Source organism: Miniopterus schreibersii (assembly GCF_964146895.1).
Source record: "Miniopterus schreibersii genome assembly, chromosome: 4".
Lineage (NCBI taxonomy): Eukaryota > Metazoa > Chordata > Mammalia > Chiroptera > Miniopteridae > Miniopterus > Miniopterus schreibersii.
The window spans coordinates 18,656,491-18,717,438 of NC_138105.1; the positions used below are offsets into that span (position 1 = coordinate 18,656,491).

At 44.4% G+C, this 60,948-nt stretch overlaps 2 protein-coding genes and 1 long non-coding RNA gene across 4 annotated transcripts; 1 reads left to right on the plus strand and 2 right to left on the minus strand.

Annotated features, from left to right (window-relative positions):
- Positions 1-27,154: 27,154 nt before the first annotated feature.
- On the minus strand, positions 27,155-27,493 carry IGIP (IgA inducing protein). The gene is given in 2 exon segments (XM_081136534.1): positions 27,155-27,359; positions 27,361-27,493. Coding segments are annotated over 2 exon segments (162 nt in total). The 5' UTR covers positions 27,412-27,493; the 3' UTR covers positions 27,155-27,248.
- An 11,809-nt stretch (positions 27,494-39,302) lies between these two features.
- Positions 39,303-47,961, minus strand: PURA (purine rich element binding protein A). Of its 2 annotated transcripts, none has more exons than XM_081136530.1 (2): positions 47,713-47,961; positions 39,303-42,034 (listed from the first exon to the last, which is right to left on the minus strand). In XM_081136530.1, exon 2 carries the CDS (start codon positions 41,888-41,890, stop codon positions 40,916-40,918), a length of 975 nt encoding a protein of 324 aa, XP_080992656.1. In that variant the 5' UTR covers positions 41,891-42,034; positions 47,713-47,961; the 3' UTR covers positions 39,303-40,915. The 2 variants fall into 2 exon arrangements, with proteins under 2 accessions (XP_080992656.1, XP_080992657.1); XM_081136531.1 differs by lacking the exon at positions 47,713-47,961 and adding an exon at positions 42,563-42,674.
- On the plus strand, positions 47,309-60,581 carry LOC308556849. The gene is made up of 4 exons (XR_013998764.1): positions 47,309-47,466; positions 57,009-57,061; positions 59,318-59,412; positions 60,308-60,581. It is a non-coding gene; the product is annotated as an uncharacterized lncRNA (long non-coding RNA).
- Positions 60,582-60,948: the final 367 nt, after the last annotated feature.

Consider the following 60,948-nt stretch of genomic DNA (forward strand, 5'->3'; position numbering starts at 1 on the left):
TACTTGAAGAAATAAAAAAAAAGTGGGTGGTGCTAAAGACTCTAAGGATCCTGTAACTAATTTGGAGCCGGATCTCAGGCTGCAGCTGCCAGTCCGTAACCACTACGCGGCACTGCCTTTCGAAGAAAGGAGGAAACGACTTCTGAGAGGCGCGGGCCCCTTGGCCCCGGCCTTCCCTGGGCTTCCCCGGGGACTGGGCCAGCCGCGCGTCTCCCCCGGGAGCCGGTCGCGCGGGGGCAGCTCCGGCCCGCCCACCGCCGCCAGCGGACTCCGGGCCAATCAGAGGCGGGGGATGCCGCGCGGGGAGATGAGAGGGGCAGGAAATCAAGGTCAAGGCCCCGGACACAATGGGGCGATTGTCCGTCTCCAGTCAGTTGACTTACAAGCAGCGGCTCCCCGTCCACCCTCGCTCCTTCTCCCCACGCCCGCCCCCTGCCTGGAAGTCACTGAAACCAGCCGCCTCGGCTCGGGCCTCCGCCCGAAGGAGGCGGCGTCCGCGGAGCCCGCGCGACCCGGGCAAGGCTGGGCCGCCGCGTGCGGTCGGCTCCGTCCACCAGGTGGCAGCAGAGGACCGCCCTGCAGGCCCGGGAGCGCGGCGGGCGGGCGGCTCCCGCGCCGATCGGGGCGTGCGCGGACCCTGCCCTTTCTGTTTTCTCCCAAACACCCAGTCAGGTTATTCTTTTCCGCACCCTTTACTCTGAGGTCACCGCGATGTGGAATCTCAAGGGCACCTCCCTCAGCAAACGGCAAAATGGCCGTGGACTACGGCACTTTTCCTTGATGGAGAGGAAAACCCAGGGGAACCTCTTTACTCCGCAAATCGCAGCAGGTGGCACCAGATCGCCTCTCTCGTCTGGATTAATAATTTGACTGATTGACTGGTTATGTTAGAATATAAATGCCACCTCCGAAAGCCCCCCACCCCCACCCCGTCTAAATTATGACCTCCCGCTCGCCCTCAGAACCAGCTGCAGTTTTCCTTCTTGGCGTGGATTGCCATTTGTAATTGGACACATTTATTTTCCACTAGAAAATATGCTCCGTGAGAGCAGGGACTGGTCTGTTTTGTTCACCAACGCATCCTTAGTGCCTAGTACGAGATCTGGCACATAGTAGGTGTTTGATAAATACTTGTCAACATAATAAATGACCCAGTGCGCTATTGAGGAGGAACAGGGCTTCCGGTTTCTGACAACTCAGCATGTGTGGATACAGGTAGAGTCTGGGCCCTCTGGACAGGCTGCACCTGCCCGGGACTATGAGACGGGCATGCGCTGGAGGCAGAAGAGCTTTGAGGCTTCTCGTTCTGGGCTCTGGCCACCTGGCTTCACAATCTTACCTTCAGCCTGCATCTGCTGGGCAACTTTGCATGCATCACTTGGTCCTTCTGTTTCAGTTATCTCATCTGTGAAATGGGGATTAAAATGACACCTATCCCCCAGGGCCATTTTGAGGGTTCTGGGAGAGAATGGGAGGAAGGTGCTTGGCACAGGGCCAGGGACACAGTAAGCACTCGGTGAATATTATTATTGCTGTTGCTGTTGTTTCACAGAGGCGGAAGCTTGAGTGCTTAAGGCAGGTGCGAGCTGAGGTGAGGGGTCTGGGGCTGAGACTTCAGTTCCACTGAGACCTGTCCCTTGTCAGTTCTCCTGGTTTGGTTTCTTCTGTGGGCTGTTTCAGGAAGTTGAGGCTGGTGGAGTCCCATCCCTTTCCCTGGGTGGCAGGTCTTACCCTCTGGTCAGGGTCAGACCTGCCTTTGCTGCAATTATCTCTGGGGACATTCTCCCATTGCTTCAGCTTCTCTGGGACACCGTGGCCCAGGCAAGACCTTGTTTAATGTGCACGTGTCAGGTGGGTGTCAGGTCCTGGAAGAGTGGACCAGGAGCTGGGGCAGAACTGGGTTCAAGGAGGAAGAGGTATGATGGGCTGCAGGGTGTAGAAGATGCTGCCCTGTAGGCCTTGGGTTTTGGGGTGAGCTGGCATGATGGGGGAAAGGGCAGTGTCAGCTCTGTAGGCTCTGGAGTCAGACAGACCAAGTTTCAGTTCTGACACTGTCACTTATAACTGTGACTTTGGGAAGCCACTTTTCTGAGCCTCAGTTGGTGCATCTGTAAAATAGGGTTAATTAAACTTTCATGAGACTTGTGGGGACTTAAAAAGATAATGAATGAAAAATGCACAAGCACAGTATAGACATCCAGCAAGCCCTCAATACATGATTTCCTCCTCTGTTGCTGTGGCAGATGAGGCCACGGGCAAAACTGCACAGAGTTTGCCCAGCTCCAGAGGGAGGTCAGCCAGGTCACCTGGGGGAAGCTTCCTCCCTGTCTGGTCCCACTGATAATGACACCAGGTCCTTGGGCAGAAGTTCTGAAGGGGAGAGTCACCCTCCCCCAGCTCACCCCCAGCACCCCACACCCACTTACCAGAATGTGGTGTCCCTGCCAGCCTGTGAGATGGGATGGGGACCCCTTAGCCTAAGGCAGCCTGATTTCCCTTCTTTCCTCTCATTGCTTTTCTGTCTTTAACCTTAGCCAACGCCAGAGACTTGCTTCCTTGAGACAAGGAGAGAGAGGAGGAGGAGGAGGGAGCTGGGGGCGAAGCAAGGAGAAAGAGGAGGTTCCCCAATGTTTAAAGAGGAAAGCGGCCATCTCCGTCTTTTAATCTCAGGCTAAAGTTGGTGTCATTAGGTAGTGTATTTAAGACATCTGTCCCCACCCCTTTAGGAAAAGAGCTGCCCCCAAAAGCATGATGCTATTTGCATAATGAAAGAATGGAGGCTTTAACAAAGAAATTAAATTATTAAAGAACATTAGTCTGCAGTCCAGTTGGCCATTCGACACCCCATTTCCAGGGTTGGGGGCTGCTGCTTCCATATCCTAGCGTGTGTCTTCCCCTTCTGCTGAGAGCAGGCTGGGGATGGGCCTGGTGGAGGGTGACAGTGCAGGCTTGGGCTCAGGTTGCAGCTGAAATCCTGCACTTCAGTCCTTTCCAGAAACAATCAGCCTGAGCAGGGGTCCTTGAGAACCGGGATCTCTTCGAAGTCAGGTTCTTCAGGCAGGATCTTCCCGCTCCTCCAGCAGGTGGGGCCTCTGGCTCCATTCCAGTTCTCCTCCACTCCTCCGTACCCAGTTCCCCCAGAATCTTGAGTTCCCCCTGGGCTTCGTTTTCTGAGGGTCTGGAGAAATCCCTGAGCACCTGGAATCCTCCGTACCCAGTTCCCCCAGAATCTCGAGTTCCCCCTGGGCTTCGTTTTCTGAGGGTCTGGAGAAATCCCTGAGCACCTGGAATCCTCTGTACCCAGTTCCCCCAGAATCTCGAGTTCCCCCTGGGCTTCGTTTTCTGAGGGTCTGGAGAAATCCCTGAGCACCTGGAATCCTCCGTACCCAGTTCCCCCAGAATCTCGAGTTCCCCCTGGGCTTCGTTTTCTGAGGGTCTGGAGAAATCCCTGAGCACCTGGAATCCTCCGTACCCAGTTCCCCCAGAATCTCGAGTTCCCCCTGGGCTTCGTTTTCTGAGGGTCTGGAGAAATCCCTGAGCACCTGGAATCCTCTGTACCCAGTTCCCCCAGAATCTCGAGTTCCCCCTGGGCTTCGTTTTCTGAGGGTCTGGAGAAATCCCTGAGCACCTGGAATCCTCCGTACCCAGTTCCCCCAGAATCTCGAGTTCCCCCTGGGCTTCGTTTTCTGAGGGTCTGGAGAAATCCCTGAGCACCTGGAATCCTCCGTACCCAGTTCCCCCAGAATCTCGAGTTCCCCCTGGGCTTCGTTTTCTGAGGGTCTGGAGAAATCCCTGAGCACCTGGAATCCTCCGTACCCAGTTCCCCCAGAATCTCGAGTTCCCCCTGGGCTTCGTTTTCTGAGGGTCTGGAGAAATCCCTGAGCACCTGGAATCCTCTGTACCCAGTTCCCCCAGAATCTCGAGTTCCCCCTGGGCTTCGTTTTCTGAGGGTCTGGAGAAATCCCTGAGCACCTGGAATCCTCCGTACCCAGTTCCCCCAGAATCTCGAGTTCCCCCTGGGCTTCGTTTTCTGAGGGTCTGGAGAAATCCCTGAGCACCTGGAATCCTCCGTACCCAGTTCCCCCAGAATCTCGAGTTCCCCCTGGGCTTCGTTTTCTGAGGGTCTGGAGAAATCCCTGAGCACCTGGAATCCTCCGTACCCAGTTCCCCCAGAATCTCGAGTTCCCCCTGGGCTTCGTTTTCTGAGGGTCTGGAGAAATCCCTGAGCACCTGGAAGCCCCACTCCAGCCTCGCCCAGACAGCAGGCAAGCTCTCGGTGGAGGTCAACCCAGCATGAAGCCTTGGCGCTCCGCTCTGGGACTGAGCTTCGATTACACTGGAATGCTCCCGGTCTGGTTCTTAGTATGGTCCGCAGGGAGATGGTGTGAGGGTGTCCAGTTGTTCCAGGTTCCTCAGGCTTAGAAACTCACAGACCCTGCCTTTAGGGCCTGTGATTTCTTGCCCACAAAGCCCTCTCCTCCTGCCTCTACCAACCTCACCCCCCTCCATTTCTCAGCAGCCCTCAAAAAGCTTAGGCTTCCTGAACCCTGCTCCTAGGGTCTGCTCTGCTCCTACTACCTGTCATCCCTTTTGTCTCTATAATTAACTTCTATTCTTTAGGACACCCTCCCAGGAAGCCAAGCTGACCCCTCCCTGACAGGCTAGGCTGGCTGTCCCTCCATGTCTCTGTCTCTAGAGTACTAAGCTTCTGGGTCCTCTCACCACTGCAACCTCCCGAGGACAAGGACAGTGCCACTGCTGGGCCCTGGTACACACACGGGACCTGCATGTGGAAGGTGCTCAACTGGAATTGATCAATGAGTGGTGCTCAACCTTGTGGCTTTAAGAGTCCAGAGTTTATGGTAAATGTGGGGCATTGGGGATAGGAAGGGGTGACTCCTTTCCTCAAATGCTTTTCCCACACCTGAGGCTGCCTCTCCCTACTCTAGGTCCTGGATTTTAGGCCCCCTTTCACTTCTGCTCATACCCACGCCCCCTGCCCCAACCTGATAAGGGCTGTGAAGGTGGTGTAGCAGAGGAGTTTACACGGGGCCACCTGCCAGCTGAAGGACCTTGACCTGTTTCCTCTTCCATAAAATGAATAATTACAGCACCTTCTTACGGTGGCTTTAAGGAGTAAATGTAATAATCCCCATAGAGAGCCCCTTCCTTCCCCCTGGCTACCTTGGACAAAGGGCCACTTTTTCCTGAAGGTCCGTGATCACCTCTGGAGAGGGCAGCTTTGGGTTCTGGCTTGGCACCCTATTTGCAGTAGTTCTGTACCCCTCATCCCCACCCCATTCCCTCCTTAGGGCCATACATACCTTCCCACAATGCAGAAACCAGGACAGCTCTAGGACAAGTGGCAGTCGTGTCCTGGGAAGCTCCTGGGCACACAGGACAAATGAGTGGCTTCAGTGGCAGGTTCTCTGATCCCATGTTTGCTTGGCTTTCGATTTAGGGGGCACCTCTGGCTTTATGGGCATGCCCTCAATCTTATGACTGACTGTTTGCAAGGTGCCAGAGCCTGGGAAATCACTACATAGGTCCAAGGTGGGGAGCAGGGTCAGCCCAGGCATCTGAGGAGCTTAGCCGTCAGAAACATGGAATCTTTGAGCAGGCCAGCTGCTGCCTCCCTGCCCTGACATCTGGAGGCTTCACTGCCCACCTGCCCCCCCCCCAAGACCAGAAAAACAATCTATGTGAAGATGGGATAAACTTGGCCAAGGGCCAAGGTAGGCATGGCACTCACCCCTTCTCTGCAGTGCCCCTCCCCCCACCCCGCCAGCGCAGCACCTGGGGGTGGTATATAGGAAGCATGGAAAACATGAACCCTGGAGGCAGAAAGGTCTGTTTTAATCCTAACTAGCTGTGTGTGACCTTGGGCAAGTGACCTCATTTCTCCAAGCCTCAGTTTCCTAAGCTATAAAATGGGGATAAGCCCAGCAGGTCTCCCTTAGAAAGTTATAAAGATTAAATAATAAAATTCATATAATGCACTGAACTCAAGAGCACACCCATAAAGTGCATAATAACTGGTAGTATTGCTATAATTATTATCTGTCCCTTACTGTGTTCCCAGCACCTACTTTAATGCTGTCCAACCTAACAGTCTGAATGTGTTGAACATTTATAATACCTTAAAGAAGAGCTCAGTTAACTTAAATGAGAGGAGAGAGAAGCCCCCCAGGTTCTAAGGAAGGGGCTGCTATCCTTTCTACCCCCACCCCACACTGGGGTCCCATGTAGTTCTGCTGCCGTTCTTACCTCTTCATGTCCAAAAGCTCAGGGAGGTCTTCCTGCATCTTCCCCATGTGGAAAACTCAGCAGGCGGCAGCCCTACCACCTGAGGACCAAGTACCCTGGCCTGAAGGCCACCAGCCTCTCCAGCTGCTTGAGAGTGGGGTGAGTGCATGCCTGGCCAAAAAAGTGTGACAAGGGTCACACCTTTGCTCAGTGCCATCCTCCTGGCTGTCCAATGAGGATTCTCAAACTTTCCTCTCCACAGAGAGATGACTCATGGGCAATAATACCAGCAGCAGAAGTGGACCCTTTCTCTATGCTGGGGGGGTCTCAGGGGCAACCAAATCCAGCTACAAAGCTTTGTAGCCACTGTGAATGTGGACTCACTGGAAGAGGGAGAAGGGAAGAGGCTAAGAGACCCACATCCCCAAAGGCCTGGGCCATGGAGAAAAGCAGGTATGCAAAGCACTCCCCTAGGTCCCAGGTGCTGGTCTCACTATATGGAGTCATGGAAGGAGTAACCCCCCTCCCTCCCCTCACACACACACACACACACACACACACACACACACACACACAATATCATCTCAGCCACACCTGTAAAGACAAAAGGAAGCAAAATGCAGACTACTGCTGCTGGAAGGGAGGGTCTAGGCTCCTTTATCTACTATAGACTGCTGCTGGTTAACCTGTGGCAGCAATATGGGCACTTGTATGTCAGCTGAGGGACTCTGGTATTCCCAGGCAGACCACCCTGGAGTTCTTTCCAGATGAGACCAAGAACAAAGACTGAGGCCAGTTGGTGGCCCTGGCCACACTGTTGGTCCTTAAAGCTGAGGCCTGAGTCAAGCTCTCCAGTGCATAGCACTCTCCCCATGCCAGCCACCAGCAGGTGTTGGCACTGTGGTGAGGAACTGGCCCTGTTGAGGGGCCCTGCACCCCTATTCAGAGGGGGCACAGGGATCCTCGGCCTCCTCTGAGCCATGGGTGTGGGGGGGTAGGCCATGGAGGGGCTGCCTCCTGCCTTGGTACTGGTGTTCCCAGGTGAGGCCCCCTGGCTATCTGGCCAGTACAGGTCTTACCTGGAAGCAGGGCAGCCATCCCACCCAGACCCAGGCCAGAATGTGGTGTGGGAGAGAAGCCAAAGCCAAGTGAATCCAGGCATCTGAGGTGGCTGTTGTGTTGGATGAGTCCCAGGCTGGGGGCCTTGCTGTCCCTCTCCTGAGGGATGGGGTTGGTGACTAATCCTGGTCATGTCTGTGTAATGAGAAGCCAGAGAATGAGTGGAGTGTTGGGGGTAAGGGGTGAGGGGTGTGAATGTCACATCTCTCCTAGGGGTTCTTTTATTAAATGGCCCAATCTCAAATTCTCCCATGGAGCTCAGGAGGTTGGGCCAAAGTGGGCCCCACAACCTGAAACCCCATCCTTTGGCTGGCACGGAAACTTCAGTCAGTGACCACGTGGGGTACTTCAAAGTCCTGCCACCAATCTGACAGGCAGCAAGGAAAGGCGCCTGGCATCCTCAGAGAGGGCCATGGGGAGGGGCTGGTGGATTTCTTGGGTGGGGGGTGAGGGATAGGGGAGGGGAATTCTCAAGCTCCAACGTGATGTTTCAGGAGGAAGACAAGTATCTTATCAGGTTCTGCCAGAAATGTGACCCGGTTAGTCCCCCTCTTTCTGCCCCTCCCACTCAGACTGGCTCCTGCTCTCCACACCCTCCCCTAAACATACTCAAAGCATCCTGCGATTATCTTTATTATGGCTTATAATTCTTTAAAAAAAATTTTTTTTTTTATTGATTTCAGAGAGAGGAAGGGAGAGGGAGAGAGATAGAAACATTAATGATGAGAGTCATTGATCGGTTGTCCCCTGCACACCCCTTACTGGGGATCGAGCTCGCTATCAGGGCATGTGCCCTGATAGGGAATCAAACTGGTGACCTCTTGGATCATGAGTCGATGCTCAACCACTCAGGCACACTGGCTGGGCTATAATTCTTTACTTGCCAGATAATGCGTCTCCCTTACGGGCTGTGAGTCTGCAGGGCGGTACTAGTAGGATGGCAGGGGCTATCCTTACCTTCGTCACTGTCTCCCCAGCACTTGGCACAGGGCCTATCACACAGTGGGTGCTTAATACGCGTTTGGTGAATGAATGAGTTAAAGAAAAAATTCCTCACGCAGCCGGGCGTGGCTCAGCGGTTGAGCATCGACCTAGGATACAGGCGGTCAGGGTACGATTCCCGGTCAGGGCACATGCCCGGGTTGTGGGCTGCAGCCGATTAATGGTTCTCACCGTTGATGTTTCTATCTCTCTCTCTCCCTCTCCCTTCCTCTCTCTGAAATCAATAAAGATATATTTAAAAAAAAAAAAAAGAATAAATTCCTCCATCAGATACCATAAGCTCTCCAAGGGCAGGGAGTACTTGTTTATTTTTGTATCCCCCACCCCTGGCATGGTGCCTGGCACAAAGTAGGTACCCACTAAATTGTGTGGGATGGAAGATTCACTGGGTGTAACTGTGGGCGACCAAAAGCCTTGGTAGATGTGTTCAAGAGACTCATGTCTCTATCCCTTCTCACCCCTCACACAGCGAGGACATGGCCTTCTTTAGGTAGCTCTCCTGGGAACAAACGGATCCCCAGCGGGCTGAGAAGGGAGAAGGGTAATGCTGACTCTAGAAGAAGGTGGAAGGTGAGGCCTCTGGTGGGCTGACCTGCGGGTGCTCTTCCGGGCTGCATTCAGGTGAATCGGGAAGCTCTGTGGCAGCGATGCCCGTTACGCACTCACCTCTGGGGAAGCTCAAACATGCACGGCTGGCAGCCACAGCGCCACGATTTAGATAGAAGGGTTTTGTGGTCACGCGGGGCTCTGCACTTCAGCCCACTACATGCTGTCACAGAGCTAGGAAGTCTCGGAGACACAGAGAACGGAACGACAGAGGGCACGGGTGTGGGATCGCGTGCTGGGCTTGGAGTGGATCCCCCTGCTGTCAGCGGGCAGAGCGGTAGCTAGTGCTGTGTCCTAGGAGGTGAGGCTCCCTCCCGGCGGCAGTCACCCGGGCTCGCCGCCGACCCCAGGATCAATTTCGGGGACCATCTTCGATGCCTAGATGAACTGAGAAGGAGGCACTCTCTCCTGGGACCCAGGTCTGGGTTTGAAGTTTGGAGTTTGCAGCCCAACCCCGTATCTCAGAGCTCGAAAGACACTCAGGCCACTAGTGATGGCCCCTCTCAGCGGACAAACGGGTCTGGCCTTGTTGACTCCCGGTCGGCAGCGGATCGCGCGAATTAAGGAACCTCTCCTCCCAGGGTTTATCTGAGCATCTATCCCAACAGCGTGAATCAGAATAAAGACGGACACAGATATCAGCTCTGGCGCTCCTGCCGTGGAAACTCGGGCGAAACGGCAGGGTTTGAAACCAGAGCCTGAGACCTAACCTTTAGCTCTCGTTTTGAGGATTGCGACATCTCCCGAACCCAGCTCAGCCAAACCAAAACGAAACGCCGGAGACCGCGCGGCGGGCGGATCGTGGCGGGCAATTTCAAAAGGCTCCCCTTGAAACGAAATATTATCTTGATTATTTTGTTTTCGTTGTTTAACCCTCGCCCGAGGATATTTTTCCATCGATTTTTAGAGTGGAAGGGAGAGAGGGAAACACGAAACGGGAACATCCGTGTGGGAGAGACGCACCGACCGGCCGCCTCCCGCTCGCGGGATCGGACCCGCCGCCGGGTACCTGCCCTCGACAGCGGATCGGAAATCGAACCCGCGATCCTCGCGTGCGCGGGCAACAAGCAAACCACTGAGCCACCGGCCAGGGCAGACCCCGACTTCTCATTCGATGGCATAAACACTTGCCTTCTCACGGTATAGACAGAGCCCCGGCCCGCGCACCGAAGGGCAGCGAGTTCGATTTCCGATCCGCGATCGCGGGCAGGTACCCGGCGGCGGGTCCGATCCCGCGAGCGGGAGGCGGCCGATCGGTGTCTCTCTCCTACATCGATTCCCACAATGGAAACACTGATGTTTCCATTTCATATTTCTCTCTCTCTCCCCCCCACCCCCAACCTTCCTCCCACTCTCTCTAAAAAAAATCAATGGAAAAATATCCTCGGGTGAGCATTAAAAACAACAAAACAAAAAAATAAAGAAAAGAAAGAAAGGTTCATCACTAACCCTGGCAGTTCCCACATGTTTTGAAAAAGGCTGACATGGGTTCCAAAGGGACGTGCTATTTTTCTATGGAAACAGCATCTCATCAAGGAGAAAAATCCCCTGCAGCGCCCAGGGGTGGGGGCGGGGAGATGGTGCGGGAACGGGGCCGCGGAGGGGGAGCCTGAGACTTACGGACAAATGGTCCCCACCAGGAGCTGACCAAAAGAGGAGCCGAGGGGCACAATTATAAACCCGTTTTTATTCGTTGTTTTCCTAACGCCCAATGTGGCTCCTTCAGGAGGGGACTGCAACCCGGGTGGTGCGCAGCGTTCGCGGAGGCCGCGCCGCTCGGCGCAGCAGAGGCCCTCGGATGGGTGCCTCCCCGGCCTGTTGCCGGGGGCTCTCCGCGGGCACCTGACGGGGGGGGGGGGCCCAGGGCGCGGGGACCTGCCCGCGCGCCGCCCGCCGCCCGCCGCCAGCGGCTTTCGCGAGCCGGGGAGATGGCGGGAGCTGAGTCGCATCCTCTCTGGCCCTCTCCTTAAATTCCGGCGTCCTCCATTTGCGGCGCCCTGGGGTGCGGCCTACTCAGTCACCAGCCCTAAAATCCGAGCGGCCGTGAGAGCCGAGCTGGGGCTGCCGAGAAGGCTGCAGAGCGGCGGGAGGGGAGAGCGGCGAACCCGCGAGCGGCGCCCGGACGCGCCGAGCGGGTGCCGGAGGCCGCGCTCGCGCCGAGGCCTAGGGCGCCGGAGCCGCGGCCGAGGGGCCTGAGGGCGGGGCTGGAAACACTGCCAGCGGCTCTGCCGGGGCGTCTTCCCCGGCTCGGGCTCTCCGAAACACGGCGCTGGCCGGCGCGCCGGGCGGCCCCGGAGCCGGAGGGCACCCCCCCATTCGCCCCCTGGTGGCGCCGGGGGCCCGCCACTAAATCCACCGCGGCAGAATGAGCTGTCCACAGCAGCACTGGCCACCACCCCAGGTCACGCAAAAATCTGTCCCGGCGCTGCGAGCCTGGAGGCAGGCCGCCCTTGGGAGGAATGGAAGGACGATGGAAAGGGGCAACTGTGAAATTTGGGGGTTCCCCTGGATCCACACGCCCTCCATATCCCACGTGGGCTTCTCCACCAGCATGATGACTGACACCCAGGGACCTCATCCTAGACTGGTCCTCCCTCCTCACACCTAATCTCCCTGGAAATAAAAGCCGCCTCATTCTCACCCATTCTGGGAAATGTCTCCATACCTTCGTATCTTCCTTCCTTCTGCGGTGACCTAACAATAGTACTCTTGGCTGGCCCAGCCACACCAGGACCTGCCACGCCCCAGACATTGGGAAGAGAGCTCTGAGGCAGTGCTAGGTTATTAGGAGAGGATTAGCATTCAGCAAGTCCTGAGTGCCCACTGGAAGCCTATCAGGGCCCTAGGATTTGTGGGAGGTAAAAGTCCTTGCCCTCTGAGCGCTTCCAATCTCAGAAGACAAGCACACTAAGACTATTGGCGCAGAAAGTGACCTGAAAGCAGGAGCCTCGCGGGAGGGGATGGTGGAGATGGGCTGGAGTGTGAACATTGGAGGCATTAGAACTTGCCAAGCGGACAGGATTTGGAAGTGGGGGTTGAGGGGGAAGGAGGGATGGAGGGGGACGGGGGGAGAGAGAGAGAAAATATTCCTGGTCCAATCTGGAATGGAGTGTAGGGCTGGTGTGGGAGGCTGGGGGGTTGGGGCTGTCAAACTCAGAGGCCCAGTAAAAGTTGGCTCTGCAATGGGAGAGGCAGAGGGAGAAGGAAAAGCTGGAGGCTGGAAATCCCTCTGGGAAGCAGCAATAGTCTGCTCTGAGGTGCTGGCTGAAACAGGCAGCCACTTGCACAATTCTGAAGGGCATAGATGCAGGTGGGAAATCTGGGCTTCTTCAAGGGGTTGGGTCACATGCTACCAAAAAAAAAAAAAAAGCTCGGGTTAGATTCAAGAGGTTTTTGTCAGGAAGGAGGAAGCCCAGGTTATGGAAGGAAGAGGGAGGAGCTTCGGGCTAGGCCCAAAGGTAACAGATTAAAAAGAATGTGGTGTGTATGGCGTCATGGTGAGGTAGCTTCTGGGACCAGAGGTAAGGACCAAGCGGCCTCCAGGGCAGGAGGCAGCCAAAGGGCGGGAACCTGTCTGAGATGCCGGCAGGGGGAGTAGGAGCCTTAGAACCTCAGGTTCACCAGAGCTGGCTGTAGTTAACAGTTTGGCTGTGCCAGTTTCTGCCCCATTCCCATTTCATTTTCCTTACCCAAGTCGTCTCAGGTAATAGAGAGACCCCTTCCTACCCAGCCTCTGGCTCTGTACAGGTGTAGCAAACCTAGAATGAAACTTCTGGGCTTCAGTGTGCCCTCCTGCCCAAATCTGTCCAGGTCTTAAGGCTGCTGGTATCTTGCCTCCGTCTTTGACTTTAAAAAAGCCATTTTTCCGGCAGCTGAAGACAGACTATTGGGTCCTGTCTCAGTAGCATGTCTTCCCACTTACAGAATGGCCTGTCCATGACTTACAGAAAGGCCTGTCCATGCCTGGGGCTGGGCTGGTTCATGGTAACCTCCCAACCTGACTCTGGACAGGCTCTGATGGGGCCATGGGGTCAAGCCTGGCAGACAGAGACTGAAGAGCCCAGACACCCAGGCATTGGCTATGCTGGCACTGCCATGGGAGTACTGAGGCTGCCCAGATGATGAGCCCAGAGAGTCAGGGGCTGGCTGTCCAGAGCTAACAACAGCCAAGAGAACTTTGGGCAGTGGGACTCTCCTGCAGCCCAGCAGTCATGTCTGACTGCTGTCAGACAGTCTGTGAGATGCTTGCCAAGCATGGCAGCCCCAGAGGAGGCAGAGGGAGAGGGAAAACACTGTCACCAAATCACAGTAATGGCTTCGTCAGGGCACTCCACAGAAGAGGGCCCAAGGAAGCACCATTTAGAAGGGCCGGGTCAAAAGTCTTCTGGTATAAGAGTGGGGTGGGGTTGTACTATGTGTAGGGACAGAGGTGAGAGAAATAGGGGAGGGGTCCTGGCCTAGGAGAGACTACATAGGCCAGTGCTCCTTTGCCCAGGCCAGGTTTCCTTCCCTTTGCAACAAAATAACAACAGGAGAGCCTGCATTTACTCATGGTCTGCTTGAATTCCTCCAGAGTCAACGACTGTCACTTTCTCCCTCTTCTACAAGGGGCCTGATGAAAATTGGGAGAAGCATGCCTCATTTCTTCTGTGAGTATGCCTGAGGGTCTGTGTCCCCCGCAGCATCTGCTAACCACTACCCTTCTCTCCCTTGAAACATGCTCCAGAGGGAAACACTGACTCCCAGCCACCTTTCCCTGCCACCCCTTTTATTTTTTTGTTAATTCTCACCCAAGGATATTTTTTCCACTGATTTTTAGAGAGTGTGGAAGTGAGGGAGGAATGGAGGGGAAGAGAGAGGAAGGAGGGGGAGGGGGGATAGAGAAAAACAAACAAACATCGATGTGAGAGAAACACATCAACTGGTTGCCCCGGGGGATTGAATCTGCAACCCAGGTACATGCCCTTGACAGGGAATTGAACCCTTGACCCTTCGGTGCTCAGGCCGATGCTCTAACTACTCAGCAACACTGGCCAGGGCCCTGCCACTCCTTTTTACAATTTACAAACACAGCTATCAATTTTTTTTTAAAATCCTCACCCAAGGATACTTTTTCCATTGATTTTTAGAGAGCACGGAAGGGAGGGGGGAGAGAGAGAGAGAGAGAGAGGGAGAGAGAAACAGCCATGCAAGAAAGACACATCCACCAACTGCCCCCCACCCCCACCCCTGGCACTTGCCCCGACAGGGCCAGGGATCAAACCTGCAACCCAGGCATGTGCCTTTGACTGGGAATTGAACCCACAACCCCTCAGTGCGCAGGCTGACTCTCTAACCACACTGGCCAGGGCACAGCTACCAATTTTTAAGTCCCTAATACGTGCCAGGAACTGTGGTAAGCATGTTAGGTGCATGACCTCGTTTGCTCCTCACAGTAGCTCGGAGACCCATCATCCCTACTTTTTGACTGGTTCCAGTTCCCAATCCCAGCCAGGCACAAGGGGTTGAAGTCTGTTTCCTAAGCTGATATAGAGGACACAGTCCACTCTTGGCGTCACTCACTGTGTAGTGGCTCAGTAAATATTAATTAACTCTGAGGACAAGCTGCACTTTGACTCACCTCCGGCTAATTAAATAAACCTGCCATGTAAATCAGCAGAGGGGACAGAGAGACAGTAGGCTGTGCTGAAAAGAAACTGGGCTGAGGGACAATAGGACCACTGACCTTCAAGAAGAAATCTACCCTGACCTGCTCTTAACTCTCTTCGTATTCTTGGAAGCTAGGGCCAGAGTGGTGGGGATGAAGAATAACCCACCTCGCAGATAAAGTCTCACCCCTGAAGTCTTGGAGAACTGGGAGGAGGGAAGCAGGGTTCTCATGTCAACTGGGTCCTGCACGTTCACAGGGCATGATAATTCTTTAAAGAACCAAGAAAGAACTCCCCTTCCCTCCTACTCCATCGCTATCCCTGAGGCATCATGTCCCAGTGGCCCTGGGTCAGCTGTGGGAGATCTGGGGCCCAGGAAAGGCATGGTGGGAAAGCCCCTTCCAATGGTGCCTAGAAGTTTTGGACTGTTGGGGCTGGCAGGAACCTCACTGGGCATTGCTTTCTTTTATTCCTTCCTGAAGAAAATGAGCCATGGTAATGTCTCAAGCCCCCTGGAGACCTGGCTCCCCCTCTGACCAACTGGGAGACCTGGGGCAAGCCACTTGATCTCACTAGGCCTTGCCCCTACTCTGTCATATAGGGAAATAGCACTGACAGCTTCACAAGGGAGCTGTGCACAAAGCAAGGGCTCAGTAAGTGCTAACTGTTCTATGATGGTGATCCTCACCATCTGGTGATAATAACCATCAAAGTTGGTTGCTGGTGTTCCTAACAACCAACTTTATTCCCCAATACAGTTGTCTTGAGACATAGTTGAAGTAGCTACTATGTTTGATCCCCAAGCTGTCACTTTGAAGGTAGCTATTCTCTATATGGAAAAAGAGAGATCATCATTGCAAAATGTCATTAAGTTAACATATAAGAATAAAATGAGATCAGGGTGAAGGCAAGGGCAGAGTGAGTTGCTGAGAAAGGATGTAACTGTGGCAGGATGCCTGTGCCCCTTCCTCTCCCATGTAAGCCCCACTCTGCAGCTACCTGGGATCCCTCATTCCTCAGGGCCCTCATCCCTTCTTCTCTCCTGGGCTCGTGTCCTGAGCATGGCTCAGAAGGTTCAGGCCAGCTCTTGGGGCCTATAGCTTATAGCAGGTAGTTCTCCACTCTCTCCTTTCCTAGGGGAAGTCACACATGTCACCATAGTGGGCTAAAGGAATCCTGCAGAGTCTCCTAGAGCCTTCAAACAGGCACAAGACAAGCATTTACATTCAACACATTGGAACAGATCAAATGTGGTTCTCAAAAAGCTTAGACTTGCAAGCTTTGGAGAAGGCCCAGGTTTGGCTCCTTTTAACTCCCAAACAAATTCTTGTGGGATGTTGCAATTACTTGTGACAATTCCTCTCCCTGTCTGGGACTTTGATTTCAGATTTAGACATGCAACACTGGGTGGCTGGCTGAGCCTTGAGCAACTTGGGGTAGGGGTTGGCCGGGGAAAATTCTCTGCAGCATATTGTATTTAGAAGAGAGATCTCGAGGAATCAGACTCTAGCTCTGTTTGTGTTACCAGAACTTTGCAACCACTGTGGCAGATTTCCTGTCCCTGAAATTGGTTCACTATGCTGAAGTGGCTCATTCTGTCCTTTGAAACGCAAATGTCTAGGAATCATTTTCTGTAATAGTCTTATGTTAGAGTAACTTTCCAATCACTGTAACAAATTCCACAGTCCTTACCCTAAAATCTTAAAATCGAAGCAGCAGGTGAAGTTTTGTCAAGGCTACAGGGAATATTTTAGTGGCAACTCAGGCTGACGGGGCCCCAGAGGAGCCTAGAAGCAGGAGGTGAGACAGGGAGAGCCAAGTAGATACAGAAACAGGAGAGGAACATGGCTAGGCAAAGCATGTTTGGGTGGTAGGATTCTGTGGCCTTTCTCAGTACCTGGTGTATATGCAAATGCTCTGGGCAAACTGCTACTCCCTCGAATACCCTGTGAGCCTATGTCTTTGCATTGTTACTGTACCTGGCCTTAAAGCGCATTCAGCTATTCTCCAGATGAGGTGGGGACCTGGACCCAGGGCCATGCTACTGTTTTCCTCTTTTCTGGCTACCACACTGGTCTGAAAGCCCACACAACCCTAGTTCTGGCCCTTATGACTTTCACACTGGCAAAAAACAGGTAGATACTGCTGTTTCTGAAAGAGATTTGAACAGAAGGGCTAGGGCCTTCTTGCTTCACCTCTAGCCCCCCCCCCCCCAAATATATCTTTATTGATTTCAGAGAGAGGAATGGAGAGGGAGAAACATCAATGATGAGAGAGTCATCAATCGACTGCCTTCTGCACACCCCCTGCTGGGGATCAAGCCCAAAACCTGGGCATGTGCCCTGACCACGAATTGAACCACGATCTCCTGGATCATAGGTCAATGCTCAACAGCTGAACCATGCTGGTCAGGCTCACCTCTAGGTCTTTGACAGCCTTTTGAGAGAAATTAGGGATCAAAAGTGGCTACGAATTCCTAGATTCTCTGCGGAGTTCAGGCTAGTGAGCAGAGTCACAGGATGGTACCTGCTGGCAAATCTGGAATAATAAGCTCATGCCTTTAGTGTGGGCAACTGGCATAGAATCACTAACACTGCTATTCCCTTGAATACCCTGTGAGCTCTCCACTCCTTCCAAGGTATCATCTTGTCTGGACGAAGCTTAGACATTACATGGAACAAAGTAAAAAGAGAGAAGGTTAGAATGAGGGGTTGTGCTTCAAGCCAACCAGTTTCTCAGGGAGGTCCAGACTAAAGAAAACATTAAGCTGTCCTACATTAGATTAGAAATGTTGAAATTCCTGAGAGAGCAAGATGAGAAGGGATATTCTGGGAATGGGATATAAAGGCAGGGGTAAAGAGATGGGACAACCTCCCTGGTGTTTTTCTGGGTCTTGGAAAGATAAAGCTCAGAATTCCTGAGGAAAAGCAAGTGCTCAACTGTTTCATCCACCTCTGAGTGGGAAAAGGAAATGATTAAACTAGAATCACAGGACATAGCAATACAAGGATCTGGTGGCTTGGGGCACCAGACAAAAGATGTTGAGGGACTGCAGGGATCAGGAGAAGAGAGCAGATCTCTCTCAGAGGCCTTTAAATCAAAACATACTCAAAAGCTACAACAATTAAAATGGTGTGGTACTGGTACAAGGAATATAAAAAAGTTCAATGCAACAGAATAGAGAATTCAGAAACAAGTATTTATGGAAATCTGATATGAGAAGAGTAGTATTTCAACTAATTGGGGAGAAGATGGCCTATAGAATAAATAATTCTGGGCAGCATGTTACCCTCTGCAAAAAAAAAACAAAAAACGATTCCCTAACTCACACCGTATATGAAAATAAATTCCAGATGGATTAAAGAACTAACACAGAAACACAACTATAAAAGAAATACTCCTCCCTCCCCCCAAAAACCCAAGGAAACATGGGAGAATATATTTATTCTGGGGGTAGGGAAATCTTCTTTAAAAACCATAAAATACAAAGCCATAAAAGAGAGGATCTATACATTTGATAAAAATAAAAAGCCTCTGTATAGCCCAAGGAACCTTTGATAAGGTTAAAAGGACCAGTTGGCCTGGACTGAGGGGTGGCTTGTTCTGACTGGGAGCAGAGTGGGAGATCAGATGGCCTTGAAGGCCTGTCTTTTCCTCCACAATTTCTTCATAGAAGTCTGGGTTCAGGAGGAAGCAAATAAGCACCAGAGGGTGACTACTCCCCATTGTTCATCTTCCCCAGAATCCTACAATCAAGAGATAATTCAAGTCATAGTTATTAAGAACCAGCTCAAAACGGTTGGATTAAGTGGAACAGCATGCATGAGAGGAGACTTAAAGCAAGATGGAAGGAGTAAAAAACAGTTTTGCTGGCCCTGGGTGAGGAGTGGGAGGAAGGGTTGCCTCTCTGTCATGGTCTCCAGTCCTTAGGCCCATCTTTCACAGAGTGGATATGGCTCAGGCAGCTTCTCCTAAGACCTCATTTTCCCGATATAGAGAGCTTTTTGGAGGAGCATGCACAGAAATGTCACCTTGTGTGGGCCTTAAGACCCCTCAGCTCTATGTGAATCAGGACAGTCCTGGGATGATGGCAGAACCCCCAGTAGCAGTGTCAATGGATGTGCCTATGTTCTTGGTGGTCTGGGTGGCCTTTTATGGTCTGATGGTTCCAAGTCAGAGGCCTGTGTCTTAGAGACTTGACTCATTCATGTCTGGAAAACATTCTGACCCAAGGCCCGCAAAGCAAAGTGAAACTTCTGTCCCATGGCGCCTTTAACCAATTCATCTTATGGGGATCAGGTTCTGCTCTTGGGGGAGCCCAGGGAACCACTGTACTCAGCTATTCTCAGCCCATACTTCCCACTTGTGAGCTGGCTCTGAGCACAGGGCATGTTAGCTTGGTTTAGGCAGGACAGCCATGTCTTAGGGAACCTCTGCAGCATATAATGCGGCATTCCAGTAAGCAGGGTTGAGAACACGGACTTGGGGTTTGAGAGGAGGGGGAAATACTCAGCAGGCAGATCAATGCCATTTTTTGACTTGAACAAGAAGTTGCAACAAGGAGTGATGGGTATTAAGAAAAGCAGGAGACAGTGCCAGGACTGCCCAGAACTGGGGTGTAAGCCTCAACGATAAAATCACATTCCAAGAAGTATCAATCTCACAGGTCCCAGCCAAGTTGGCTTTCAGAGATATTTTTCAGGATTTGTAGGGTGAGGAGTAAGGAATATATAAGCACAACTGGGGATAAGACCAAGGCACCTGACGCCTCATGAAAGGATGCTACAGGGGTAAGGAGAAGCCACTGGCCCCTGGGATATTAAAAAATAGACTGGAACTTAGATTCATGTCTCCAAAAGGAAAAGAAACAAATCTACATCAGTGCATAAACTGTGGCTAAGTACCAACTATGTACCAAGCATTCAAATGAGGGCAACACAGAGAGACCCCTGCGCCTCCACCATTACTACCACCAGTACACACCCAATGCTGCTTCCTACCTCTGAGATGACACCAAACCAGTCCTCCATCTGGCACAAAATATGGCAGTTTTCAGAACCTTGTAATATTGCAACCAAATTTCTGGGAAAATAGGAGATATTTAGCTAGCTTAAAAGCCCCAATTTCCCAAATGGGTGTGGCAGGATCCAACCAGCTAACACAGGTCCAACAAGGAGAGTAACTCTTTTTCCTCAAAGCCTAAGTAACTAATAGTCCTGCTGATCAGCCAAGCTGAAGAATGCAGCCCCTTAGAGACCCCCTAGAAGAGGGTTCTATTTCTACTCTCAGATCAGGACCAGTGATTCTGAACCTATTTGGGTTGTGACTTCCCTTGAGAATTTTGAAGAAAACTGTGCATCCTTTCTCAGAAAAATGTACGCTGCACATACAGGTAATCTTGCGTAAAACTAGGAGCTTTATAGACCCCAAAAAGCCCAGGCTTAAGAATTCCTGCCATAGGCAAATCACTTTTCTTCCACAAGAGCTTTTTCCTGTGGCTGATTAACTGCTATCTTAGATGTCCAACAGGTGAATTAATATTCAGCATTGACCTCTAGTCATCCCACACCCTTGGCAGATGGTAGAGTCTATGCTGCTGCCTGTAGCCAGAAGGAAGCAAAGTCCCTAGACTGAGAGACATTTTGTTTTCAAAAGAGCACTCTCTTCCATCACCAGAAAACCTCAGATACCCCAGGCCTGGAACAGAGACACTAAGTGATGGACCAAAAATAAACTTGGTCCAGTATACAACTAGGCCCGTGAAGAGAGCCACAGACTGAATCCTCCTTGGGTTGGCAGGAGAAAGGTATGAGAGTAGGCCAAAAGCTGAATGGGAAGGGGTCAGAATGGGTCCCTCTCCCTTCAGCTAACTGCAGACTAATTAATCTTTCTACAGAGGCATGTGCTGTTTTCATAGTTTCTCCACTGGGAATACAGAGGCTACTGTAGGTAGTGCTCCTATGGACTACTCAGGTTCCACATTTGTCTCCCCTTTTTCCAACAAGAAGGGTAATGATGATGATAGCATATACTAAACATTATTCTGTGCTAAGAACTGCGCTATAAGCTCTTGACAAAAATTATTTCATTTAATATTCCCAACAATCAAATGAGGTAGGCACTCATATCATTTACAGATGAGGAAACTGAGACTAGGAGAGGTTAGGTAGAGATGTTTCAGGCCACAGACCTAGTGAGTGACAGAGCCTGGACTTGCATCTAGGCCTGATTTGAAACTTAATACTTTTATTTAATCTCCACCTCCAAGCTCCTTCCCAAAAAACTAGGATTCAAAGACCTTGGAAATCCTCCAGAGTGATGATCTGATCTCCTGGTTCTCCCTCTGCCCACCATGCAGCAGCCTGGTTCTCATCAAGGACTCAGTTTATGGAGAATTGTTTGGAAACTGTCAAACTCTATCTCCTATCTCTGTATGACCTTTTTATTGGAGTCCATACTCCATAATCCTAAATTTATCCTGGAACCTAAATTTATTTTAAACTCAGCTGAGCTCAGGAGCATCATTTCCTCCTCAGGTTTAGAATCAAGGAAGAAGACTCTTTTTCACTTCCCTGGAAAGTTGTTGCTCGGAGGGCCAAGAACAGAGAGTAGAAGAGCTAGGATGTGGTGAAATGTCACCAGTGATGTTGGTTACTCTATGGAGGCCATACTTCTCTAGACATCTCCTGCCCTTCAGCATTTGGAAATAGGGCATAGTCTCCTCCCTTCCCTCAACTAGTGGATTCCAGGAACAGTGAGTGCCCAGCTTATCAAGGGAAAACCCTAAAAGAACACTGCCCCTCATATGCTTAGTGGCCAAGAGTCCCTTCCCCCCAAGTGCGTGCTGAATGGCTAGAGCTCCAATCAACTGTGCTTTGGGGGGTAGTTGGGGACAGAGTGGGCATTAAGCTATCTTTTGAGTCCAGGGTTATTACTGTTCTTTCTCCAGAGCATCATCTGGAGATGAAATAGCTACAGAAAGGAGATGCTGAGGCCCATACAGAGGTGGGAGATACAGGAAGCCAAGGAGAGTTGGCAGCAGGCAGAGAAAATCATCTCATATTCAGGGTCCCAGTCTTATCCCACCTGTAGACAAGAGGTAAGATAAAACAGAATGACAGTACTTGCATTCAAAGTGGATGAGGAAGCTAGCCCAGAGGCACACCTGGCTCCCAGAAATGGCCTGGACTCAATGGAGTCCAGTCACTTAGCCAACAGATGTTTACTGAGTATCTGCTGTGTGCCAGACTAGCCTGGGCACTGGGGATGTCTTAATAAGTCCACCCTCACAGCATTAGCCCATCAACAGAAAAAGCCAGAAAAGACCATTTTCAACAGTGGTAAGCGCTAGGAAGAAAACAATCAGAGCAGTGAGGGAGCGTGACTGGAGGGGCCACTTTAGTTTGGGTTGTGAGAAGAGGCTTCCTTGAAGCAAGAACATGAAAGCTGAGGCCTGCTTACGTAAAAGGACCAGCCATGCAGGGATCTGGAGGGAAGTATGTTCCAGGCAGAAGAGCAAAGCCAAAGACTCTTGGGTGGCAATGGGCTCTGTGCATTCGACATACAGAAACATGTCCAGTATGGTTTAAGAGAAATGAGTAAGGAGGTGAAAGGAAGGAGAGAATACTGGAGAATTAGGCAGGGGCCAGATCGTAAGAGCCTTGTAACTACATTTACAAGCTAGCTGCTATGTGGAGAATGGATTGCAGGGGACAAGCATGGCAGTAAGGAGACCAGTGAGGAGGCTGTTATGTGAGAAAATGGGTGACCGTATAATTTGTCATCCAAACCAGGATACTTGTGCAAGTGAAAGAGGATGCTACAATTAATCAGGGACAACAGGCATAACTTGGACTTGCCATTGACTAAGCTCTAGCTGCAGCCAACATTCCCTAGCCAGGACTGTCACAGGAAGTTCAGCAGGTTTTAGCAGCTCTGCTCTGACACAGAGCTCCCAGCTCCAGGAGAAGGAATCCCTTTTCTATTTGGTCCTAGGCTCCTGGCCTGGTGCCCCATTCCTGAGCACTTGGTTTTTGTCTCAATGTCATGGGCTACAGTTATAGAACATACAGGGAGCAGCAAGCCTTTTTCTCTGTGCTGCCTGGTGCATGGGCTGCCCACTCTCAGTGACAACCAACAGTACACAGATGAAAAAACAAATGTGGCCACACCTTCTTGAAGTCATGTTGAGAGGGTGAAAGCCACAGAGGCATGAACAGCTCTTGAGTTCCAGAGCAGGGATTCTTAATTTGGACCTCAGTATGTCTGTGAAGCAGGTGATGAAGCCCCAAGCTTTCATCAGATTCCCAAACCTAAGACTCCAAAGCAGATAAACTTTGCTTTGGAGAGCAGTGGTTCTCACACTTCAATGTGCATCACAAATCACCTGGAGGGCTTGTTACAATGAGGATTGCTGGGCTCTAGCAGGTTCTAATTCAGTTCAGTCTGGAGTGAGGCCCAAGAATTTACATTTCTCATAATTTCTAAGCGGATATTAATGCTCTTGGTCCTGGGGCCACCCTTTGAGACACTGTGTTAGAGGATACAAAAAACATGAGGGATTCCAGTTTAAATTATAATATTCCCTTTTTGGACAAGAGTTCTTATAAATGCCACAGCCCTCTAAACCACCCCTAAGTCCTAAGGAATTTCATATTTTATTTTTGGAAGAAGCCCCTGGAGATTGACAGACTATGGAACTCCTCTTGGAGGTCAGGAAGCATCTGGGAAATAGCATTTTAGAGGACATAAGAAAATGCCTTCAGAAATGTAAAAGCCCAAGCAAAACTCTGAGCTGGAAACTACAGGACTGGTCCTGGCAGATCTGGGCAGACCCAGATCTTCTAAAGACTGCCTCCTGATCCTTTTTGAACCTCTAACTGAAACTAAATGGCTCAAAATAGGAAGTCTGTTGTAAGGAAGGTAGGGTATATGCGGGGGAGGGGGGGTTGTATAATCTGGGAAAAAGAAAGAAATCAACAACTCCACTAGACAGAATTCAAGAGCTTCATTCACAGAGCCCTTTGATCAGGTCACTGTGGGGAGGGAGGGAAGAGGCAGGAATAGTACTCAGGGCCATGCTTACTTTAAGCAAAAGCAGTGGAGAGGCTGGGAGGGCCATTTGCCAGCTTTCTTCAGACCTGCTCTAAGTCATTCCCTCATGAAAGGGAAGGGGAAAAATGAAAATGTAGATTCATTCATGAATCAACCTTCAAAACAGGAATTGTGGCTTTTGAGCTATACAGAGAAATTCTCATTTGCTACAGAGAACACTGGTTTTGCCATTCAGCTAAATACATCCTGAGGTGAGGCAACATCAAAGTCAGAGAAACCCTACAAGTTAGGGGAAGAGGAGGCAGAACCTCACAGGGAAGGCAATACACTAGAGTGATGGAGACCAAGGACGCGCTTTGGTATCAGCTTGCCAGAACTGGTAACATGAATTCTGTGTGACCCTGGGCAGGTTAGTCAATTTCTCTGTACCTTAGTTTCCTCTTCTGTATGATGGGAATAATAACAGTGTCTATCTCATAGGGTTGCAGTAAGAATTACAAGAAATAACCTTGACAAAACACTTAGCTTGGCACCTTGCATAACTTAGCACTCAACATTAGTTTAAAAAAATAAAAAGTGAGCTTGGAAAAATTTAGGATAGTGACAGTACAGATTCACCCTGGTGTCACAGCCAGAGATAGACAGAAAGCAAAGCTAGGTTGAAGCTACTGCCAATCTCCCCAGGACAGAGAAACTCTTGCTCCCTGAGGAAGGTCTGAGTTATGAGTTGGGCATACAGGGTTAGTCAGAGTTCTTAGGATGGTGGGGTTAACCCTGTAGGTTATAAGGTGGGGATATCCTGCTCTTTTAAACATTGCAACATTCAGTGAGTGTTTTGTGATGTTTTCTCACTGCCAACCTAAGTGCTAAATGGCCTGATTTGAAAAAATCAAGATGAATGAAAATCAACGTTGGTAGGAAAACTGGAATGACATTATTGGAAATGCTCTGGAGAGTTGCAATGTTACGGTAGAAGCCCCATTTTCAGAGGGAAAAAATGGCTCCTCCTCCTCAAGTTCTAGAAGTGTGGGGGATAATGCTTCGGTGACAGCAGTGGTGACATGTGCTGGCCTTGAGGTTAGGAAGCAGTCAAAGCCTGAAAAAGATCTCTCTTTACTCTGATCCTGAATGAACAGAATAGCATCCAAAACCCAGTTCCCCAAGTCAGAAAGTCCTGTCTGCTTAGAAAGAAGTTGTTACTGGAAGTAGGAACAAATAAATTTCTAAAAACTATACAGAACAGCCAAAGTAAATGACATACCACATGCTTAAATAAAAGTTAACAGCATGAGGTGGAGGTGGGTAAAGATTGTCAATAACATCACTAGAAACGAAAAGAGCTAAATAAAAATGACAAATAGTTCTGTTGAACATGCTGGGTTCCTTACTTAAGGGGTTCCTACAAGCTTCTCTCTATAGTGCAAACCTATTTAAGTCTGGGATGTTCCCCTGTAGCCCTGTATTTGGAGTCTTTTTTAAAAGATTAAAAAAAATAATAATATGGCCACAGGACAGTTAGGAAGGGGCCTGGCTTCTGGCTTTTCACTTTCTATACTTACTGCAAATCATGGCCAGAGTTTCTACTATGAGCTCCTGTACCTGAAAGCCCTCCTCTTGGACAGAGACCCAGGAGTTGGTCTGATTCCTCTTTAGGAGAAAGGGGAATCTAGTCTCCTCTTCAAGAAGTACCCACTTGCCTGGCCAGCATGGCTCAGTGGTTGAGCACTGACCTATGATCCAGGAGATCATGGTTCAATTTCCAGTCAGGGCACATGCCTGAGTTTCGGGTTCAGTCCCTGGTGGGGGCCATGCAGGAGGCAGCCAATCAATCTCATCATTGATGTTTCTCATCATTGATGTTTCTATTTCTCTCTCTCTCTTTCTCTCTCCCTGAAACAAAGACGTATTTAAAAAAAAAGAAAAAGAAGTACCCACTTGTCTTGTGTGCCCCCCCTCAAATCAGAGGCACTGTAAAACATAGGGAAAACTGGAGTTTCTTAACACCTCACCTAGCTTCCCAAGCAGTAAGGTTTTATACAGTAAAGTTTCTGCATTATTTTTTAAAATTTTTTATTGGACTTAGCGGTTGTCAGATGTAGAAGCTAGTCCAACAGCTAGTCTGCTGTTCTCTATAAAGAAGGGACATTTTAGTAGGAAAAACAAAACAAAACAATAACAGCAGTTTTTTGGGATTCACCCAGGGAAGCCTGGAACTGTGATACTATAAACTTGAGATACTTCAATGGCCATCCACCAGTTTTTAGAATATAATCACTGTCATACACATTTATTTGTGGGGTTTTCTTATTCTTTTCAATCCTCACCCGAAGATATTTTTTCCATTGCTTTTGAGAGAGAGTGGAATTGGGGGGGGGGGGGGAGAGAAACATGGATGTGAGAGAGAGATATTAACTGGTTGTCTCCTGCATATGCCCAGACTGGGGCTGGGGATCGAGCCTGCAACTGAGGTACATGCCCTTGGCTGGAATCGAACCTGGGAACCTTCAGTCCACAGGCCAATGCTCTAACCACTGAGCAAAACTGGCCAGGGCTGTCATACACATTTAAATAACATTGAATTTTTTTCTGTAGTGTGATTTCTGCAAGACCCCTGTTTCTGCAATTACTTGTTTCAAGACTCCCATATCCAGTCAGAAGGTAACTGAAAGCACCAAAAAAGATAAAATGAGGAGAATGCTACAAATAAAACTTCCAACTCCATTTCTAAAGATGAAGGAATATCACACCCCTGAGGCCTCCACTGATTTTTTGAGTTAGGGGCCAAAACTGGGACGCTCTTCTTGACCAGATAATCTAATCTTCTATGAAAAGGTCCCATTAAAATTATTCTGAAGGATCACTCCTGTGCCACATTTTTATTGGTAACTCCACTCACTAGAAAAGCTGTTTTAAAAGATCTCGTTTTCAAGCACTTCTATTTTCTGCAGAAGATTTTCTTTATCTTTTGTCATATACTCTTTTGTAACCCTTCCACTACCCCAAACCAACTCCAAATTTAAAACAACAGAAAACAAAAACCTTCCATGGGAGAGGCATAATCTATGGGAAAGGTTTTTTCCTTCAACTCTGACAGCTAGGTTAACAGTCATACCATCACAAAATTTTAGAAATTTACTCAAGAAGCAAGATAGGGAAGCCATTCATGTTGTCAACAAAAAACCAAAAAAACAAACCCACACAAAAAGCAACAAAAACAAATTTGTTTTAAAAAATAGTTTTCCAGTGTGAGAGAGTACATTTAATGCTTGTAGCCAATTAATGATAAGGCAAGTATACCTGCCACTGAGTCCTAAAAATGGTTTCCATCTATCAAATATTTAAAAAAACCCCAAGAGCAACCAGACCCTCCCCAAAGGCACTGAAACAAAAGACTGATCTGTTTATATAGTCACATGAAAAATAAACATCTTTATTTTTTGCCTACTTTATTTCATTTTTTCAAATAAAATTTAAATCTGTACAAAGTATACTGTTACAGTATATATTTTGTAAGAATCAATGCCTAAAAGAATCACAATACTTCAATAAGCAGTACAGCAGACCTCGCTAGTTTCAGCTTTGATATTGAACAAACTCAAGCCAGCTGATGCACAACACATTTGCTTGGTTTCCACATGGTGAGTTCCCAGCACTGAGATGGGAGAACATGACAGCAAGTATGGTTTATATTACAGCCTGACACACTGTGCTTCTTCATATGATAATAACTGCACATATTTAATACAAAATGCTCAAATTTACTTTTTAAATTGCATTTGCTTACTTCTTAGTTGGCAAAATTCAGTATTCTTAATGGGGTCCCCAAACAGTGCAAATTAATGATATTCTACTGTATAATTGGCACATCTCCAATAAGGATTAACTTGTAAACTCAAAGAATATCACAACTTTGTCCTAAACTTTAACTAATATACATCTGGTCCATTTAACCAAAGTCATTTTGGAAAGATATTAAAGAACAATTCTATTTCTGAAAGGATATAATTTTGACCATTCTTTAGAGAAGATAAATTTTTAAATTGTCATTAAAATGTTTTACTATAAAAATTTTACAAACTTGATTAGAAATTTCAAGATGATTCACAGCAGACAAATACAAACTGTTTATATTCCAACAATACCTACTTTTAGCCTTTTGAACAGAGCACAACCATGTCAGCTGTGTTAACTAAAATTCTGAACAATGTACTAAATTTATAAGTGGTGCTGGGTCTAGCAAGTGTAAATACACAGTATATTTTAATGAAAAGAATTGTCTTCTTTATACTTTATTTGTTTTCCCATAAGGAAACATTAATGTTTACATTCTTTAATAAAGTTAATCTTACATCAGAATATAACTTAATACTGTCAGCAACAGGAACCACACACAGTAAATAAGAAGCACATTTAAAATAAGTCTGAATTCACATAGATTAACATTTGTTGGTTAATAAAATATTGACAGTATTACAATCTTACAATATTTACAGTAAGAAAAATCTAGAGTAATATATACCTTTCACAGCAGGATTCCTTTTTTTTTTTTTTTTAAATTTCTTCCAGTTTGGGATTGTGATTACACAAAAAGCTCAAATAAAGCAACTCTGTAATATAATCTTAAAATAATGGCTACTGGGGGAAATTCTATCACAACCATTGAAAATAATGGTGACTTTTCACGGAGTCTGTGGCATCTGAGAATCCACTTAATTAACCAAAGTCTTGCTCAAACCAGCCTCAGTTACCCAGATTAAAGCTGCAGAACTCCGGCCTTCCCTGACTACTGAAAACCCAACAGATTTTCTCAAAATGCTATAAGAAAAGAGGGAAAACAGGTTTCAGCTCACACCTTCATGGCTAGAAGCCTCCGGCCAATGTACATTTTCCAACTTACACTAAAAGAGGGCCAATTTCATCCCCAAAGCATTACAAGAGTTTACCCTCCAACTACAGGGCACTCTGACACTGAGCTCACTCAATCCTTAACTCTTGTGCAATTAGGATAAGACATCATCACTTGGCCCATATAATACACACCAGCATCGTAGATACTTGGGACTGGGGCAAAGAAACAGACTAGGTCGGTTTGCATTGAGACCAACAGGGAAAATGGAAAGCAATGCACATTTCCAATTAGAATGGCAAGAAGACCCACATCCCTAAACTGGAATTTTGACAGGGCATCAGAGTTAGCACCCCCTCTCTGAGTACCACAAGCAATTAGGATGTGTGCTCTGGGCCTCCTCCAAGAGAGAGCAACTACAGTAAGTAACACCATGTGGGACATTATTTCAGTGATGACTCCCAAGAAAGCAGATACAATTCTTGAAATGGGCTGTCCACAGCATTTGATGGCACTCATCTGAGCTGTGACTTGTCCCAACCCTGCTTACTTTAAGAGATCTGATGGGCATAGAGCACTCAGGGATACAGCTGCTGGCTACTCTGGACTCTAGATCTTACAGGTAATCAACAGGTATCTGAGATTGAATTAGCAAACTGTACCATAGCTCCTTAAACAGACACTGTCAGGTTTGAAATTATGTGAAGTACAAATCTTCACTGTCAGGTCAGAAATCAAAGTGGGAGCCTTCCCACATCAGCCAAGGTTATTTTGTCAAAACCTTAGAGGAGAGTTGGACAGTTTTCCATGTTGCAAGTGATTAGTTTACTTGTCAGTCAAGCTGGATTGGCAAAGCAGACTGATCTATTTAGTTAGCTTTGTTTTTTGTTTTTTTATTCTTAATGTATGTGTAAACCCAAAGTTGTTGTATTTGGGCTAAATACACTGACAGAGAAAATTCAAACAACAAAAGTTTTCAGCAAACTTCTGTGGCATTTTCATTTTGGAAGTCAATGCAAGATCTAAAGGTATTTCTACCCAACAAAATCTGTTTAAGTGTTTAATGTTATTTCCTTTTTGGTCCTATACAGAATGCTATGACTTCTATATAGGGCTGAATGTTGCTCCATGTAGATTCCTTCTGTATATCTAAAAATATATACTTCTCAGTAGTTCAATACATGGTTAATCTTCCCACAGAGGAAGATTTTTGTAATCACATGTTGCAAAGTAGAAAAACATCTCCTTTCTAAGAAAGGAAATATACTTTCCTATTGTACACTTTTGAATAAGCCCCAAGGCATGCACCAAAAATCATTATTAAAACTAATACATGCACTAAAATGGTGTAGAGTTAGACTTAAAGTGCTGCTTCTCAATTTTTAAATTTGGAGAAGACATCTTGTCAGTTGTTGACTCAAAGATCTCCACCCCCCCATCCCATTCCATGGCATCAAGAGAGAAAAGTAAAAAGTATGCATAAAATTTTAAACTATTCTTTACATGGGGGAAAGGACAGATATACCAACTATTCTATTTATAAACTGGATTCCCAGTTTTAAATAAACCCAATATTTACTGGTAAAAATTGTCAAAGCTAATACATCCAAAGAAATGTTACTAGTAAATAATGTTCTACATAGAGAATAATTTACTTTGGTTTTATGCACCTTCTCAAAAATAATACTGGTGTCCCATATATCACCAAACTGATGTGTTCCAGCAAAGTTGTAAGGCAAATCTTTTATTCCCCCTAGTGACATCTTGTTTCCCAATGGACAAAACTAAAATCTTTTGGTGAGGAAGGGGTTAAGATAATGGCTAACCCCTTGGCATCCTGAGCATTGTGGTTTATCAAACTCTACCCTGCTAGAAACTGTCAGGCACCCTGACCCCTGCCTTGAACCAAAAATGGCTCCCATGTCTAGAGATGCCCTGACTCCTTATAAATAGCTCTCAGAACTTTGCTTCTTTTTTCCTTCTGTCTGGATGTTACAATGTCTAACAAAACTGGTTGCAATGTCACATTTTGCTAGTAGGGGCCACCATCTAACAGCAATTTCAATCTGAAATGTTTTAGGCCAATAGCTAGTTCCTAATTTTATCAATTAATTGAATTAAAATTTTCTCTATAGAGTTTACCTAGAGCAGAGATCCTTAACTTGGGTTTCAGAAGATGTGTGATGCCCCTGAGGTTACTTGCAAAATTATCTATGTGCATTTTTTTCTGGGGAGAGGGTCCATCACTTTCATTAGATTATCAAAGGTATCTGTGACCCCAAAAAGGGGTTACAGGTACTTAGAGGGATACCCGTAATTCATTTTATACCAGGATTGGGAAATGGGGGCAGAAAACTAAAAATGGCCTAAAAGGGGGGGGGGGATTGCTGATCTATTCCCATTATTCACATTTGGGAAATAGTGCTTCAAACTAGGAAAAATAATTAAGCTGATTAAACTCCATCAAAAAATAATCAAAGTCACTTTCTAAAATTTTTTTCATTTTCCATATATGATAGATAAATTTAGTCTCCAAGAAAAAGTTTGGAAACTGAATTTTTCTCTATTCCCAAAGGAAATTCATAGATATAATGCTGATCATCACCCACATCTAAAGATTTGACAACATAAAACTTAAGACAACTCTAATGCTGTAAGCCTTTAATTTACGATTTGAGTAAAGGATTATCTGGAATCAGATACACATCTGTCAGCCTTCATTTCCCCAAATTGGTCCATATTTAGACAACTACCGGGCACAATTCCACTACGTAAGCCTAAAATCTGAACAATGAAAATTTAACTTTCGATCCAAATTAAAAACAATGCTACAAGGTTCCAGCCACAAACATTCACACTATGTCATAGAGGAGTTTCTCTTTTCAAATATATTACTGAATTTTCAACACAATTTGCCATCAATAAGATCCAGAACGACTAGCAAAACATGATGAAAAGAGCACGTCAAGAATTAAAACACTACTCCCTGTTCCCCCAATCCAGAAACACACTCAGGCATTCCAAAAATAAATCAGATCTGAAGAGAGGCCTCTTACTTGTTGGTTTTAAGTATGAAATGCCTAAAAGGCTATGGGAAAGGGAATATAAAATGAAATAACTAAATAACTTACAAAAATAATTTTAGCCAAAACACATTTCTGTTCTATTGACAAAACTATGAACTTTTTTTTTTTTTTCAATTCTGACCTAACTGTTGCACAATTTCACTAAGACAAAAAATATGTTCACAGGTACACTTTTTGTTCTATTCTTTCTAGAGCACATCTTGAGGTTATAAGAATGCCTCTAGTTAAAATAAAGTCTCTTATCCCTTCTACACCCCCCTCGAAAAGTGAGTCAACCTTGAATTCCAAAAGGGAATATTCATTTAATATAATTATTTCAATACCAGTTACATCACACAAACCATGAGAAAACACTGAGCATTATGGAAAACTACATGAAAGAGGGAGCTGCCACTTGCCACCTACTTCACTTCCAGATTTTTAAGCCAATACCCAGTTAGACTCAAATCTTATTGACTTCAGTGAAAACAAATCACTCCAAAACACCAGGCCATCTCAGGCTGGAAGTTGGATCACAAAGACATCACCATATATATATATATATACATATATATATATATTTTCTAAGCTTTCACTTTGTCTATTCAAATACCTTAATAAAGCTCACATTTACTAAGGATTTTATTGGCAAATAAAGGCTCATATTAAAAATTTCATCAAAACAATTTTTTTCTACATAGCTAACACTAAGAAATATTTGCTTGGATTTATAAAGCATATTTAATTGCATGTAAGCGTGCTTTGGGTGGGATATTGAAAACATAACTCTAAGATACTAGAAAAGGCTAGAAACAAAAGTGAAAGTGACTATTCTTAACTTTCAAAAAATCAAGTGCAAAGGTAAATAGTGCAAATAATGAAAACTAGAAAATTTATAGGCAATTTTACATAGTTTTACCTGCTTTTGCACTTTTACATAGTGACAACTTTATAAACCCTAACAACTATGCAGCATGGAAATGGGCTATCATTTATCTCCATTGACTAGACTCAAGGAAACCTTTCAAAAACATTTAAATCACTGATTCTTGACACAGGTTTGGGAATTCACTTCTTTTAAAACATTCTAAGGGCGGGGGTTATTAAAGAAGGCTCTGGACTGACTTTATTAAATTTCAAATATGACACACAATGAATTGTGAAAATCATACTGATAATTCTACAAAATAAGTTATAAAATCAATTCTGCTGTTGTTAATGAACTTGACAAAAATTACCTTCCAAATACAAAATCAACACCTTTCTTTTAGCTGTCTTTAAAGAGATTTTATCATTAATGTATACAGATTTGGGTAAAAGGAAACTTGAAAGTAATCTGTCAAAATCACTGAGAATAAGTCCATACTAAACTAGAAAACAAGAGTTAATCCAAACACACCTGAATTATGTAACTTTAAAAACAAATATTATAGCAATTCTTTATCTTAAATAATTTAAAACACTTCTGGGATATTGGGAACAGAAATCTAAACATGATCAACTCACTCTGTACAAAGGGCATAAGAACTTCCAAGATGTACTAAATTATACTATTAACATCTTCTACCACTGAACTCTTGTGAATTCTACAATTTTAAAGTAACAGAGACAGTGGGAAAACAAACAGAAACTTGAGTTTGGGGGCGGGGGGGCGTATGTTGTCTAATTTCATATATATATTATTCTGAGGGTCTCATAAGGTTCACAATGTTAAATGGTTGTTAGGATTGCAAATGTAGAAGAAATAGAAAAGATACCTAATATTGCAATTTAGTGTTTTTATCTGGTTTACTACCTTCTTCCAAGAAATTTATGTAGACCAAAGGCTCAAGATTCTATAAAAGCAAGGTATAATATAGATCTCTGTGGACTGCAAAATCAAATGATTTTGATCTAAGGACCATCTTGAAAAGTAAAGGTAAGTTATATTATAACATGAGCCCAGGAGAATAGAGAGTACATATGATACATATTCCTGATAGTTTAGTAATTATAACTGTGAAAAAGTTCTCAAAATAATAAGTCCCAGTACCAACTTGCCTTGACCAGAAAAGTTGCCATTCCACAATTGTTCTATTTAATTTGTCCAGAAAAGCAAAAATCCTGCATCTGAAGACAGATCTGTATAATGCATCATCATCATAACAACTAGCTACAGACCAACAGTTTTCTCCTAACCAACAAGGGACCCATTTTCTCTGGCTTTATTGAAACTTCCTTAGCAAAGATCAACTTCATTGTTCTTAGTAAACAACTCTCATTTAGGACTCCACCTTAGGATCTTTTCCTAACTCCAATAAAAATTTCTCCCACTTTACCTCCAAACCATTCCCTGATATACCTTTTACACTCCCATTCATGAACACATTAAACAGCTCTCCCCTTTCTGCTCTCAGATTTTCAAACCAGTAAGTCTCGGCCCCCAGTAACTTACCTAAAATACACATACTTCTTACTCTCTTCAATTCACAAATTTCTTAACACACAATTTTGATGTCCTTCAAACTACCAACTTAAGACTATGGGGAAAACAGCAGTAAGGAAAACTGCCTGATTACCTCATAATACAAAAATCTTTCTGGGGTCAGTTTGCTATATTCTAAGGCAGGAGTCAGCAATTTATTTACTTCCTTCTCAAGGGGGCAAGCTTGAGTGCCACTGGCAGGCCTATGGCAAGAAGAAGAATAAAGGAGGAGAGACAAACAAGGAAAAAGGAAGATAGGTGAAAGAAAATGCCAGATGTATAAGGTAGGGAGGGAGGTCAAATGCCACCAACAACTACCTGCACTGGAAACTGTCAATCCACTTCAGATGAATGGGAGTTTTACTCAATCCCAACATGTGTCTAATAATTCATGAGCTGATGGCCATCATTGTTTGACTCAGTCAAGGTGAATACATAAGTCACCTGTCTCATTAGTTTGACTGCCAGTTTACAATAAGGACATCTTTTCTTAAGTCCTTTTAGGATCCTTCTGCATTAATCCAGTTTAGACCAAAACACATTAACAAGAATATTTCCATGTTTCTCAAGATTCTCGAGCATAAAGGTTTGGTCCTTGAAGTTGGAGGCCTCTTGAATTATTAAAGTGCATCCTAAATCAAGAAAATTAAACTCTTTAGCTTAATATTTTCCCATGAAATGCTACAAAAATTTACTAAGCAAATTACTAATAATCATTGAAACAAAATATGCATTCACAAAAATGCAAAAATCTTGTGATTCCAAAATGAGTGAAATATTTCTGATCTGTAAGAAGTAATTTTATTTTATGTAGAGTATCACCACCATGTTTCCATCTATCAAACAATACAATTTTCCACAAAAGCAAAGCACATCAGGAAAAAGGAAAAAAAATGAATACCAAATGTAATATGGGGACAAAATAAAAATAAATGAGTAGCTACAAAATTCTTTTTAAGAAAAATGTTAACACATGACTTTTGCCACACTCAACTTCCCTAAAGGCATAAATTGCCTAGACCATTCAACATCAAAACTTGGTAGTCAGTTTAGCAGCTGAAAGATGACAAAGATGACAAACTATTGGCTTGAAACCAATCATCTTTCACTTTTCATCTGATTGTTCTTGAATCAAGAAATTCTACCTGACTCATGCTAATGCTAGTTTAGATGATCTTCCTTTAGCCCATAATAATTAAATTTATGTTCAAAAAGAATCTGTCAAATGGCCTAGGCCTTGAATTTAGGTTTTGTTTTAGGATCAATAATTTTTCAAATATTAAAATCAGCTGTTCTTAAAAATACATATTGTAAATTCCCTATAGTAATTAATGCTGCTGGGTGAAAACAGTAATTTTAATAGCAGTGGTCACTTTAGTTTTATAGTGTACTTCATTATGAATGGCCTATATTCAGTTAAGTTGCAATGAAAAAAAAAACCCAAAATATTAAAATGTCTTATTTAAAAACAAACTTTAACAGAGAACTTTGCGCAAATAATTTCAGTGAATGTATAGACTTAAGCAATTCCAATAAATTTTCTTTCCTATTCTTTCTACTCTCATGGGGAGAGATATATATATATAGATATTAAATTATTAAGATATTAAAATTTAGGGATAATCAACTATGTTATACTCAGAGTTATCACCAATGTTCCAAACCTAAGTTGCTAAAGATTCCTTATTTTAGCATCCTTTTACTTAGAAAGGATCTTGTTCTGATATTGAAAAGACTCTGAAAAGGGGAAAAAAGTCATTAGATTTGGTATCTCATGTTTCAGGGGGGAAAATCTTAAAAATATATGTTCACATGTATAATAAAATGAATTGTGGAGCTATGAAAGCCACCAGAGCAACAATTTCGGAAATCCCCATTCTAAAGTCATCTGGAGTGTGTGTGCATGTAAGTAATATTAAAAAATGAGTGCAAGCTGGCTGGTGTGGCTCAGTGGCTGAGCGCCCACCCAGGAACCTGGGGGTCATGGGTTGATTCCAGGTCAGGGCATATGCCTGGGTTGCAGGCTCAATTCCCAGGAGGGGACATGCAGGAGGCAGCTAATCAATGTTTCTCTCTCATCGATGTTTCTATCACTCTCTCTTCCTCTCTTTCTAAAACTCAGTAAAAACATATTTAAAAACATATTTTAAAAAAATGAGTGCAAATATGAAGAGAGGGGGGTCACCATGGTTGGCAGATAATCCAAATGTCATAAATGAAAAATGTGTTCAGAAAGTTTCAACAGTGCACATGCAAAATGTTAAAGCACAGAAACAGTGAATGAAATAACCCCCACAAACATCAATTTCCCATAAAAAAAACAGGAACAAAAAACTGACATAGGCATCTTTTTTAACATACCAAATCTTAACTGACTTAAAGATTATGTAAAATGTTTGGGCCAATAGTACCCACCCAGATTCTCATTATCAATGAGCTTATCTTTTCCCCTCCCTTCCACCCAAATTTAGTTCAGTTTTCCTCCAGAAAAGTACAGCATTCCTATATTAATAATAAGAAATGAAAACAGTGAGTACAACTGATATAGATCCATTGACTTTTATTACAAATGTACTTGATCACTTGGCTTCAAAAAGTTTAAAATCAATACCCTATTTTCTGTGTGCCAGTACAAAGCAAACTGTTTTACAAATTAAATACCTAAAAATTTGACAAAAATATTAAAATTTGATGAAAAACAATTATAAAAATCCTTAATCTCTCTCTTCAAAAAAGGAGGCAGTCTTCCCAGTCCTATTACACAATATTAATAATATTCACCATTTTTAGGTAGCTAAATTATATTTTTCTGTTAGCATACAAAACTCTTTAGACTAATAGATTTTATTTGTATATGCTCCAGTTAAGTTTGTGAATGCCATCTGATTGTGATTTAATCAACTATCTTTAATTGAGACCTAATTTACACTTGTTTAATAATTTGCATAGTTTAAAAGGGATAAAGGTTATTCTATGACTAATTATCATAGGCTATTACAGTGCTATTTTCAAGGCAATACGTATTTGCTCCCAAATGAAATTATCTGTCTTCTTTAGGTAGGGGTTAAAATTACTAGCAGCTTTCTCCATTACCTGAAAAATCAAATTGGAATAGTTATCCATCTCTAGATGTGGAGACCTAAAAATCACATTGATATATTTTCCACTTTGAGTCAAATTTCAACCCCTGCATGGGAAAGCTAGAAAGTGATATTTTCAAGGTTTTTTTTTAATTTTCCCTGTTGGTTTTAGTTTCTACTCTCCATGGCTTTTGAGAAGCTGGAAAAGTCTGTCTTTCCTGATTCGCATTGTTGTTTTTTCCATTTGGCAAATATTCATCTACCTCCAATCTGTATCTAGTGGAGGAAAAGCCGACATGGCTTTTCTTATAAACTTCCTTTGTTGTCAAAGGCATGTATAATGATTTCTACAGTTCTGCTTAGTTAACTTTAGCTCCCTCTGTGGCTGGATGACTGCTGCTTCTAACATCAGCATGACAAATAGGAGGCACAAATAAAAAGTAGCTTAAAAAAGATTTGGTGATTTAAAAGAAAAAAAAAAAAAAAAAAAAGACACCAAACACATACATATATATGGGCATTTCAAATCTGGTGGCTGATCTCTAGATTAAATTACTTGACAGTGTCTCTCATTTTAAAGAACGTCAATATTGCAATGCATTTCAAGTTTTCTTTTATACTTAGGCAAATAATAGTTTAACCAAGCTCTTGGACCTTAATTGCAAGACAAAGCAGATCATTAAAAATAAGGCATACTTGTCAAGAAGTAAGTTTTGTTTGCTTGTTTTTGGCACATTTGATCATACTGTCTTCTATGAATAACACATATGGTCAAATATACCAACCATTTTCTTTTTTGTTTCAGCACAAACAGGGTGTACCAACTAGTAAAGTAAAAACAAGGAAAAACTCCAACATAAAACACTGAGATATAGACCTTGGTAAAGTACCGAGCACCTGGGGGGAAGGGTAGGGGAAAGGATGAAACAGGAGAGAGGAGGAGAAGGGAAGGTTTGGGAGGGTACTTGGGGAGGTAAAATGAGATGCAAAAAAGAGCATCTTTACAGTCACTTAGTCTTTTCTATGATCATCTCTTAAGTCTTACAAGATCTGCAAAAGAATTTCTTTTTAAACCCACGGACCATAAATCAGACAATGTTTCAAAATCTTAGTAAGATTGTGTTTAACTGTTATAGTGTAAAGACAACTGCACAATATGTGTGCTTCTTAATCCGGTAGGATTCCAAGCAGAATCTGAAGTCTATAGTTAAGAAAGGCTTCGCTTTAGGTAACTCTGACCCTAAAGAAAACCTCATGAAAGAACTCGCATCTCAAAGAAAGGACACTTTGCCTAAGTTTGCTGTGTTTTTGTTGACTTGCACTACTTATTGCTGGCTACTATAAAACACTGATCTAGGAGTACTCCAACAACCTGTAGTACAAGGCTTAACTTTAAGAAGCTATAGTAAACAAGAGACAAAATCAAAGCAATTCTCTTTCCTAACTAGTAACAGCACAGAGAATGCAGTCTTTTCCATATCACAGTTAAAGTACAGTGAACAAAACAGCTCAACAAACCGTAAGACAAAAAAGTGCAGGTTATTAATGTTTACATGCAGTTGATAAGCATTCCAAATGTCACATTATGCACTGTAAAAGCTCAACTTTACTATATGGAAATAAGAAAAATGCACCTTGGGGAAAGGGGAAAAGCAATTTAATCATTTCCAGTGATTTTTGTAAGTAAAGAAACTCCTAACTATTGTACGGTCACCTCATATTTAACATTGTATGAATATTAAAAGCAAACAATTTAATGGGAAAATGCACAGTACAATGGAAATAGCTTGTTATTCAACACATACAGTAGATCTCAAAAACAAAGACAACACACTCAACCAGGGAGCTTAAAAATATCAAATCAAACCCAAAGAACCAGCAGAAAAAAAATCCTTCAAAAAGACAACTGTTTCACCTTCCTAGGCCAATGCTTTACAATACGAGAAGCACTGACACCTTCCAGCTCCTACAGGTGATGTCTCCTACATACAGCAGTTAGATCTAAATGTCTGGATTTGCCAAGAAACAATTCCATCCCCAGAACTCTCTCTGTCAAACAGGTCCATTTTACAAAAACCAAAAAACAAAACAAAAACAAAAAAGCTTTCTACAGAACTCCAAACCAAAATGTACTGTTTAAGGCATCTTTTTTTTTTATAACATTTTCTCTTCACTCAAAGATGATAGTCATGCAGCAGTTTAATGATAAAAATATATTAATATTTTACTATACAGCAGCAAGAAGTTAGTTGTCAATTAAAAGCACACAAACATCTTTAAATGAAAACCTGTAAAAAGACTATCGTTACAAACAATTTCAGTTTGGAGGACACCAACTTAGTAAAGTGCTCTCCTAAGCTTTCCATTTTCATACCCTACACCTCGAATATATGAATTATAGAACATACTTTTGATAGAAGGCTTGTACACTTGGGGAACACAAATACACTTAGCATATAATGTAGCCAGTAATAACTAGCACCACAGCTACATGGAAATCCTTTACATATACCAACTTAACTTGGCTTTCTCTTTTAAAATGAAACTCAGAATCCATGGCTCAGTAGGATAACTGTAATTGTGTTGCTCTGCTTTTTAACAGGTCTACATAAGTTAATAGCACTGGCAAAAACCAAAGGATAGCTTCAGACCTCTTACAAGTTTAGGAGACAGTGCTAGTGACCACAAATAGACTCACTACCTGATGTCCAAGTACAGGTTCACTGGAAATTGCTGCACGTTAGTTTTTAAAATCTTTCTACACATAATAAAAAAAATATATTATGAACGATACAAGTACATCTCATATACACAATAATGACAAAACACCTACTTGGTCAAAGCAAACAGATGCAGAAAAATATTATGGGAGATTTCCTTTTTCTCTCTTTCTCTTTTTCCTTTTGCTATCTGAATAACTTTGGTTCCAACCGTAAAAATCACAACTTAGCAAATTTCATTTAAATGCCTTTTTTAATAATTTCTTCATGTTCACAGAAGTTTCACTGACCATTTTTATATGTTTAAGGTCCAGATGCAATGCATATTGTATAAAAGAGAGCACTTATTGTTTACCTTGCATGAATTAAACCTACGTACCTTTAACTCTACAAACTTCTGCATAACATTTAGACAAAGCTCAGACACACAGCATGCCTAGCCCTCATATATATACACATCTCTAATCACAGGTATATAGGGTGTCAAATATACTATAATAACCTCCATGTAAGGTTTGAAATTTGGTAACAAAATGAGAAAAACTAAAAATATTATTTTACGTGTTCTAAAATATCTCTTTTTTGTGCTAAAGTCAAATGTTAGCTCAACATGAAAAGGACTTTTATATAATTCAGCAATATTATAATCTTGACCATTTTGCAAACACTTTTAATAATAATAGCTTAAACGTGTACAAAAGTTCTTGGTTAATTAGGGAAATAAACACTCAGTTCTTTATATTTTTAATCAAGTAGGAAACACAGTTCATATAATGTTATTACTTTTTGTATTTTTTTTTTTGTTTTAGCAGCTGCTTACTGTTTTATATGGTGGATAAAGTGGACAACATCCAGCGATGGGTGGCAAGTCAAGAAGAGAAACTGTCAGTTGGTGGAGGTTCTGTGGGTGGTGCTCCCTTGGAGTTAAGTTGGTTTTTTTTTTCTTTTTTACTTTTTCTTTTTTCCTCTTTCTTTACAGTATATTTTCTCTGTGTGCGGCTGTGTGTGTGTGTGTGTGTGTGTGTGTGTATGCACGTGTATGGGTTTTTTTTCCATTCAGTTTGATCAATCTTCTTCCCCTTCTTCCTCACCCTGCAGTAGCAGGGTGGCAGCGGCGGTCTCCTCCTGCTGCTGCTGCTGCTGCTGGTGGAGTTGCTCACAGGCAGCTCGCTTCTCCCTCTGCTTCTCTTGAATCTTCTTCATCTCCTCCGAGTATTTGCAGAAGGTGTGTCCGAACTTGGCCCACACCTTGTAGGGCACGGTGATGGAGTTGCGGTAGGTGGGCTTCACCTCGCTCACTCGCATAAACACACCGTACTTGTTGGAGCCCACATCAAAGAAGAAGCGCTTGTTGTCCACAGTCAAGGAGGTGCCCTCGGGCAGCTCTGCCGGCTCCTCCTCCACTCCGTAGTCGTCGATGAGCTTGGCCAGAGCATCACGGAACTCGATGAGCCCTTGTGCGGGCAGCGCAATGGTCTGGCCCTGCGTGGAGCCCAGGCCGGGCCCCCGATTGACCGTCTGGCGGATGCGCAGGAAGCGGCCGCGCTGGTTCTCCTTGAGATCCATGTAGTACTTGCGGTTCTCGCGCACCAGGAACTCACTCTTGAGCGCCCGGCGCGGCTCGTCCAGTGCCTGGGCCAGGTCGGGTGGCTGGCTGGGGCCCAGCTGCGCGTAGTGCTCGATGAAGTCGCCCAGGTAGTCGCGGAACTCCACAGCCACTGACATGGAGAGAGTGAGGCGGCTCTTGTTGCCGCCCGCGCCCACCTCAGCGATCTTCAGGAATCGGCCCTTGGCGTTCTGCTTCACGTCCAGGTAGAAGCGCTTGTTCTGGATGTCCACCCGCTTGGAGGCCAGCTCCTGCGTCTCGTGCTGTAGCCCCCCCGGGGCCCCGCCGCCGCCACTGCCGCCGCCACTGCCGCCGCCGCCCCCGCCGCCACCACCGCCCCCGCCGGAGCCCGAGCCTGAGCCCGGGTGCCCCAGGGAGCCGCCCGAGCCCAGCGCCGCACCACCCTGCTCGCTGCCGCTGTCTCGGTCCGCCATGATGCTGCGCTCCGCCGCCTGGCCGCCGCCGCCTGCCGCTCCGCCCGCCGCCGCCTCAGTCGCCTCAGCCGCCGCTGCTTTCCCTCCCCGGCTCCGCCTGCTGCCGCCGCAACCCCCACAGCCAGTCAGCCACTCTCGCGAGATCTGCGGGAGAGACGAGACAGACGAGACCCGGTAACAGGGCACTGACTCCCCAGTACAGTAGCAGGGCGCCCTACTGTACGCGCCCACCCGCCCGCGGGGCACGTGACCTGCGCCCCCTCCCCACTGCCGCCCCCCCCCCCCCCGTCCGCCTGCCCGCCAGGCGGCGCCCACCCCTGGCCCTCACCCTACACCCCTGGCTGGGAAGGGGGGGGCAGGACGCGCCGCGTCGCAGCTGCTGCCGCCACCACTGTGGCTGTCGCTGTTGGCCAGACCCTGGGCGGCCTTGGCCCGGGGAGTTGGGGGACTAGGGGTGAGAAGAGGGCTACCATACTAAGCATAGGGTACAGGCCTGAGCTCTGCTTTCCAGTGACCCCAAAGAGATGTGGGAGCAGGGGCCTGCGCAGCGCAGCTGAGCCCGCTGCAGAGAGGTACACCGAGTCACGGCCACCCCATCCCCTGCGGGCCCCAACAAGACCCAAACCCAAACCCAGAACGGCCCACACGCCGCCAGGCTGGGCTGTCTCCTACCGCAGAGCCCTGGCCGCAGAGGCGGGTGAGGAAGAGAGGTGGTGCGGCAGTAACCCTTAGCTGCAGAAGGGGCTGCCGGGGATGAGGTCGGGGCGCCGGCAACAGTGGCGCGGAGCAGCAGACACCTAGCCGGTCCCTCCCCTCGCTCCCGCCGCTCCCCCTCCCAGCGCAGCGGCTCTGGCCTCAGATGATCCCGCTCCCCCCTCCCCCCAACCGCAGCCCCGCACAGTCGGGCGGGCGCACTCACCGGCGGGGGGGAGCTGAGCATAGGGCAGCAGCCGCACCAGGGCCGGGGTGCCCGCAACGCCTGTTCCCGTTGGCTCTGCCCTTCTCCCCAATCAACAATCAAAAACAAACCCCACACTCACCCAAAAACCTTCCACCAGCCCCCTTTGGGACCAAGGCTGCCTGCCTGCCTCCCCCTCCTCCTTCCGAGATTTGGGGAAGGGGGGCAACTCTGCTTAGGGCTGAGCCCAGCCTGGGTTGCCGGCCAGCTCTGCGGATGAACCAGGCCCTGAGAGCCTTCAGCCCCTAGCCCACTCTTCTACCTCTCTGAAAGGACCCAGAATGGAGAAGAAAACCAAGCAGGCTTTAGGATATTCACGGGCTAAAAATGCCAGGAATTTCCTGGGAAACGCAGTTTCTTACGGGATTCATTAACACAGGTTCACTCATCAATTTTACCCCTCCCAGGAACTCCTGAGTGTCAAGGAGAGCCCCCACCTCTCAAAAAGTAAAACATTAAATGATCGCTGTTTTTTAGACAGACAGCTAGGTTACCGACCATTAGTTAACCAATGAGTCTTTGGACAGTGACAGCTAAAGGGGTTGTCTCTGGTCTCAGAAATCATTGATTTTTCTCTTCCTAGATTTGAGACATAATCTAGGGCCTATTTTCCTTTTCCCAGATATGTAGCGAATGCTCATAACTACCTCACTGCAGTCTGCAGTCCTAGCGGCTGTGGGGAAGCTAAGGCCTATCTCCAGAGGACCTCCTGTCAATGCCCCTACACTCTACCCATCATCTTCTACAGGGGGCTCAGAAGATACAGACCTCACAGCCCCATTCCTGACTTTCTCAAGCATGGACTGCTGCCTCCATCCTAAGAATATGCTTATCCCATCTATGGGTTCTATTCCCATTGAACATCCTGCTACCCCAAAGTAAGGAGACTTGCCTCCCTCGCTCTTAGCCCCGGAAACAGCTGAGCACATGGTTGCCCAAGCTTCCTGGGAAAGAGAGAGGTAAAAAGAGGACTAATGATCAAGAAACCCAGACCAGTCCAAGGCATAAGCCTTGTCAATACTTGAGCCTTCAAAGTCCGCTAATACTTCCCTTCACATCCTAGGCAAACCTGCCTGCTAAGTATTCATGGCTTCCTTTTTCTCTTAGCAAGGGCCCCATTCTATCCAGCATTAGTTACTTCAGCTCTGGACTGACGTTTGCTACTCCCGTTTAAGAGAGAAAAACAGGACAAAGCACCCTGGCTACTGGGGGTAGTCCTGTGAGCCAGCTCTAGAATCACCCACCTGTCCAGTGGTCCTCGAAATGACTCCCTAATGGAGAAGCCCACTAAGAGAGAGAAATCTAGGCTTTGGGCACCATAAAGAACTTTCCCTTAGTTTGGGGGGCATCCTTCAGTATTATATAGTCCCCTTTCAGTGCTGATATTTCTGCACTCCCTCTCCTGTCGGGAAGGGGACATAGGAACTGTTAGCGCACTTTGCGCCACACACACAAAACTGTGTGAAGAAGCGGAAGCTCTCACAGTAGCGATCAGGACCCTGGATAGACCCCAGCCCAAAACAGGGATGCAAGGACTAGGTGGCAGGGTCTCTGCACAGAACACTGCAGGGTATTACGGTCCCACTAGTAAGCTGAGGCTAGGATCTGATGAAGTCCGAGCTAGAAGAGTCGCTGTTCTTCCTCAAGGGTTTATCTTGCGCTGTACCAAGCCCTTGCCCCCTCAGGAGAGCTCAAAGCAGCAACAAGGCCAATGGGATTACGATGAGGGGGCACGAGCCCGCCAGTCCCGGCCATTCTTCTGTGCTAATGATCGCTTCCCCCAGGACAGAAAACTAAGGCTTTAAACTGCCAGCCTTCTTCGACCACCTTTGGAGTCTAAATTTCTTGCCCTGTCCCAAACGATTATGTCCAGGGGTTCTGAAGCGGTTTTAGTTTGGGAATGTTCTCACTTTCTAAAAAAGTGTCACCAGGACAGAAGCAACTGATGAAGTTTCTAGACAAAACACAAATTAAATATCATTTGTATCCTTAAACTGGGAATTTTAAGCTCAAATCATCAAGCGACTGAAATCAGGATCTCTCCGCATAAATATGTACTTACTTATTTTCGCTAATTATTACATATGTATACAATTTCTGCTATTATAGACCACCCTCTCACCTACTTTTTAAATGTATCTAAATAGCAAAAAGCAAACAAGAGCAATAATGCCTTTTTCAAAATAATTAAATGATAAATTGGATATTTAGTACATTTTTTCACTACTCAAACAAGAGTTAATTTCGGGATAAGCCTGTAAATCTGGGCTTTTGGTCAGCCTGGGAGGGGACTGATGAAAGGTAGCTGTCCTTAGGCTATAGAATACAGTAGCCTTAAAAAGGCAGTCTGAGAAGAATGAATATTGACTCAGAGAAAGTCTTAAAACAAAAAGTTTAGAACCTTAAACAGAATTTCAAAGTTAGATTTGCGCCCTAACATTGAAAATCCATTGGAAAATTTGTGGATTTAAAATGACTTCTAAAAAAATAAAGTAAAATGACTTCTAACCATTTGTTATCTACCTAAACAATATACTAAATTGGTAAATGAAAAGCCAGTTTTAGTGTCTAGCTGTTTGAATATGTAATTTTGAAACAAATAGTTGTAAAATTAAATTTACAATTTCAATACAATGTAGGAAAGACAAAGGGAAAACGAAATATATTAATGTGCAACAAAATATCCGTGGTAATGAAAAAATCATAAAAGATTCCCGTTCTCAAAGTTTGCTTACATTTTAAAAAATGATGTCTCTATATTTCTTGTGCTTTTACGAACACTACACACATTTTGAAGAGAAGAGATTGCTTTATTTTTAATCCCATTATCTGTCTTTAACAAACCCTTACCAACAAAAAATTGTTTGCAAGTGAAACAGACATCAGGCAGAACAAGAAGGAAAAAAGCCTCAATTTTCCTCAGCCTGAACTATGGGTGATTCTGAAATAACCCAATTCAGCTTTGGTTTTTAAAAGTAAAAATTAACACACATTTATAAAATAAACTTGGAGAGAAGGAATCTACTTCTGGGTAATAAATCCTTTTGATTATAGTTTCCAACAGAAACAATATGCTGATTAATATTTCACAAAATCACAGATTTCCAAAATAAAAGAGAACAAGAATATTAAAACTTATGTTTTCAAGTACTGCTTAGGTTAAATGCCTGTCTTAAACCAGACAATTATCCTCAATACCCAAATCATTAAAACTAACTGGAATGTTGTACTGCGAGTGTTCAAAGTGGAGGAATTACCCATTTCTCATGGCTATCTACCAGAAAAATTATGGTTAACTCTCAAGTAGATCTTAACATTTAATGACAACAACAAGGACTAATAGTAATAGTATTTCAACAATCATTTTTTAAAATGCATATCCCCTTTCTATAGCTCACCTGAACTTTAAAATTATGCCTCTTCAATGCTATTTTAATGTTTAGGATTAAAGATATGAATTAAACATTTAAAATCTGAAGAGAACAATCCACGTGATAGAATCCTCGCATTTCACAAAAGATTTTCATTTTAAGCATTTACAGAAGAGTTAAATGCACCACACATTCTAATTTCCACAAAAATTTTCAGAAAACCCGACATTTTATGTATCCCAAAGATCCAAACAGAACCAATGCAAATGTCAATAGCTCTCTCTCTTCCGGCTGCTACTTAAATGGTTTTACTAGCACCCAAAGGAATGAAATCGGCAACTCTCTCCACACACTAGCCAACACTCCAATTTTCAAAGCCGCAATTTGAAAACGTCAGTTTGGGAGGGGAACAGTGGGGGATCTTGAAGTAATAAAAAAAAATTCCTTTTCTTCCCTGACAGTCTACCAAAAGATGTCAAACCGAATTCAGCCTATTGCAAAGCACTGGGACCTCCTTCCAGGGACGGGGGACACAAACATAAACACCGCTTCAAAAAGCTGCCCCAAAGCGCCTGGTGCGACAGAAACCTAAGGGGCCCTGATAAGAACGAATTAGAACCTTCAAGAGGGTCCGCAGAGACAGCAAAATGAAGGTAGCATTTACTCAGGGGTAGACAACAACGAACCAAAGAAAGTTGCCCCAGTCGGGCTCTTGGGCCTCCCTCTATCCAAGTTCAGGCTCAAGGCAGATACATATTTGTGTGTGTGTGTGTGGGTGGGGGGGGTCCCTTCCCTACGTACATCTCAGCAGCCTCTGCAGCCCACTGTCGCTCAAAGGGAAGCCCCTCCGGCTTCACAACCGTTCCTTCTGCCCCGACAAAGGCAGAGGAGGCTGTTGAACTGACCTAGCGGCAGCAAAAATGCCTTGCCTGGGCCACCCATCCTTGGGCCTGGCTTCATCTTCGATGTCAGCATCGATGTATTATTTTTTATTTTTACAACGCATCCTGGGCGAGTATATGTATTGCGCGCGGGGGGTGGGTGGGTGGTTTGAACACGAGAGAGGAGGAGTTGGTAGTGGAACCTAGAACCCTCCTTCCTTTCCCCTCCTGCCAGGGTTGCTGTGCGGGGAGTGTCCGCCACGTTTGGCGCACTGTCCCAGGCCCCCGGCGAAGGCGGCAAGGGAAAATGGGGCTTAGGGACTGCTAAGCAAACCGCACCACTGGTGGTCTCCAGCGCCTGTGGAGGTAGGATTGTTTTCTTTCCTTTAAGGGGCGTGTGATTTTGTTCTTTTTTGGAGGTGTTCGTTCGTGCGCTGGGTGGGTGGGGGGGGGGGGTGTTGCTGCACTGCCTGGGTCCCGGGAGGGAGGGTGCGGGGATGTCTACAACCGTACAGTAATTATTCATGGGGTATAAGAGGGCGATTAGAGGGATGGGGTGGGCGGCACCTCGAGTTGTGGCAGTGGCAGCAGGAGAGGTCGCGAGGGGCTTACCCGGGCGGGCGGGCGCTGTCCTGCCGCAGGTGAGGGAGGGTGCGCGCCAGGCAGGCGCAAGGAAGGGGGGAGAGGAGGAGGGCGCGCGCGCGCACACCTGTCCTGGACAGCGGCGCGAGCCGAGCTGCGCCTCACTTGAGCTCTGCTGGCTCCGGAGGGAGGAGGGCGGGCTGGCAGGCGGGGGCGGGACGCCAAAGGGAGGAGGAGGAGGCGACTCGGACTGCTGGCTCGGTCTCGCTCGTTCTCGCTCCCGCGGGCAAGCCCCGCTCACACCCTGCTTCTCCCGCTCACTCACAGCCCCCTTGGCTCTCCCTCCTCCTCCTCCTTCCCCTGCGGGATCCGCTCGCCGCCGCCGCCGCTGCAGACGGCAAGTCGTGGCAGCCAGACGTCGGCGCGTAACCCGGCGCTCCGTGCGTGACTCCCGGCGACGTCAGCGCGCGCCCCGCGCTACTCACCATTTCTCCCCCCCTCCCCCCCCCGTGGCTCGCGCCCTCCGCCCTCGCGTTCCTCCGTTTCAGTTGCCGCGGCGGCGACCGCGGAGCGCGCTCCCTCCGCCCCCATCTTGCGCGTGCGCGCGCCCTCGCCGCCGTTGGCGCGTCAACAGTCTGCGGCCCAGGCCTTAAGGCGCGTCCGAGGAGGGGGCTGTCTGCGGCCTCTTCGCCCGCACTTCCTCCATCCGCCGCCAGTAGCGGCCCCTGGAGGACTTATCCCTTCTTGGGCTTTGAAGGCCGAAGCCAGACTCAGGCAGGCTTAGAGCCCTGTAAGGCCTGCGTCAGCTCCAACTTAGGGCCCTCAGCGCCGTAGTTGGTGCTGCTACCACCGCGTCATCTTCCCCCCCTTCCCCCCTCCGGCCCTCGTTCCGCCCTCATTTCTCTGGAGGCAGTGGGCCTTTTATCTCCCCGGAGGGTCTCACCTTGGCCTTCAGACGCCCGCCGGGAGGGGCCAGAAGGGCAGAATTAGCATAGAGGAAAGTGGCTAGACCTGGTTCAGGCTCTAGCCCCAGGAATCCTTGACAGGAAGCGTGGGGCTGCTGCCCAGCCTCCCACGCAGTGTAGGTGTAACTGGGCCCCTTTGAGGGACTGTGACTAAGGACAAAACTCCGATAAATATTATTTATGCGTCCTTGGGCCAAGAGGGAGAAAGTAAAAGGGGCGAGTTAATTTTAATAAATTGCTATGCAGAAATTGAAACGCAGCACTATAAAATGCCCTTTAAGAGCTGTCTTGAAATCTTACCAAGTTTAACAAGATTTTTGGTGCGTGGCAACTTTTCCCCTCGCTTTGTATGCTGTCACATCTCCGTTCCGCAACGCTGCGCACACGGAAGGTGGATCAGTTAAAAATTATCGGCTGCAAAATAAATAGAAAACTGCTCTCACCAACTTTTATCATGATTTTAATTTCAGAGAAATCAATCTGTGATTTAGGAAAACGTAGTCACTGTGCTAACTTGCTTAACTGGGTGTATTTTATTTGTAAGTTACTTTGCAATACACCGTAAGATACACTTTTCATTAGGCAATAGTTGACTTTTAAACTCACTTATTATAGGACTTTTTCCAAGAAGCTTATCTAGTTAACCAGCGAGACAAGTAGGAGCAAAGTTGAAATTAACCCCATTTTATAGATGAGAAAATTGAGTTACAGAAATATAAGTATTCACAGTTGCAAGGAGCCTGTCACTGATAGAGGGAAACACCGTAGGTCTATAATCACCAGCCTTATCCACTAAACCGGAAATCCCTCAAATGCTTACTTCCAGGTATCTTTTAATGCCCCCCCTTACCTCCCCTGTGTGGTAGGCTGTGCCTAATGTCTAAAGGAAGCAACTTTGGGAGGTATTCCTGGAGACCCCAAATCATAGAGGATTCTAAAAGATTTGAAATTTGAGCTTGAAATCTTCTGCCACAGAAAATTGCAGCTCAGCACTAAGTTATGGTGAAACAGTTCGACTTCCGTAATAACCAAACGTTTATTAATGCCTAGTTAGAGGTGAGAAAATGTTCAAGGCAGGTTTAAGAATAATGGGTCATTTCCTCTGAACTGATTCTTTATTCACCTCATCTTTAGGTGGCAGCACTACTATATAAATATCTTTTAAACTGCAGCCTTCTGCAACTTGATATCCTAAAGAGTGTTTTGTCCTCAGTGCTTCCGACTATATTGTCAAGATTAGAAGCCAGTGAAAATAGGAAATCATAGCTGAGAACTGGAATACTAAGAAGGTTCTAGAAGAGGAAAAATAGAAAGGCTTTCAGAGAAATTATTAAAATACATGGAAGTACTTTGGGAAAAGATTAGAAACTTTCCCCCCAAAACCTCCCCCCCCTTTTTTTTAGTTATATGAGGAGCAAACATCTTTACTGTAAACCTGATCTCTTATTGAAACATAGTGTGAGCTAACCTTCCAAAGCAAGCCATAGTTTCTCAATACGGCATATTTATCAAACATTTACAGCTTTGAAGTTGTATAGTTGCCATTTTCTAACTACAATTTTAACATTTAGGTGCAGTTTTCCTCATTAAATTGCATCAAGTTTATGAAGATCCCAAATAGGACCTAATTGTTGAACCTTTTAAAAGAGAAGAACAACTCTTGGCTTCTTTTCTCACTTCCTAAATTGTTCAGATACAAAATAAATGATCACTCAAATTCAGAAAAATGAGAGAACAAGCTAAACCAAATGTAAAATAATATCAATTTACAGATATTCTATACCTTAATTTTTCTCACATTTTTTAGGGTAATGAGTTGTGCTATATGGGGGTTATTTGGCGCAAATGTTTTCTAAGTAGCTTTGTAATTTAGTAATTTAGTTCTCCCTGTACCCCTTTATCCGAGCAACCAAACAAAATTGAATTTACATGCATTGCAAAACAGACTGCATTAGGTTTATGGCATAAACATAACCATCAAGGAATATAGAGGTATGACCATCACAAGCGAGAAATCAAGTTATTTCTGGATAGAGGTTAAGTCTTAATAAAGTCTTTCTTGATGGCAGTTTTCATCTTTCTCAAGTCAAATTTGGGAAAGGAATCTCAAACAAATTGGTAGAACTCAAACTCAGCAGTATTATGTTAAGATTTTTGAGCTCTCTGGTGCCAGCAGATCATGCAGCCTGGAGGCCTTGGCTCCAAACTTCTGCCAACTCCATTTTGGCAGTAAAGTGTTCTGTTGAACAAAGTTTGCACGTGTTTGGGGTGTGAAGTGGTTCCTCAGGCATTTATCTGGTTTTATTCCAGTTTTGGGACTTGAGGAACTGAGGGTCAAAAGCATGAGACTTGTGTGGTTCACATGTGCCCCAACACAGGCTATGCTAGCGATCTTGAATTTTCATTTAAACAAGGGCAGCTTTTTCTTTGTTGGTGTAAGAGTTATTGAAGTGGGCCCTTTGGTTTACATTAGGCACAGCCTACCTTAAGTGCTAGCATGATATTGAACCGGGTCTCGGAAGCAGGTAAGCAGGACCTCCTCTGCTGAGGGTGTAGAGCAGTGGAAATCCACTCCTCATCCTTCTATCCACAATACCACCTAAATGATGAAACTCACTAAATATGTGGCTTGAGAGCAAAGGGGCCAGTAATTAGTAAAACTTGATCTCATTGTCAGGTTATAACTATGAGCCTCTGATCTTTTGGCATATGAGCTGTCTGGCTTCATCTCCCTGAAGTCATTGGTTAAGAAACAACACCTGGCCCAGATGTGTGTGCTAACTTGTCTTATTCCAGGAAAGGGAACCTATACAGTCTCAATTTCCTTTTTTTCTTCTTCAAGTAATGCTAATAGCAAATCCTTGCATAATCTGGGGTAACACAGTTTGAAAGCCATTAAGGTGCTATTAGAACATTCTTTTATTTTTGTTTTTGGGGTTGTTTCTTTTTCCTGCTTTAAGAGTTTGGCTCAGTGGTTAGAGCGTCAGACCAAGGACTGAAAGGTTGGGGGTTTGATTCCAGCCAAAGGCACGTACCTCGTGGTTGCAGGACTGATCCCCCGGCCCTGTCGGGTCTCACGTGGGAGGCAACCAATCGATGTGTCTCTCTCACATTGATGTTTCTATCTCTTTCTCCCTCTCCCTTGCACTCTCTGAAATCAATAAAAACATATTAAAAAAAAAAAAGTAATGGAAAGAAAAAAGTGCAAAAGTAAAAGTAACATGTTGAAATGGTATTATCTTACCTTTAACCATGATCAATGGAATGCCAATTTATTGGATACAAGTATGGTAACTTGAAAATGGTAGTTATTTTTTATACTTTTGCCAAGAGTGTGGCCTAAATTCTTATTTGCACCTTTCCCTTCTCTTCTCTTTAAAAGTAATTCCCAAGTCACAACTAATATGTAGATGAGGTTAGAGATGGAGAGGAAAGTTGGACCTTTCCAAGAGTTGCTCTGTCCGGACTGGAAGGCACTGTTGAACATTGTTGCACATTTTATGATGACTCCCAAACTCCTTTGCTTGCTTACTTTAGAATATCAATATGTTGCCATTTTACTACCTGAAGCAAGACTAAATACATATATACATAAGTAGCTTTGTACCTACAACTAGATACCACTGTTCTCTGAAGCTAACTTAGGCCATTTTTACAACTGAATGTAGTAGTACTTTGCAATTAGATGATCATTTGAGTTTCTTTTTATGGTGAGTAAAATGTGTGTGTATGGGGGTAATACAAAGTAAATTTCGTAATGTTTTGTGCTATAGTCTTTTTTTCTTTTAAGTATACCTTTTCTTCTTATTTACTTAAATACTCAAAATTAATTATTAAATATAAATGCAGTGTAAATGTAATGATTAGTTTTTACTTCCTAGAGAGTAAATCAATATTTACTTGATAAGTATGTGTATAAAGGAATGTTTTTTAATTACTATTTTGAAATCCCATTAATATACATTTGCATAAACATATTATAGCTGATATTTTGATGACTTTTTTTTTTTTGCCTTGAATTTCCTTTTTTTTTTTTTTAAAGAAATATATCTTTATTGATTTCAGAGAGAGGAAAGGAGAGGGAGAGAGGGATAGAAACATCAACGTCAAGAGAGTCAGTGATCAGCTGCAGCCCGCAACCCGGGCATGTGCCCTGACCGGGAATCAAACCCTGATCACCTGGATCCTAGGTCGATGCTCAACTGCTGAGCCACGCCCGGCTGGGCTTGAATTTCCTTTTTAAAGCAGGTATTACATGCTATATCAGGACTGGTTCTTGGGACCCACTGCTGTTTATGTCAGCCTTATTTTCTTTCTTTTTAAAAAAAATTTTTATTTTTTAATTTTAATCCTCCCCAGAGGTTATTTTTTCCATTACTTTTCAGAGATAGTGGGAGAGAGAGAGAGACGCCAATTGGTTGCTTCTGACACAAGCCCGGACCAAGGACAGGGATCGAGCCTGAAACCACCTACGTGCCCTTGGCCGGAATCGAACCCAGGAGCCTTCAGTCCATGGGCTGACACTCTAGCCACCAAGCCAAACCGGCCAGCACACCCTTATTTTGTTGAGCCATTTATTGAATAGCATCTGTCAAATGCCCATTTGCCAGACATGGTTCCAAGTGCTTGAATAAAGCAAATTCCTGCTCTCATAGCTTGCCAGTCTAGTAAGACAAACAAACACACATGTAATATAATGCTGGGTAGTGATAAGTTCTAAAAAGAGAAACGCAGAAAGGAAGGGGGGTTTTCTGTGTGACTGCATGGGACTGTGTGTGCGCATGCCTCCCACCTGACCTTTTAAATAGTATGGTCAAGGAAGCCTCTTTGAAGAGGGGTGACATTTGAGCAGACCCAAAGTAGTCAGTCATGGGAATATCTGGGGAGACGCTTCAGGTGTTGTGAACAATTTGTAACACATAAAATCACCAAGTATAATCCAGGTAACATCCCATGTGATAACTACATATACATCTTTTTCCTTTAAGAGAAAAAAGATCTCATTAGATTTTTCTGGGTATTCATTAGATTTTCAGAAAAAAAATTTCATTTAATATCACTGTTGCTATATATTTCCCATGATTATTTCATTATTTAAATACAATAAAATGTATGGCTCTACAGACAAAGCTTCACAATAATGTATCTGAAATTCCAAAATCCAAAAAAATTTTTCTTAATTTGTTTGGTGGCAAAAACTGGAATTGACATGACTCTAAAGTCTTCATTTATTCCATTTGGTGTGACTACTGGTGTCCATTGTGGAAATATGTGTTTGGTTAAGGGCTTCTGCCCAGGATGATACATGTTAAGTAAAATGTAGACAGCATAATATGTTAAATTCCTAAAATATTTTTAAAAGATTTAATTTAGAAACTCGTCTGGCCCCAAGGACTTGGGATACAATATTGCAAACCTGTATCAGATTTCTTCTTGATTCTCTAACTAAATATCACCATTGATGTTGATCTTTAGATATCTTTTATTCAAAAATGGAATGTTTATATAATGCTCTTATTATAAACGTGGTACTGTGTAAACACTATATATATTAGCTCATGAAGTCCTCACAGCAACCTTATAAGTAAGTTCTATTTTCCTCATTTTATAGATGAGAAACCTGAAGGCACAGAGAGATTAAGAAAACCTGCCAAAATCACACAGCTACCAAGTGGCAGAGCTAGGAATTGAATCTGGACAGTTTTCTTTCCTAGCTTGCACTTTGCCATTGAACTAACTCTCCCTCCCTCCCATCCCTCCACTTTGGAGAAGTTTAGAATATTAACCCTGTCTAAGAGTGTGGTTTTTACCTCTACTCTGAAATATCAGACATCAAAACTTTACATTTCTTTATAAACAAGTATCTTCCACCAATTTTTAAATCTTTATTATATTTGGTCCTGCTATAATTTGAGTCGTTTCTATTTCCAATTGACATCGGAGATTTACTTACCCTCCTTCTTAGTCTGATAAATTTTCATGTTAACCTTGGCTTTCACCGGTGGTCCTTTTCCTTTCCTCTGAATATTCTTGGATAATAATGAGGCACCTCCCTTATTATTTTGGCCCTGTCAGATGTCAGATCACATGAAAGATTTGGGTCTAGTTTAGTGAGCAGTAGCATCTGCTACATAAAGCTCTGCCCCTGCTTTGAGGGCTTCCCTCACTCAATGAATCGCATAGCTTGCCTCAGATCACTTTAGTCCAGGCACATTAAATTAGCGTTCTTGAGCTGGGATTGATTTTGTTTTCATGAGTTTGTCCTCAGGTAAGAGTTCTTCCAAAAGCTATTAGGAACTGAAATAATTTCTGTTCCTATTTATTTGTTTATTTATACAAACAAGACTGAGCATATATCGTGAGGTTGGGCAAAGACTCTATTATGTACAACTGTGTAACATAGGTAATGTCAGCCTGAGCATGTGTAATATATTGAACTTTCCAAGTATCTATTCTTTTTTTTTTTTTTTAATATATCTTTATTGATTTCAGAGAGAGGAAGGGAGAGGGAGAGAGAGAGAGAGAGACATCAATGATGAGAGAGTCATTGATTGGCTGCAGCCCGCAACCCGGGCATGGGCCCTGACCGGGAATCGAACCCCTGATCTCCTGGATCCTAGGTTGACGCTCAAACGCTGAGCCACGCCCGGCTAGGCCCAAGTATCTATTCTTGATTGTCCCCGAGATTCACTGTGAGACATTAAACAAATCGCTTCAGTCATTCTCTGTGAAAATTAACGTGTTATCCTTGAATACAAATATGAAGGTTCTGACACACACTTAGTAAAGCATTATTTTTTGTAATGTTGATACACTTGTTTTGAGCTAAACACAGTTTCTCTGGGGTCATTCAACAGCTCATGTTTGCTAAGTTTAGGGGTACAGATCATGGTCACCACGCTGAAAATGAATTAAAACCATCAATTTTATATCATTAGCATACCATTGAATCAAATAATCCTAACAAGCCAGTTATTAAGTTGCTGAGGACGAAATAAAAAAGAGACTAAATAAATATGTACATACACTGAGACTGACTATAAAGTTCATCAGTTTATTGTATGAGAAACTGAGGGCTTTGCCAGGGCTTACCTTGAGTAACTTTCTGTCTCCATATCCTAAAGGATCAAAAAGATGAGATTTTCTCCTAAGATCGTGATTCTGGAGACACAGCTTTTCTCCACTAGTTTCTCTGCAGTATTCTACATACTCAGCATCCAGTACAAAACTTTTGAGGCACACCATTAATACTTACCAAAGTGTGCCTTGGCCAGTGTGGCTCAGTTGGTTGAGTATTGTCCCATGAACCGAGAGGTTGCCAGTTCGATCAGGGGTCAGGCTCGGGGATTCAGGCTTGATCCCCAGTAGAGGGCCTGCAGGAGGTGGCCAGAGGGTGTTTCTATTTCCCTCTCCCTTCCTCTCACTCTAAAATCAATAAAAACATACTTAAAAAATAATTACCAAGGTGTAACAAGGTCTGGGGATAAAAATTTAATATTTACAATGTACCTCACCTGTATATAAACAGACTTTAATGAATTTATGTGATGAAAAACTTTTCCTAGCTCTTGTGTTTTCCCAACTTTTATTTAAGAAATCCCTCTCATGGGGTAAGTCAAGAACTGAGCTGGGAATTCCAGTCTTCTAAGTTCAAAACCCTGCTTCCAGATGTCTGTGTGACTTTGGGCAAATTACTTAACCTCTATAGGCCCCAGTTTCCTCATTTATCAAATAAGGATAGATAATACCAACTTTCACATAGGTTTACTATGAGGGTTAAATTAGTTAATTCATAAAAAGCATTTAGAAGAGGATCTGGCACGTGGCAAGCCCTCCATAAATGTCAACTCCCACCTGCTGTGGCGCTAACTTTTCCTGCCTTTGGCGCAAGGCCCAAGCCACAGTCTCTTTCTTTCTCTTTTTTCATTCAGATTTCAGGCTCCACAGCTTTGGCCTGAGATTAAAACTGTCCTTTTTCTCACTAGATTCATCAGCTGCATTGTTTTGAAAACCTCCAAGTATTCTTTTCTCAGTGTTGGGCCATTTTACTCTCTGTTGAACACCTTTCTTATTGGTTCTTTATAGTGAGTCTTCCATTTACACATTGAAAGGTTTCTCTGTGATTATTCGAGTATGAGTTCCTTGACGCTTGAGGGCAGGGACTGGGTCTTAATTATCTCTGTTTACCCCCATCCCTTTTCCCCTCCCTGCTGCAAGTCTGTGATAAAGAAAGGTTTGTTTAACAAATGAAATAATTTATTTAACCTTTGTGTCTTTTGCTCATTTTATGCTGGGTTTTCTGTTCTGAACCTCCAGTTTGCCTGAAAATTCTCTTCCCCCTTTTATCTCTGGAAATTTTAGCTTCACCTGGTGATGCTGAGATCTCATCCTGGATCATCACAATTTCTTGGCAGGTAGGAGGTTCAGTTTACTACATACTCCATTCATATGTAAGGGAAAAAAAATCCCATTTCATTCACCTGGGTTTAATTTTACTTATAGTCTCTTGATTTCAGATAGACTGATTATTCTCTTTAAAATCTATTGGTAGCTTTGAGAGGGCTTCTATTTTACATAACTCTATTTTGTCTCATTCTTTATTTGAAGATAAAGCCATACCACCCTCAGTTTCTTTAGATGCAGTATAAAAATCAGCTCTCGCTCACTTGGAGGAAGTGAGGATGAGTTACAGCAATATTTTAAAAGTTTTCTTTTTAACATATACAAAACATAAGTGTAATACATAAGCTTACTCATATAATGAAATGCCCAATTCAAGAGCTAGAACATTTCCCAGTAATTTGTATCTACTTTTGTGTTTCTCCTCTCTCTCTTCCTCCTGCCCTCAGAGGTAACCAGAATTCTACATTTTGTGTTTATCATTCCATTGATGTTTTCTTTTTTAAAATTTAGGTTTATGACAAATGTATATATGCTAAACAATATGTTGTTTAATTTGTGTGTTTTTTAACTTTATAAAAATGCTATTATCCAATATATAGTGTTTTTTATTTATTTACCCTATTAACATTATATTTCCAAGATTCATTTATGTTGTTGTATAGAAGGATTGTTCAGTTTCAATACTATATAACATTCCATTGTGTGAATATACTACAATTTATTCCCCTGTTGACACATCGTTGGGTTGTTTCTAGCCTTATAAAAATTTATAAACATTGCTGCATTAAACTTTTTTATGCCTGCCCCCTGGTCACATACGCAAGTGCTTCTCTTGGTTATATACCTAGGAGTAGGGTTGCTAGTTTGTGGAGTTTGCAAATATTCAGTTTTGTGAGATAATGAATGCCAAATCTTTTCTCACTTTCCCACCGTTTCTAAGAATTCTACTTATTCCTCAATATTTGGTATTTTTACACTTAATTTTTGCGAGTCTAGTGGGGATAAAAGGTATATATCTTTTTATTTTTTTATTTTTATGGGATGAAAGAGTCATCTTTACCTAAAGCCTTTTAAACTTCTTCCTTTCTATATTAAGAGTTTGCAGCCTGATTTGACATTACTGTGCTTGGGATTCCATTGAGAGAAAGCCATTTATTTGTGTGATAGTTTCTGTTAAGGGTATAAAAGTTGAGATGGGGTGGAGGCTGCTAACTGGGTTGTTTAAATGTTGCTTTTAAGTTGATCTTACATAAATACCAAACTATTCACGGTCTAAAATTTCTTGTTAATACTCTACAGAAATGGAAATGTGTTAAATTATATTCTTTGCTATTGGCCCATCACAAATTAATCTGGTCTTGAGTTTATACCTATCTGTAAAATGATTTTAAATAAAGTCTTCTTCAATTTGTTGATCTGGAATATTTCCACTGAATCAAGTTTAGTAAAGCTATCTTTATATATCTCCTTGTATTTTAATTGTACCAAAGAGATTCAACTTACCCTCTTTCGACATGGTTATGTGATCCGACACAAATTAGTCTTTCAAAGAAATTTCGTAACTCCAAATGTTCATCTTACTACTATTATCCACTGAATTGACACACACATTAACCAGGAAAATAAGCCCAAACAGATGGTACCGCTACATTGTGCCCTAAAATGTGGGTTTTTTTAAAATTAAAAATCCATTTTGTATATAACAGTTTTCGTCAATAACTAAAAACACATGGTGATGGAAAAGAGAATCCAAGATAAATGGCAATATATGTATATTTTAAAGAAAAACTTTAATAGTGCCTTGTGTTTATTGTCTTTAAAAAACAAATACCAGTACATCATTTGTCTATTTCTTCTCGCCTTTGAATGAAAGATTTTTGAAGGAAGGGGCCGGGCATTTGTTTTATGTTTCTTTATTATATTGTTAAATATAGTGTCCTTTCCCAAAGGGAAATTCAGAGAATATGAATTGAGTGCAAAAGTCCCCTCTTTACCATCAATATTTGTCAACTGACAAAATGACCCAGTGAATATTTATGACCAAACCATAAAAAAGCTGCAGTTTACTTGCTTCTATATGGTCTGTAGCTATTATTGGAAATAATCATTCACCAGGGTAAATACATGTATACCAGGTGAGTGCTTTTCAACTTCACTTATATAGCTAAAACTGTGTTGAGTAAGATTGCTATCAGTGTTTGGTTTCTTTCTATGTTTTCTTTTCAAGCCAAGTGCTAACCCTCATTTCCTCATTCCCATAATGCCAGATATTCACCACAATACTGATCAAGGAGCTGCTGAAGGAAGACTGACTCCTGCCCAGCTCCCTTCAAGTGGGGGCTTTTCCTTTCTCTCATGCAGGGTAAGTGAGCTTTTTGTTTGCTTGCTTTTGTTATTTGTAAGTGGCAATCTATAAAATGGGGCCAAGCTACAGGTTAAGCCTTTACTTCTCACGTGGATTGCAACATGACAACATCTTCACTGTAGTGGGCAGCCTCCAAAAAGGTCCTCAGTGATTCCTGCCTTCTGGTATTCACACCCTTTTATAGTGCTCTCCCATGTCTGGATGACCAACAGAATGTGGCAGAAGTAGTGGTATACCACTTGCAAGATTAGATTATGAAAGACTACAAGGACACAAGGACCACAGGCCAAATTGGAACCTCAACTCTTTCTAAAGGGAACTGTTTCTGAGGTTGGAAAGTGCTAACCCAAATTCCAAGCCAAAAAGGTCCAGATCTATCTTGGATCTAGAAACAGTGAGAGAGAGAAAAACCTAGATATGTAAATAGAAATAAGTAGGAATTTCACTAAAAGGGAAAAAGAGAGCACCTTATAAAAGAAATGAAATACTGATACATGCTATAACATAATTGCCTTAAAAACATGCTAAGTGAACGAAGCCAGTCACAAAAGACAGGTTATTGTATAATTCCATTTATATGTAATGATCATAATTAGCAAATCTATAGAGACAGAAAGTAGCTTGATAGTTGCCTAGGGCTGGAGGGTTGGGGGTGAGTTGGGGGTTTGGGGTATCATGGCTTAGTTCAGGATTTCTTTGGAAGTAATAAACATGTTCTAAAACTGATTGTGGTGATGGTTGCAAAACTCTGAAAATATACTAAAGCCATTGAATTGTATATTTTGAATGGGTGAATTATATGGTTTATAAATTATATCTCAATCAGGCTGTTTAAAAAAAGACTGTGGCTTCCATCTTGGGCTTTCTCTCTCTTCTATCTCTTGTTCTGAAGGAAGTCAGCTGCCATGTATTGAGGGCACTCAGACAACCTAACTATGGAAAGACTTACGTGCCGAGGAACTGAGGTTTCCAGCCAAGAGTCAACGACGAGGAACTGAAGCCTGCCAAATAACCTTGTCAGTGTACTTTGCTAATCCTATAGGTGGAAAGCAGTGTCTTATTGAAGTTTAATTTGCACTCTCCTGTTTTGAGTGATAATAGGCATATTTAATAAGTTTAAAGGCCTTTGTAAGAGAACAAGAAATAAAAACACAAACGCTGTATTCAATGATGTGAGGAAACAGACTTTTTTAAAAATCCTCACCTGAGGATATTTTTTCCATTGCTTTCCAGAGAGAGTAGAAGGGAGACAGAGAGAGAGAGAGAGAGAAACATTGATGTGAAAGAGACATATCGATTGGTTGCCTCCCGCATGCGACCCGACTAGAGCCAGGGATCTAGCCTGCAACCGAGGCACGCGCCCTTGGCCAGAATGGAACTGGGAGTGGGCCAACACTGTCACCAACCACTGAGCCAAACCGGCTAGGGCGAGGAAACATCCCAAGGCATCAAATATGAAAGTTAAAAGTGGATGGAGAAATGACAAATGACTTAATTTAGAGAAAGGCAAAAGCTAGGTACTGCAGAGGAGGA

What these genes read in the sequence shown, in the direction of transcription:
- PURA (XM_081136530.1), bottom strand. Translation starts at nt 41,890, where the DNA reads ATGGCGGACCGAGACAGCGGCAGCGAGCAGGGTGGTGCGGCGCTGGGC.